This window comes from Gossypium hirsutum, chromosome D03, assembly GCF_007990345.1.
Source record: "Gossypium hirsutum isolate 1008001.06 chromosome D03, Gossypium_hirsutum_v2.1, whole genome shotgun sequence".
Taxonomy (NCBI): Eukaryota; Viridiplantae; Streptophyta; class Magnoliopsida; order Malvales; family Malvaceae; genus Gossypium; species Gossypium hirsutum.
This window is the reverse complement of record NC_053439.1, coordinates 25,756,268-25,828,356: the sequence shown is the minus strand read 5'-3', so window position 1 is coordinate 25,828,356 and position 72,089 is coordinate 25,756,268. Positions and strand designations below refer to the sequence as shown.

The following is a 72,089-nucleotide window of genomic DNA, read 5'->3' as shown; positions in this document are numbered from 1 at the left end:
TGACAAAGGCTTGAAACATAAGTAATTTAAGTAGTAGCAGCATGCTAAAAAGAATAGCAATATGAATCTTCTACGTCATGGCTCCAAAGAGATCTTCATATGGAAATAAAAAGTTGAACCTTTCAAGGTTTAATCCACAGAAGATGTGACTAATATAGAGTACTGGACTAGAACTTCTGTGGAAAACTATTGCAAGTTAATGACTAATATAGGAGAAAAAATGTGGAAACAACATGTTAACCACTGGCCAATGCAACATGAAAATAAATTATTCATGGAATAAGAATATGAAAATCGACTGCAGCCCGAAAAATTTTCCTGTTTTACACAGACTCTTAATAGAAAAAGAAAAAAGTTCAACAAAAATTTCACAATTAAGCATTATAAAATTTTCATAGGTGGAACAAAATCATTAGTAAATATTCTGCTCAACTAATGAAGCACCATGAAAAAAGACTAAACTCAGTACATATAGTATTGAGTAGTGGAAAGAAGTCACTAAGAATGGGAAACCAATTCTCTTGTCACATTGTAATGTGACCATAAGATGGAATAAAGATCAGGATTCGTGGAAATTTTAGAAAATCCTCTACTAATAAATTTTACAGGAGTCCACTGCTAGTATGAAAAATGATACATGTTCGTATTGGCCCGTGCTGTAAAATGTGTACTAAGTTTTCTATCAATGAGTGACATAAGATTCATAGTGTGAATCTCAAACCTAATTTTTGTGCACCAGTTACTTGAAAGCTAAAGGACGAGTAGAAATAGTTGGTACTTAGAGCCTCAAGGCGAGCTCAATAAAGTCAAGAATAAGAGCTACCAATTTTCTCAACACTCATGAGTGTTGGATACAGGTTTTAACTTACCAAGCTTGTTGCTTTGAGAATAAACGACTTCTGTTACTTGAGGGCTCACCATGACTTCTTCGATTGACATATATCCAAACATTGTCCCAAGCCTCCCAAATGCAGAAATAACCTACAATGCAATGCACAAAACCTCACTTTTGAACAAACCATCCAAACATCTCTCATATATTACTCGGACTTGAGCACGAGTGTTAGAGGAAACGGTTATAGGAAATATTTCAAGCAAAATGAAGAGCCAGAGATCGAGATTTAGCAAAATACCTCTTCTGCAATGAAAAATATGTCATATTTTTTCACAACAGCTTGTACCTGTATGGTATTTGACAATGCTACATTAGTAAAGCCATGTTCATTATTATCAAGATAAGCCTGTAATAAGGGCAATTAGTGTGCAACACAAATGGAGGTGGCAGGTTGAAGTTTTGATATAGAGGTGGAAGTCTGTAATGGAAAATCTATATATATATATCTGTTAAACAATCAAGTAAAACCATTTTTTACCAATAAAAATAAGTAACATTTTTATCCTGAAAGACTAGCTGATATCCAAGTTGAACCATGGTATCTGAAGAAAGTTAAAGAAAGAGAAATTATGTTATGCAAGTGAACTAAATAATGACACATGGTTTGAAGGTCAGGATTTTTGAATTTTACGCTTTGGCTCTAGCAATAAATTTCTTCTTCTCTGGTCTTCCAAGTGCATTATTATAATACCAAACAAGCTTCACTTATACATATAAATTCAAGCATCAAATTAGACTCGTTACTGATATGAATGCTTGTAAAGAAAAAAAGAACTTCAAACTAACAATATATGTTATATAAGTGAAAAACCTGAGTATCATTTGCTTCAGATCCACTATTTGCCATGCCTATTTCCAGTTTTCCCGCCCCTGGTGAGGAAAATGGAAATTTAGATTTCAACCCTAAAAAATGTTTGAATTTCCATTAGTCGTCCATAGTTTATGTTTCTTTTAGATTTTTTTCATTTGAAAATTGAAATGAACTAATTAAAGTGACATAATAAATATACATCTAACAATGTTAGACACAATAAGTAAAGTTTAAATAAAGAAGTTATGACAACAAATTATGATATGATATGAAGACATAAATGCTCTGAAATTAAAAAATGACTTGTAAATAATGAGACAACAATAGAAAATAGGAGACACCACCCTACAGTGTAGAACATACAATGATAATGAAAAGAAGTAGCAAATTATTTCTTACATGCATTGTATGAGTCTTCCCGCTACTTGTCACACCATAAGCAAAAATGGTGCCTGAAGCATTGCAGTTTCTTGTTCAGTCTTCTCAAACAGTGCCTTACGAAGCTCACCAACTTCTTGCTCTAATTGCTCTACCTAAAGAAGAGAAACAGATGTTCAGCATGCAATAATATTCCTGCCAAACATTAGTTTGGTCTGTAATAAAATATTGTATTCATCAAAAGGAAAACTTATATACTACCTGCTGTTGAAGATCTGTAACAAAAAAAAAGAAGAAGAAAAAAGAAAATTTTTAAAGCAAAGACAGAAAAAGAAACTAAAATAGAGATTCTTCACCTTCTTCAACCTTTTTTTATCTCTTTATTTCAGCGAACAGCGAATGGCGTCTTAGTAAAGGCAATGTAAAAGAAAGGGGGGAAAACAAAGTGCAAAAACCCTAACAGATTGAGAGAAAAGGAGTAGCTACGGGGAGTGAATTCAGTGCAGTGAAATGAAAAGGAAAAAGAAGTGTCATTGGTGTAGGTGTATTGACTGGTGTTGTTGGAAATGGGAAATTTGGGGGATTTTAGCTAAAGAAAAACAAACTTTTATTTGGGGATTTAGGGCGCACGATGGAGATGAGAAGAAGAGGGACTAACGAGTGGGTAACCAAAAATCATTTTTTGGAGTGAGCGGAATTTTGATTACCTTTTCCGGCGTTTTTTATAAAAACGCTCCTATTGCTTATTTTTTGCGGCGTTTTTATAAAATTATTTCATTTTGAACAAAATGATAAAATATATAATATTATTTGTATATATTTTGAGGAAAATTATAATATTATTATATATAATCAATGCAAAATTTTTAAGGCACCTTATTAAAAAATGGTAAAATAATTTTGTAGTCTTTAATGTTTGTAATTTTTATTAATTTGGTCTTTTCTTTAAAAGTATATAAATATTATAAAAATAAAAGTTTAAAATCTTTTAAAATTCATTTTAAAAATTTAAATCACGAAAAATATAAAACTTTTCAAAATTTAGAAAAATATATGTTATTTACTCTTTAAATGATAATTAGAAATGTTCACTACCCATACAACCCTCCTAGTCCAAAATATGGTTAGGCTTAGATTTATATTTTTTAATCTTAGGCTAGCCGAACTTAGCCTGTTTTACCATTTAAAATAATAGAAATATAAACAGGTTATATTGACATTATTTTTAATAATTAAATTTAAATATAAAATAATTTTTGTTGTTTTTAAACAATGAAATTGGTGATTCGGGTAAAACGAGCTTGAAGTTGGAAAATTTTTTAAAATTGGGCATTGGCACAGCTTGGGCTGGCTTAGCCCACTAATTAATTCAATATTTTAAAACCTTTGCAAAGTTTAACCTATTCAATCAATTCTTATTTGATCATGGCGGGGGCAAGGCAAAAAATGCAAAAAACTGAACCAGATAAAAAAAAATTGAACTGAGCACTAAAAATACTGTACCGAGATGGATAAGATTGGGATATCCTTGGATATAGCTTATATAGATTTTGAAGAACCAAATCTTCACACGATTTTGAAGAACCAAATTAATATTATCTCTTTTACAATTATATAAGAAATTAATTAATATATAAATTAGAAAACACTAGTTAATCTAAACCCTAAACCATAAACCTAAACCTTAAAACCCTAAAACCATAAACCCTTAACACATGACCTCTAAACCTTAAACCCCAACCTTTAAACCATAAACCATAAACCATAATCCCTAAACCCATAATCCATAAACCTTAAAATGGCAACACCTAAACCTGTCTAAACCATATACCCTAAACCAAAAACCCTAAACCCATAATCCATAAACCTTAAAATGGTAACACCTAAACCTATTTAAACCATATACCCTAAACAAAAAACCCTAAACTATAGTGATAATTAATTGAATATTTTAAAATTAATACTATCTCTTTTACGATTATATAAGAAATTATTTAATATATAAATTAAAAAATCAGTAATGTACCCAAAAAACTTTAAAATTATTTTAAATAATAGTATTTTAATTTTTCCATTTTTAACAAATATTTCAAATTATTTTAAATCCTTGAGCATTAGCGGTGCTCTTTAGAAAACGCTGCTAAAAATAGAACATTAGCAGCGCTTTCTCAAAAACACCGCTAAAGCCCTAAGCATTAGCAGCGCTTTCCCAAAAACGTAGATAGAGCCTTAAGCATTAGCGACGCTTTCTCAAAAAGGGCTTTAGCGGCGCTTTCTCAAAAACGCCGCTAAAGCCCTGAGCTTTAGCAGCGCTTTCTTAAAAACGCCGCTAAATCCCCGAAAGCTCGGCATTGGTCTTAGGTTTCTTGCGGCGCTTTCTTGAAAACGCCACTAATGCTTATTTTTAGCGGCGATTTCCATAAAGCGCCACTAAATCTCGATCTTTAGCGGCGTTTTCCAAAAAGCACCGCTAACGCTCGATCTTTAGCGGCGTTTTGTATCCAAATGCCGCTAAAAGCCTATTTTGGTATACTGTGTCCTACGCCTTCGTGTTGGTGTTTAAGTTGGAATATTGGAGTTGTTTTTGTTTTCTTGGGCCATTTAAATGGCTTTAAATAATATCAGAGAACTCATTTGGATTGGAAGTCTGCTTTATTGTTTGGTTGTCTTCTGGATTAAACTTTTTTGGGGTTATGTGAGATTATAATGTATATATCATTCTATAAATGTCTTCTTATATGTGGGTTTGCTGCTGGCATCGGCATTGTGGAAGTTACTACCTCATTCTATACGTTGATTTTATTTATTTATTTATTTTTGGTGTATGATATGCTGTTGGTAAGACAAAAACCGGTGATGTCATATATATATACTAATTTTCTAGCCATGCAATGCATGTTTGTCTGTATATTTTATAAAATTTTTATTATTTAAATAATAATATATTATTAAAATTATTGATGAAACAATATTTGAAAATTTTAAACAATTTTAAAAATATACTTAAGCTTTTGAAATATAATGAATATAATTTAATTTGAAATAAAAATTTAAATCATTTTAAATTTTAAAAATAAATTTTAAAACATTTTTAATATTTTTATTTTAATTTTAGAAATAAATTTTTAAATAAATTTTAATTTTAGAAAGGTTTAATATATCATTTGGTACTTGAGTGAGACTTTTTTTCTAATTTCATACTTATGTTATTTTTTGTTTCAATTTGATACTTATATTTGAAAAATATTTTTTTTTGATACCTAAAGGCAACGATGTTAACTTTTTTGTGTTTAATTTGAGTTTTAAGGTTAAGTTGATGAAAGTTAATTTTTAATATTGTTATATTTGAATTTTCAAGATTTTGTTAATAGAATAAACTTAGTGCTAATTTTGAATTTGTTTAATGTTGCGTTTAATTTGTCAAATATAATCAGATGAATGTGATTTAATTCGGGTCTTAAGGTAGGTTTGATGAAAATTAATTGCTAATTTTATTAGCTAATTATGAATTTTCATTAAATCAACTCTAAAATCCGAATTGAAAACTAAAAGGTTGACAATGTTAACTTCAAGTACTAAAATTTATAACTTTTGTAAAAAAATAAGTACCACGTTGAATATAAAAATAGCACAGATATCATATTAAAAAAAATCAAACTTATTTACCAATTTATATATTAAGCGTTTTAGAAATAATATATATCTAATATAGGCAAAAGGGATCACATCCACAAGTATTTACAATATTTGGTAGACATTAACGTTATCTAAATTGTAAATCCGTTACTCTCTAATATTTATTGTATTAATTTTATGGTAAGGAAGGAAACAGCCAAAGGAAACTTGATGAAATTACCTATTTAATTTTGATATACTATATCTATTTCTATATTTGAAAACTTTCGAAATTGACTTTTTAAAATACAAATTTTTTACTGTTGAGAAACATAATTAATATTTTGCATAATGATTTTTTGTCTTCTAACTTTATAGAAAAAAAATATATTTTCATTCATTTAATTTTTTACCTCTTTTCTCGTGTAAACTTGAATTGTTTGTCAGATCACCTCAAAATAGATAAAAAAGTTAACGTTTATTAACTTTGCTGACATGACAAACACATTGATTTGGTTTGGTTTGGTTAGCCTAACCAAGTGGTACCATGTATGCTAAGGTAAGGCATATAAGTTTATGGTTCGATCCCCTGTAGGTGCAACTTCCATAATTAATATTTCTAACAATACTGACTTCTTTTCTTTGAGCTTGCAAGTCATATCTACATCAATTGAAGTGCTCCTTAACTTCATGAACCTTCCTAGAGTGGGACAATACCTTTTGTTCAGGATTTGAGATAATTAACCTCCTCTCAACACATCCGCTTTTTTTCTGTTCATGCAAAAGTTAAATTTTTTTTTCACTTTTTCACTTTTAGTTATTATAGCAAAGATGAATGAATGTCTAAAATCTTTATTCAGTATTTGTAGTTTTTATCTCTTATTTATAGCACATATTTTGGTTGATTCATCTCAATATTATTTAGGCTTTGTTTCTGTTCATGCAAGTGTTGAATTTATTTATTTACTTTTTTCCGCTTTTTATTCATCTGAATTTTGTTAATGCACTAATTACTTTTATCTCTCATTTTGCATTGTTCTATTTTATTTTTGTTTAAAAATAAATTTATTATTTTTATTATGAAAATGAAGTATTTGATTCTTGAATTCTGATGCATATCTCAAAATTTATGAATATGAGGAGAAAAAAAAATTTGAAGGTGTAATATTAGATTGAATTATGGACGTGGAGCTTATAAGATAAATCTTTTTTCATAATAAATATTCAGGCCTTAAGATTGAATTATTTAGTAAATATTAGATTTTGTTTTTCCATATAAATATAAAATGGTAACCTATGTCACTAATTAAATGTTAACAAACAAGGAAAAATGATGGAGTTATAGTGGGTATTTTTTAAGAGAAAAATAAATTACATCTAAGTCATACTTTTTTGCAATGAAATAAAATTAGAAAATCACAAACTCAACAACTGGGATGATATATTAACTTATTGTAAAGAAAATGATTGACAAATTTCATTTTAACAGGTTTAAAATAAGTCCAAAATCTAAAACCTTAACTTTAATTTATAATTAAATGAAAATATAAACCAATGTTTCATTTATTTGATACTATAAGATTATTTTAGTACAATAAAAGCAAAAAACATAATTTAAAATTGGAACAATTTTGAGGTTTTAATCTTTTTATTATTTATTTACAATTTTACAATGCATTGTGATAATAATTTTTAATAGAATATATTTTCAATGTAACGCCCTAAATAATTTATTTCTATTTCTGTAAATTTTTGACGCAAATGTGTATTTGCTTAAGTGGTTAAGTGTTCTGGGTGTATGTGAGAGGTTTGGGGTTCAAGTCCAACATTTGAGAAATTTTGTTATTTTTCTACCCTTGTCGAGTGGGCTTATGTAAAATTGTCTGTTAATTTATATTAGAATGAGCCTGTTGGTTCGAGTGGTAAGGGAGTTAGTGTGATGCAGGTTTTGTGTTTGAATCCCTACGCGAGCGTGGGTAATATTTTTCCTCGGTTTTGTGTTAGTGTTTTGATGCTGTTAGAATTCTGAGGAAGTTGTTTGTTAGTGGGTTAGTAGGGAGTAAATTGAGGGATTTAGGGTGGGTTTGGATGGGTGATTGGGTGCAGTGCGGTGCGTTTAGCTTGCTTTTTGTCTCACGCTACAGTATCACTAAAATATCTAATCTCACCGCCACCGCTGTTTTTACACTAACCGCAGGTAAATGCACCGCCCATCCAAACTCACCCTTAGTGGATATTCTTATTATTATTATTATTATTTACTATTTTCTCTCTCTTTCGAACTCAAAAGAATCAATGTCCTTTTTTTTGTTGTCTGACAAAATTCTTTTGTTTCCTTGCATTTGACATTCTGTCAGAATCTTGTCACTCAATCCCTAGTTTTCGGTTCTTCGGTGTTTTTGCGCGGTTTGGTAAGTGTAAGGGGTGATTTTTGTGTGGGTTGGGGAAATCCTTTTACTGTTCAAATCAGTGTTATAATTTACTTTCTATTGTTGATTTTAAGCTTTGGAAATCTCAATTTTAGATTGATTTTGGGGGTTTGCTATGTCGATTTTAGGTGCTGTTTGGCTCGGCAGTGTTTTCGCATTGCAACCATACTAGGTGTGTTCCTAAAATGCAGAAAAATAAGTTTCAGCGAAAGTCACAAAACCTTACTGTCAATGCCACAGGAACGTGTACCTGGCCATGTGGCTGGCCATGTGCGAGACACGGTCGTGCGTAAGACACGACCGTGTGGTGGTGTGAGTGTGGCCGTGTGAGTCACACAGGCTAGGCCAAATTGGGCATGTGGGTCACACGGGCATGTGGGCCCATATAGGTATGTCACATGGGCATGTGGGTTTTTAGGCCAGGCTGTGTGGGCCACACAAGCAAGGCCAATCTAGGCATGTGAGCCACATGGGTATGTGGGCTCATATTTCTAAAATTTTCCCTAGGGTCGCACGGGTCGTTCCGATCGACTGTGGGTCTACCGTAGGGTTAGTAAAGGCTAACTAAACCCTAAAACTATGTGATCTGATAATTTGATATTTTACTCTGAGTATGACACTGTTATGTATGTCTGATTATTTTGTTATATTTACATATTTGATATCTGAACATGAGCATGACATTTCTGTAACTGTAATATGTAATTATGTTTGGGGTGGGATATATATTTGTGGAGGAAGTGTTCTGTATAGCGATCATCACCTATACTCTGGCAGCTTGGCTGCATATTTTTTGATATGTGTCGTAACGACATGATATGGTGTGTAGGGATGGGTGGGTGTTTTTAACCCCACATGGTGTGTTGGGATGGTTGGAGTTGATGTGTAGAGAATGGGGGTAGGATTTTGTATATCTGTTCTGCATATCTGTTTCTATTATTTGAATCTAGGAAGGACTTAGGTCCGAATCTGAATCTGAATCTGACTGTGTATGTGATTTCTATATGTATAGCATGTCTATTTCTTTTGGGTTACACATTGAGTTTTCGAAAAACTCACATCCATTTGTCTGTTCTATAGAGGTAATGCACAGACTTAGACAGGATGTTGCGATGGAGGCTCAACGGTGACCACTTGATTGAAAACTATTTTACTTAGTAATTTACAATTCTTATTTATATTTATATTTTCGGTTTTTATTTGAAGAGTGTGTAATTTTTAGGACTCTTCAGACTGTTGGTTTTGTTTTGTTTTTGGATGCTTTTTTTACTCTTTCATTGCGATGCTTGATTGAAATTTGGTTTTATGAAAACAAAGGTTTTCTAAAAATATGACCTGATTTTTTAAAATATAACGATTTTGAAACTTCCGCAGTAAGTTCTGTTTTTGACGAATGAATTAACTAATTAATGCTTTCGATAATAGATATAAAGGAATATGAGCCATAAAAGCTCAAATTCATTTTTTCAAAATGACTCAGTTTTCAAAACCCCTCTTCGTAGCATTTTTAAATTTGGCCATAATATCTAGGCTGGGTTTGGGGTGTTACATTTAGTGGTATCAGAGCCAGGTTGCAAAAGTCGAGCTGTGAAATTTTGGGTTTCAAAATTGTGTTTTAAAAAAATGAACTGATTTTCAAATAATTTGGATAATTTTAGAAAGTATGTGGTACACCGAGTCTCCGGCGCTGATCCTGTAAGTATTTCTGAATTTAGATAGAACATTATAGTTAGTACTTTCTGAAACTGTATTGAGTTAGTTAGAGACTGAAACCACTGAAAACATTTCTGAACTACTAACAATTTTTGCATAAAATATCTCTAATAAATACTGGAACTGATACATGAAATTTTATAATGTAGATAAATTTGAAATATACAATGAGCGATTGTGAAACTCGTGGACATGGTATTCGTGGCTGTGGTAGAGGCAGCATGCCAAATTTAGATAAGGATGAGACACCGATTTCGCCTATTTGATAGAGGGTCGCGCGCAGACCAAGATCGAGTTGTCAAGTCACGGAAAACTCCTATGAAAACGCTAGACGATTGGATTTGAAACGAAACAGAAAATTAAACTTAGAATCAACAGATCTGAAACGAAACACCCAAAACAATAAAGAATCAGCCAAGAATTGAAACACTTATTAATAGGGATTCTTGGAAGCCAAGAACACGAAATTGAACTTCAAGAAAAGTCTTCAATCAGCCGAATCTGACAAGTAAACACAAAACAGAAAAATTAGACACAACAGATCACGAAACCCAAAATTGAAGTAGAACTAGGTTTTGTGCGGCAAGAAAAAGAAGAATTATGAATCAAGAACGAATAGATTTTGTGCCGATTCTTGATGCCCAAGACTGGTGCCGAATAGATTCTTGAAGATTGAAAGGGCTGGAAATGCAACAAGAGAGATTAAAACAATTTAATCAATGAATCGGCACAAACAGAAAAATTAAAGAGGAATAAACAACAAGAAAATAAAGAAAAGTCCTAAGAAGCCTTGAAATCGAGAAAGATTTCACAACTCCCTTCAAACGGCTCTAATATCCCCTCCAATGTAGGACAATGGCAAGAAGAAGGCTGAAGATGGCTCCCACAATCAAAAAGATTGTTAAAACTCCTTCCAAAGAAAACTCAAGAGGAAATTCTTGGAGAAACTCAAAGAGAATTTTCACTCAACAAAAATCTGATTTCAATGTGTAATTCAATGTAATTGTGTATAAGGTGGCCGGTCATGCCTTATTATAGGCTTTCTATCTATTTTCCTAACCCTATTAGGAAAACTAAAAAAAACCTAATTATTAACTTCAAGGGAAATTCGGCCAAGGCTTTTAATGGGCTTCTTGGGCTGAATATTTTTACATAGGAATTTAATCATAAAGTTTAAAAATAAAACTAAGTATTAAAAAAAATAAAATTTTACAAATTGGGCCACTTTGACAATTTGGCCTGATTTTCAACTAAGTCTAATTTAAATTTCTTGATTGGGCTTGGAACATCTTATTGGGCTGTTTCTTCAAGTATTTGGGCTTGTAATCCGTTCTCTCCCGAAATTGGTTCGTTGATGCTGGTAACTGAGATCCAATGCGCCTTAGCTGCAAGATTCGGTTTTTTGGGCCAAGATGTCCAAGATTTGAAATCTTGATTTTCTTGATTCTTGAAATCGCTCAAAACAGCAAGATTGGACCAAGATTCGGTTTCTTGATTTTCTTGAAAACAAGAAAGTGAATCTTGATTTTCTTTTTCCTTTGTATATGCGTCTTAGGCCTTGCTAATGAAGTCTTGAATGATTCCATTTAGTTTCGTACGCATTTGCCTGGCCTTTGACCTCGTTATTGGGCCTTATGGTAATTTGAGCCCATCACGTTCTTGAGCTTGAGTTGGGCTCCTCAAAAAGATTCGTCCTCGAATCTGAAAAATGAAATGGAGATAAGTCAGCCCCATTGAAAGTAGAACTTACATTGTCCTCACCGGGTAGATCAATTTTGTATGCATTATCATTGATCCGCTCGAGTACTTGAAAAGGCCCATCACCTCTTAGATCCAACTTGGTTTTTCTTTTTGTAGGAAATCATTCTTTCCTCATATGGACCCAAACCCAATCTCCGGGTTCAAAGACAACCCGTTTGCGCCCCTTATTTGCTTTGTTGGTGTTGATGTCATTTGTTTTGGCTATTCGTTGCCTAGCCTTCTCGTGGAAGGATTTCACCAACTCAGCTTTCTGTTGGCCATCTAAATTAACAATATGTTCTAGTGGTAATGGCGCAAGATCAAGTACTGTTAGTGGGTTAAAACCATAAACAAGTTTAAATGGTGAATAGCCAGTTGTAGAATGAATAGATCTATTATATGCAAATTCAACAAATGACAAACATTCTTCCCAATTTTTAATGTTCTTTCCCACAACAGATCATAATAAGGATCCTAAAATTTGACTGACTACCTCAGTTTGGCCATCGATTTGGGGGTGACATGTAGTTGAATACAGTAATTTCATACCAAGCTTTCCCCATAATACCTTCTAAAAGTGGCTAAGGAATTTGACATCTCTGTCGGAAACAATTGTTTTAGGGATGCCATGAAGTCTTACCACATCTTTCAAAAATAAGTTTGCCACATGTGTAGCATCATCTGTTTTGTGACAAGGAATAAAATGTGCCATCTTGGAAAACCTGTCAACAACAACAAATATACTATCTCTTCTTTTCTTAGTTCGTGGCAAACCTAGAATAAAATCTATGGAGAAGTCTACCCATAGTGAAGTAGGAATCGACAAAGGAGTGTAAAGGTCATGAGGCATTACCTTAGATTTTGATTGTTTACATGTGATGCACTTAGAACATACCTTTTCGACATCCTTCTTCATATGTAGCCAATGGAAGTGCTCTATCCCACGTAAAGGTGATAAACCTTTAGGGCCTCACTAAAAATATCCTTATAATCCTACAAAAGACATTGAAACACACTAGGCAAATTTTCAATAATGTTAGATAGAGATAAATAGTTTTGCCTAAACCTCACAAGGATACAAGGCTGTTTATTGAGTAGGGCTTTCCGCACATCTTTTTTTGTTTCAATTAAAAGTTTCACTCTAGTTTTACCACTTGCGGATTCACTCACCTTTGGGCCATTTAAATTTTGACTTTTTTCATTACTAGCCTCTTTTCTCTCTGTCTTTTTTATTTGTCCTTTCTCCCCCACCCCCTCACAGAATTTCATCATTTTTAATTGATCTTTCTATACATCATTGGGATTTAAAGGAGAAAAAGTGAATTTTCGGCCTTTAAACACAAGAGAGTATCTATTGAGCTTGCCTTGGTGTGTAACATCACGATCAAATTGCCAAGGCCGTCCAAGGAGCAAGTGTGTCGCATGCATTGGGACCACATCACACCATACCTCATCCTCGTAATTCTCGAGCTTAAAAGTGATCAAGGCCTGTTTTGTAACTTTAACTTTTGAGCATTCTTTAAGCCACTGAAGGTGATACGGCTTAGGGTGCTTGGTACAAGGTAACTTTAAGAAATCCATCAAATAATTGCTAACTACATTCGAACAACTCCCACTATCAATAATAAGTGAACATAAGTTACCTTTTATAAAACACCTAGAATGGAAGATATTGGTCCTTTGGTTATCAAAATCGTCTCTCATTTGGATGTTAAGGGTGCGGCGGACTACAAGGCATTTATCATGGACATCATTATGGTCATTATTCTCATCATCAACTTGACCAATTCAATGCATCTTATTTTTTTCTTTTGGAATACCTGCAAAACAAACACTCAACACTCGAAAAGAAATTAACAAACCTCAACGTTAATCACTCAAAAAGGAAAATCAAATTCTCAAAGAGGTAAAATTCAATCTTGTGAGTTCTGTAGTAGAGTCTATATCAATCAATAAGAAAGTATATGAGCCGTAACTACCAAAGAATCCTAATTGCACTAGGAGTCCAAAAAGTGATGAGACTCCAATTGATTTGTGTCGCACCGAGGAAGACTTGTGCACACTTTTAAATCCTACTAAAAAAAGAAAAAAGAAGGTGTTAGATAGTGTAAAGGAAGAATAAAAGTAAAACAAATGAAAACCTACAGCTAAGAATCAATAGAAATTGCTGACACCCGAAAACTCAAAAAACTGCGGAGTAACTTGACAACTTCGTTCGAGGTGTTTCTGATCTCCAAAAATCAAGAAATTTAAACTGGAATGTCCTTAAATATTTTATATTTTATTTTGAAAGTTTCGGCACTAAACTCAACCCGCTGAATATTTTTTTTGATTTTTATTTGATTTCATATTTTTATATTTTTTGACTTTTTCTAATGATTTTTTTGTGGGAAATAATTTTTTTATATTTGATCACAGTTCCAAAAATATGCATATAAAATTTCAGACCAATCGGACAATGTTTACCCACTCAAATGGAATTTTTTCCAAAAATTTTTTCGGGGTAAAAAACTGCTATTTACTGTTTTTAAAAGGAGATCAGTTTAGAAATCAACCAAGAACACCCAAAATGCCCAAAATCTGATACCAAATGATAGGGGGTTGTGCGCGAACCAAGATCGAGTTGCCAAGTCACGGAAAACTCCTATGAAAACGCTAGACGCTTGGATCTGAAACGAAACAGAAAATTAAACTTAGAATCAACAGATCTGAAATGAAACACCCAAAATAATAAAGAATTAGCCAAGAATTGAAACACTTATTAATAGGGATTCTTGGAAGCCAAGAACACGAAATTGAACTTTAAGAAAAGTCTCCAATCAGCCGAATCTGACAAGTAAACACAAAACAGAAAAATTAGACTCAACAGATCATGAAACCCCAAATTGAAGTAGAACTAGGTTTTGTGCGGCAAGAAAAAGAAGAATTATGAATAAAAAATGATTCTTGATGCCCAAGGCTAGTGCTGAATAGATTTTTGAAGATTGAAAGGGCTGGAAATGCAACAAGAGATATTAAAACAATTTAATCAATGAACAAGCACAAGCAGAAAAATTAAAGAGGAATAAACAACAAGAAAATAAAGTAAAGTCCTAAGAAGTCTTGAAATCGAGAAAGATTTCACAACTCCCTTCAAACGGCTCTAATATCCCCTCCAATGTAGGACAATGGCAAGAAGAAGGCTGAAGATGGCTCCCACAATCAAAAAGATTGTTAAAACTACTTCCAAAGAAACCTCAAGAGGAAATTCTTGGAGAAACTCAAATAGAATTTTCACTCAACAAAAATCTGATTTCAATGTGTAATTCAATGTAATTGTGTATAAGGTGGCCGACCATGCCTTATTATAGGCCTTCTATCTATTTTCCTAACCCTATTAGGAAAACTAAAAAAAACCTAATTATTAACTTCAAGGGAAATTCGGCCAAGGCTTTTAATGGGCTTCTTGGGCTGAATATTTTTACATAGGAATTTAATCATAAAGTTTAAAAATTAAACTAAGTACTAAAAAAATAAAATTTTACAAATTGGGCCACTTTGACAATTTGGCCTGATTTTCAACTAAGTCTAATTTAAATTTCTTGATTGGGCTTGGAACATCTTATTGGGCTGTTTCTTCAAGCATTTGGGCTTGTAATTCGTTCTCTCTCGAAATTGGTTCGTTGATGCTGGTAACTGAGATCCAATGCGCCTTAGCTGCAAGATTTGGTTTCTTGGGCCAAGATTTCCAAGATTTGAGATCTTGATTTTCTTGATTCTTGAAACCGCTCAAAACAGCAAGATTGGACCAAGATTCAGTTTCTTGATTTTCTTGAAAACAAGAAAGTGAATCTTGATTTTCTTTTTCCTTTGTATACGCATCTTAGGCCTTGCTAATAAAGTCTTGAATGATCCCATTTAGTTTCGTACACATTTTTCTGGCCTTTGACCTCGTTATTGGGCCTTGTGGTAATTTGAGCCCATCACGTTCTTGAGCTTGAGTTGGGCCTTTGTGACTCGTATCACTATTACTGAGAGTGCGTCTTAAAGCTGTTCGGCTAAGGACGACACGCTGTTCCAAGCCATGTTGAAGGTATTGGAGAGGGTCGCTAGACCCTATTTTGAATCTGGGGGCCGTGGGTCAGTAATTGAACGACTTCGGTCTAATGGTGTTGAGCTGTTTAGAGGTGTTACTAGAGTCTCCCCTACTGTGGCCGAGTATTGGTTGGAGGCCACCGAGATGATCATGAACAACATAGATTGTACTCCTGAGCATAAACTTAGGGGGCAGTCTCTTTGCTTCGCGACGAGGCTTATCAGTGGTGGTTATCAGTTGAGGAGGGTACTCAGCTGGATCGTCTAAATAGGACTTCTTTAAAACTGCTTTCTAGGGGAAGTATCTAAGGGTGAGTTATGTGGATGTTCGTAGGCGTGAGTTCATAAATCTCACATAAGGTGATAGATCAATGGCCAAGTATAAGGCCGAGTTTTTAAGGTTGAGCCGCTACGCGCAAGGCATAGAGACGTCTGAATATGAGAAATGCATCCGCTTTGAGGATGGCTTGAGGGATAATTTGAGGGTATAGATTGCTCCCCAAAGGGATTGAGAGTTCACGGTTCTGGTTGATAAGGTGAAGATCACCAAAGAGGTTAAGCATGTTGAACGCCAGAATAGGTACCGTGAGAAAGGTAAGAATAAGAGGGATTCAGAGCCCTCTAGTTCTGTTCAGTGGCCTAAGAAACGGGTCAAACCTGATGGGTCGGTTAAAGTAAGGGTTCCTGTTGCTCCTACTGTGATTCAGCCATGTAGTGATTGTGGTAGGCGCCATCTGGGCGAGTGTTGGATGAGGTTAGGGGCTTCTTTGAGGTGTGAATCTTTGGAGCACCGTATTAGAGAGTGTCCACAGCAGGCTGATCAGATGCAAGCTTCAAGATTGGGTTTTGTACAGCCTCAGAGGGCAGTTCAGCAGCCACCTAGGGGCCGTGGACCGGTTAGGGGTGGTAATTATATGGCCGGAGGACAGAGAGCACTGGGCAGGAGGCTAGTTAGACTGAGGCGAGACAACCTGTGTTGGTTTATACTACTCGACACCGAGAGGATAGAGATGCTCCTGATGTTATTCACTGGTACATTCTTTATTTTTGATGTACCTTATACTGCTCTGATAGACATAAGTTCTACACACTCCTATTAGCTAGTTTTGTTTCTGAAAACTTGGAGATTTTGGTCGAGAATACTTCTAGTGAGATTATTGTACTGAGTCCGTTAGGGTAGTCTATTCGAGTTAGTAAACTTTATAAGGATGTTCCGTTAGAGGTGGAATGGGTTGTATTTTTGGTAAATATGATAAAGTTACCATTTGGGGAGTTCGATTTGATTCTAGGTATGGATTGGTTGATTGAGCACTGAGTCAGTTTGGATTGCATGACTAAGAGGGTCGTTCTGAGGACTGAGGATGATAAAGAGGTGGTTGTGATCGGTGATCGTCTAGATTATCTGTCCAATGTGATCTCCGCTCTTATGGCTGAGAAACTGGATCGAAAAAGGTGTGACGTTTATTTGGCTTATGTCAGTGTTTCTATTTCTGGAGACTCTTCTATCAGGGATATCAGAACAGTGAGGGATTTTTCAGATATCTTTCTTGAGGAGGTACCAGGTTTACCTGCGAATCGAAAAGTTGAGTTCAGCATTGAACTTCTATTGGGTATAGCTTCGGTGTCTATCACTCCATACCGTATGGCACCGAAGGAGCTTACAGAGCTTAAGGCTCAACTTCAAGAGCTTTTAGATCGTGGTTTCATCCGTCCTAGTGTGTCACCATGGGGGCACTAGTTTTGTTTGTTAAACAAAAGGATGGGACCATGAGGATGTGTATTGATTATCGGTAACTGAATAAACTAACAGTGAAGAATAAATATCAACTTCCGAGGATCGACGATCTATTTGATTAGTTTCGAAGGTATTTAGTGTTCTCGAAAATAGATTTTCGTTTTGGGTACCATCAGCTTAGAGTTAAGGAAGCTGATGTTCATAAGACTGCATTTAAGACTTGTTATGGACATTACGAGTTCCTTGTTATGCCTTTTGGTCTGACGAATGCTCCGGATGCATTCATCGATCTGATGAATCGAGTCTTTCAACGATATCTGGATCAGTTCGTCGTGGTCTTCATTGACGATATTTTGGTTTACTCTAAGACCGAGGATGAGCATGTTGAGCATCTTAGAGTAGTGCTTCAGATACTTCGATAGAAATAGCTCTATGCTAAGTTGAGCAAGTGTGAGTTTTAGTTGCGAGAGGTGACTTTTTTAGGATAATTAGTTTCTACTGAGGGGATCCGAGTTGATCCTAGAAAGATTGAGGAGCTGTTTGATTGGAAACAGCCTAAGAATGTATCTGAGATCTATAGTTTTTTGGGTCTTGCAGGATATTATCGGATGTTTTTCGAAGGGTTCTCTCTGATTGCAGCTCCTCTAACTAAGCTTCTGTGCAAGAGTGGTCCTTTTGTCTGGACTTATGCACAATAATCGAGCTTTGAGAAGCTCAAGTCTGTTCTGACTTAGGTTCCTGTTCTTATATAGCCTGAATTCGGTAAAGAGTTTTTGATCTATAGCGATACATCGTATGTTGGTTTGGGTTGTGTACTAATGCAAGATGGTAAGGTTGTGGCTGATTCATCCCATCAGCTTAAGACATACAAGGAGAATTATCTGACGCATGATCTTGAGCTTGATGCTGTGGTTTTTGCGTTAAAGATCTGGAGGCATTATCTGTACCGTGAGAGGTGTATCATTTACACTGATCACAAGAGCTTCAAGTACTTTCTTACTCAGAAAGAGTTAAATCTTAGACAGCATCGGTGGATTGAGCTGCTCAGAGATTAGGATGCACGATAGAGTATCATCCTAGTAAGGCCAATATGGTGGCCGATGCTCTCAGTCGTAGAGCGATGACTGATTTGGGAGCGATGTTTGCTTGTCTTAGTCTATTTGATGATGGAGGTCTATTAGTCGAGCTACAAGTTAAGCCGACTTGGATTGATTAGATTTGAGTTAAGCAGTTAAGAGATGAGTCTCTAAGTTTGCTGTTTCGTCAGATTGATAGTGGCAGTACTTTAGATTTTGGGTTGATTAATGATGGAGTTCTGTATTTTTGAGGTCGAATTTGTGTGCCGAATGATTCTGATTTGAGGCAGTCGATTCTGAGGGAGGTGCATAGTAACCCTTATGCTATGCATCCCGGTGGTAATAAGATGTATCGTGATCTCCATGAGCTGTACTTGTAGCTGGTTGGAATGTAGGTTATGAATTTCGTTGCTCATTGTCTGACGTACCAGCAGGTTAAGACTGAGCACCAGTTACCTTCAAGTTTGTTACAACCTATTAAGATTCCCTTATGGAAATACGAATGAGTAACGATGGGCTTCGTTAGTAGGTTGTCATTGACACCCACTAAGAAGGATTCTGTTTGGGTCATCGTGGATCGATTGACCTAGTCCGCTCATTTTATTCCGGTTCGGACTGACTACTCTTCGCAAAACTTAGTGAAGCTCTATATCTCCGAGATTGTAAGACTGCATGGGGTTCTTGTTTTGATAATTTTTGATAGAGATCCTCGTTTGACTTCACAGTTCTGAAAGAAATTGCACGAGGCTCTAGGTTTGAGATTGGACTTCAGTACTGCATTCCATCCTCAGACCGATGGTTAATCTGATAGGGTGGTTCAAATACTAGAGGATATGCTTTGGAGTTGTGTGATTGATTTCCGAGGTAGTTGAGAGGATTATTTGTTGTTAGCTGAGTTCGCCTATAATAACAGTTTCTAGTCTAGCATCCAGATGACACCTTACAAGGCTTTGTATGGTCGTAAGTGTCGTACACCGCTATGTTGGACTAAATTGGATGAGCGTCGAGTTTTAGGTCCTGAGTTGGTTTCTGAGACTGAATATAATGTTAGACTAATTCGGGATCGTTTGAAGGCGGCTTCTGATAGACAGAATTCTAATGCAAATCTGAAAAGGAAAGATATTGAGTACTCCGTGGGTGACTTCATTTTTCGTAAGGTTTTTTCGTGGACGAAAGTTTTGAGATTCGGTCGTAAAAGTAAGTTGAGCCTAGGTTCATTGGGCCGTATCAGATTCTGAAGCGTGTGAGACGGTCGCTTATTAGTTGGAGCTACCTCTAAAGCTGGACTGGACCGTATTCACGAAGTGTTTCACGTCTCGATGTTGAGGCGGTACTGGTCTTATCCATCTCACGTTGTCTCTGTTAAGGAGATCGAGGTTAGACCAGATTTGACTTTTGAGGAGGAGGAAGTCCATACCATTAGTGAAGGTTCTGTAGCGGAATCATGGCATTTAGGAAGTCACGTGGTAACTTTAGGATTCGATACGTTAGCAGTATCCTCATCTTTTCTGATCAGGTAAATTTCGAGGTTGAAATTTCTTTTAGGGGGTAGAGTTGTAACGCCCTGAATAATTTATTTCTGTTTCTGTAAATTTCTGACACAAATGTGTATCTACTTCAGTGGTTAAGCGTTCTAGGTGCGTATGGGAGGTTTGGGGGTTCAAGTCCCATATTTGGGAATTTTTTTTTCTAATCCTAACCTTACCCTTGCCGAGTGGGCTTATGTAAAATTGTTTGTTAATCCATATCAGAATGAGCTTGCTGGTTCGAGTGGTAAGAAAGTTAGTGTGATAGAGGTCCTGTGTTCAAATCTCTGCGCGAGCGTGGGTATTATTTTTGCTCGATTTTGTGTTAGTGTTTTAATGGTGTTGGGATTCTGAGGAAGTTGTTTGTTAAATATAATTTATAATTATTTTCCTAAAGAAGTCTTTAGAGATGAATAGGGAATATTCTTTGGCTAGAACAATAAATATTCCCTGCAAGAAAAGACTAGTGAACAGGAAATATTCTCTGGCGTAAACAATAAATATTCCCTGGCAAGAAAAGACGAGTGAACAGGAAATATTCTATAGCGTGAACAGTAAATATTCCCTGGCAAGAACAGTAGAAATCTCTAGCAGATGCAGTAAGATTCTCTTGTGCATGAATAGTGAATATTCTCTGTAGTTTGTATTTTTGTAACCAGAGGATATATTCTCTGAAAAGTTTCCAGATTGTCTCGAGGATCTGAGGATGAAATTTGTAACGTGATAGTCGTAATCTTAATTTGTAATTTCATTGCATGATTGAAACTTTTTAGAGAATATATCCTCTTGTTACAAAAATACAAACTACAGAGAATATTCACTATTCATGCGCCAGAGAATCTTACTGTTTCTACTAGAGATTTCTACTGTTCTTGCCAGGGAATATTTACTATTCACGCTAGAGAATATTTTCTGTTCACTTGTCTTTTCTTGTCAGGGAATATTTACTGTTCACGCCAGAGAATATTTCCTGTTCACTCGTCTTTTTCTAAAGAGAATATTTACTGTTCTTGCCAGAGAATATTTCCTGTTCATTTTCATTCATTTCTTTCTTTTGCATCATTTTTTCTTGGTCCTAGTAATGGTTACTGAGGTGGTACCGTCTGCAAGATCCACCATTTTGATTGAAGACGCTAAAGATTTCTCGTCTTCGGATTCAGAATCCATTGAGCAGAGCATTTCAACCATGAGTTTTTTGTATTCCTTCTTAATCTTGGCTTGAGCTAACATCGCACTAACTATCGAGTTTTCTTGTAGGAATTTTGTTGTGGTTTGATTCGGGGCTGCGGACTTACATAATCTCGGATTTTTGTTGAGAAAATTATCCAAATATTTTGAATTATATTTTTCATCATTAAATTTGTCCCACCATTTAGTTCTGTAGTTTCGAACTAATAATGAAATTCTAATACATTGATTTTGTTCATAGGAATAATTCCAAGAAACAATCCAAGAAATGCACAGTTTTGAGGAAAAATGGATTGTTCTGTAAATGTGTTTTTGGTCTGGTTCAGGTTGAAATTTGTCGAAGAATTTGGGCCATAAGTTTTGAATTTTTCTGGTAAGATCTCGAAGGATGATGGTCCATACCAATTCCACCATTCTTGGAACAAGTTTGAGAATTTGAATTGGGTACCGTATTTGAAATATATGAGCCAAGAATGTCTCATATGTTGGTTGTTCATTAATAAGGCGTTGTACCACGCCATTTGGTAATCCCAATATGTGAAATATGGGTCGTGGTCAATTTTTTTGGTAAATTTGGCTGGAAATTTCTTTGGAGAATTTGGGTTTTCACCCCAATCCCATGGTCAAAGAATTTTTAATATTTGGGCTATTGAATGAGTAATAAAATTAGGATCTTTTGGGTCTATGTAGTGTTTGAACAGTACTGATCCAGTTTGAACCAGCATGTTTTCATAATACTGCTGAGGTTTTTGAGAATCCAATAACTTGAAATGTCATCCATTGAAAAGTTCTTTTGCAAGTATATGTGGAGGTTTTTTTCTAAAAATTCTTCCTTTACAACAAGAATTTTTTCAAAATATTTGTTTGGAAAATATTGTGACGATTTTTGTGTAGCAGTCTATGAAGACACTGTTATTTCTTTTGAAAAAACATCTTGGAGAGATGTCTCTTTTAAAATATTTTTGAGATATTTTGATTTGTGTAAAACAATCTTTTTATTTTTTGAAATCTTTGCTACTTCACCTGCAATTTGCTTGAGAGGAGTTTCCTATTTCATTTGAGAAAAGGCCAATGCCACTTCTAGAGATTGAGAAAGGGACTCAATCCATTTTTTTATTTTAGAACCAATTTCATTTGGATCTTGTGCATCTTGAACGAATGTATTTTTGGAGGATTTTGATGAGGATGATGATCTCTCATTTTCTTCTTCACGGCAAATTTCATACCATGACTTAATTGGTTTTGAGGAAATTTGGGTATTGGATGTTTCTCCTATTTTTCCTTTTTCTTTGTCTCGGATTTTGGGTGACATTTTTGAAGAAACTCTCTGGTGAGAAAATCAGGCAAAGAATTAGTTTCTCTTTTGATGTATTCAATATCAAAATAAAAAATGCTCAAAATTGACTGCCATCTTGCAAAAATTTATTTTGAGGCAATATTTTGAACATCTTTTTGTAAAACTTCTTTTGCTTATTTGCAATCAATTCGTAAAAGAAATTTTTGATTTAATAAATCACTTTGGAATTTTGTAATGCATAAAACAATTGATAAAATCTTTGTAAAACAATACTACTGCAATTTTGCAGAGTTGGATTCCGTTGTCTGGAAGTAAACTAGACTATTTGCTCTTTTCCCCCTTTAACTTGTTTTAGGTACATTATTTTAGAAGCATTTGTTTCTACTATATTGGGGGTATTTGGATCAGCTAAATATAAACAATGAAGCTTAGTGATTTGTTTTTTAATTTGGGTGATAATATTGGTGTGGTCATTTGTCCAAGGTTGTGGATTCTTTTTGAGCCTATCATATATTTGCTAAGACCTGGATAAAACTCTATGACATAATTGAGGCTTCCTTAAAATCTTTGTAATTGGATTTTATCAAGGATTTGGTCTGGGAATTTGCTAGCAAATTCTATAGACCTTTCTATTCGGATAATGATTCCTTGGGTAATGTAATGACCTAAAAACCTTACTTCGGTTTGGAAAGAACTTATCCTGGATTTAGAAACTACTAAACAATTATTTTTTATGACTTTTATAAAGCTGGATAAATGTTTGAAGTGTTTTTCTAAATTTTTATAAAACACTAATACATCATCGATATATACTATTATGAAATGAGAATATTGGTAAAAAATATCATTCATTATTCTTTGAAATTCGGATGGAATATTTTTTAATCCAAAAGGCATGACATTCCATTCATATTATCCAAATGGTACAATAAATGTCTTTTTATATCTTTCTGCTTCTTTTATTTGGATCTGCCAAAATCCTAATTTCATGTCAAATTTTGAGAAAATATTTGCATTATAGAGTTTTTGTAACAAATCTTTCTTATTTGGTATTGGGTACCTAATCCATTATAAGGCTTGGTTGAAAGGTTTGTAATTAATTATGAATCTTCGCGTTCCTCTTTTGAGTTCTGTATTTTTTATTCCATAGAATGTTGGACAACTCCAACTCCAAGGAGAACTGCTTTTCCTAATTAAATTTTTACTAAGAAGATCTTGTATTTCTGTTTTACAAAATTATTCCATTTCTTTGTTCCTTTGTATTGGTTTTGCTTTTGTGGGTATTAGTCTTTCATCAATATTATTTTCATATGGTAATGTTACTTCGTGTTTTTTCCTATTCCAAAAAGCATTAGGAATGTCAAAACAAATTGTTGATTCTATTTCTTCTTTGATTTGATTTATCCTTTTTTGGACTTCTCTTTTTTCTAATTGTTTAGTCAATTTTTTAAAACATATTTCTTCTTTTAGAAAATAGATTTGTTTCTGTTTATGATTAATTAAATTATTGATTTGGCCATTATGGATGGATAAAGGATTTAATAAGTTGAGATTTCTTATTTTTGGTTTTTCTACAAAAGGAAATTCTAATTTAGTGTTTAAAACTTTTGAGGAGATAGAATTATTTGTTACTTTATATGGTTTGAGTAAGGATATGAATGGGGTTCCTAATATGACATCTTGGGTAATATCTTTTACCATTAAAATTTGTTTCTGATATTTTATACATTTTTTGCATATTTTTGCATTGAAAATTTTGTAAGTAATTTTTAATTTTTTTCCATTTGCAGCTGTAATGCTGGGGTCTGTGCAAGTGTACACAGTTGTTATCAAGTAATAAGTAAGTATCGAGTTATCGTCTCCACAGGGATTGTATTTGTGCTAAGTCACTTAATTTGTAAGATTATATTAACAATTTGGTAAATAAAAAACACAATATAGTTGAGAAGTGGTGATTAAAATATATTAAACTAAATGCAATGATCCCTAATGCAAATTATCCTAAGTATGCAAACTATATGAATGAAATGGATTTTAGTAAAATTAAACACAATTTGCAACAATTATAACAGAAATAAACTAGGATAATTACTTTAATTAAACTCAATTTATTATCAACATGCTTAATAACATTCGGAAAAACATTCTATGGCAACTCGATCTTTCATGAGTTTGGAAACCACATTAGGTCCTTCGGAATCCTTTACTTAGTAAATACGCATTTTACTAATCTTTATTTACTAGGGGTTTCTTAGCATTCGTGTGAGGTAACAGGGACGCGTTAGATTTGAAACAATTTAAGCACACAAATCTAAAAACTATGCAGATAACAGAGCTTGGTTAGAGTTGTTATGCAACCTACAATTCAATCGGGTTAGGATCTAAATTGAGCATGCACATTTCAATTATGCGTCCATTAGTCGTTGTCTAGGTAGGATCGCTCAGCTAATTCAGGTGCATTTCAATCACGTATGAACGAAATACATACTTGATTTTAATTGAAAACATGATCGATTGAGGCACAAACATTATAAGCATGAATCAAATAAATATTATTTAATCAAAATAATCATCCTAGCTTAAATAAATTTAAGCTATCATTGTTGTAAACAAGAACAAAGAACACATAGCAAACATCTTTAAATTAAATTAGAGAAAAGAAAGATTAAACCCAATTCAGAGTGGCTGTCACCCAAGACTCTGACTGACGAGGCTCCTTCGCTTCTTTGCGTTGCTCCTTTGCTGATGGCTTTCTAAGGTGGCCGACCAAGGGTTCTTTAAGAGGCTTAATTGCTAAAATCCTTATGTAAAGATGATCAAGGGGAAAGATAGCTAAAAGAGTTGAGAGAATGATGGGATGAGGGATGATTGAAAAAGTGAGAAATGAGCTCTTATTTATAGGTGAGGTAAGGGAGCTAGTTTGCTAAAAATAGGAGTGTCCATCCTTTGAAACTTCCTCCAAGAGTGGCCGGCCATGAATGGAAGAAAGGTGGCTGATTTTTCCTTGATTTTTGGTCAATTTGAGTGCTACAACAACTCAGGACTAAGACTCGGTCATTAGCAAATCTTTTGGAAAATCTCTGATTTCTTTAACTCTTTAAGGACTTTGTATAATTAAACCAAAAAATGGTTTATGACATCCATGTGCAGTCGAAAATTGGGTTGACTTGGTCCCCAATTTGGACGGTTGTGCAATTAGAAGAAAACTCTCAGACCTGTCCAAAAATAGTAGATAGTTTAGAGGACCTAATAATATAATTTAACCACTTTAATTAATCAATTTACTTAATTAATTAAAACCCAATTTATTAATGAAATATTAAAAATGAATTATTAAATATAACTTTATATTTTATTAGTTAATTTAATCATGCGTGGCCCACTTTATAACTTAAAAATATAATATGCTCAAATTAATATAAAATAAGCCATTTTATGCATGAAAACTATATAATAAAGTATAAAATCATATTTTAATAATTTTTATATCCTAATTTCATATTTTCGCATATTTCATTAATTTATTAAACAATTACTTGGTTTTAACAACAAATTTAAGTAAAAAGGAGATGAACTATATAGGAAAAATCCTATATATTTTTTAGTTTACAACAGCTTTAAGAGATTCTGATGTTTTGTCATAATATTTTGTTGGAATTATCCCTTCTCTAATACAGTTTTGGTCTGCTCCTGTATAAAAAAGGGCTATTGGTTCTAATTGAAATTCATTATTTATAACAATATTTATTTTTATTAAATATCTTTGGATAGATACTTCAGTTAGAACCATCATATATTCTTGTGTATTTTCTTCAGGTTCGAGTTTAGTTTCTGACGAACTATTTTATGGGATTTCATGTTTTAAGGTTTGCATTTGTTTTTCATTTCTTGTTGTTCCATTTTAAGCTGAGAAGATTCTAATTTAATTTGTTTTATTTCTAATTATAATTCAGAATTTGTAATTTGTCTGGGTTTTATTTTTTCATATTTATTAAATATTATATCTTGTATATTGTACATTTGTGATTGACTAGAAATAATTTCTTTTTCTTTTTTTGGTTTATGTTTGATAAGGATTTTAATTTCAAAATGTATTCTCTTTTAAGTTCTGGGTCTTGAATTTTATCAATAACTTCAATCATAAATTCTTGGTCTTTGGTTAACATATTAATTAAAGGTTTATTTTCATCATCAGAAGATTGAGATGTTGTATGCAATTCGTCTATTTGTAATTCATCTGTTTTGGTGGATGTATCATTTTCAGAAGAAGTTATTTCTAAGAGAATCTCATTTAATTTTTATTCTATTTCTTCATTTAGATTTAAATTATTAATTTTTCTTTTAATTTTGTAATATTTTGATATGTGTCCTGGTTTTCCACATCTATAACATTTTATTGTTTTATCTATTTTGTTTTCTGTTTTTTGTTGTTTCTTTTCTTTTTTGTATTTTCTATATTTGGGTTTTGTATAATATTCTGAAATATTTTTTCTCCTATTTTTTGGTTTTACAGGGCAACATGTTTTTGAAGAAGAAGGTTCATTTCTAATGTCAAATTGGTGGCAGAATGATCCTAATTCCTTTCTACATTGATATCTTTCTTTCTTAAGTTTTTTTTTGTAATTTTAAATCTTAACAAAATTTTAATCTTTCTTTTTGGGTGAAACTAATTAGTTCACCGAATATAAGTTTTCCATACGGAATAATACTTCTGTAATTTTCTCTTATTTGATTTCTAATTTTTTCTCCTAGTAAAGTAGGAAGTCCTGCTAGAAACTTTTCTTTCCAAAATGGTTGTTGGTTATCAGATCTTTACATAACTCTAGTCATAAAGACATATTTATACTATTTAAAATCAATTAATTTTTTTCATTTTAAATTCGATAATAATTCTGAATTTCTATCTTTAAGATGAGAAGGATCTCCTATAAAGTATTTAGAGATTGAGAAAATTAATGTTGCTACTGCATCTTGGATTTCTTTTCCTTGTTCATCCAAAATAATTCTTCCTTGATGATCTTTTTTTACTGCTTTCAAGATTTCCTCTTGTTTGGTCTTAGTGAGTGCATGATCCCACTATCCTTTTAATTGACTAGTAAATCCAGCAACTAAAAGATTGGCTTGATCACTGATTAATCCATTTTGGTTTTGGGTTTTATAAACATTTGAAACCATTGTCATTTTTTTGTAATAAACTGAGAATATTATGTTTAGAAATTCGGTATATATTCCATTCATCAATTGTATTAGTATTGTATTTATTCTGAAAAATAGGTTTTTCTTCTATATTAAGATTAGGTGCAGTGATTTTTGGATAATATAATCTTTTTGGTTCTTTCCAAGCCATTTTCTTAATTTGTTGTTCATCTGACTGGTCAGAGTCAGATTGGGAAGATTGGTGTAATGTATTTACTGAATGTTGGGCTTACATTGGGGTATCAGGTGCAACTAATTCGGACTTGTAACTTTCCAAAGCATCAAGTCTATTGGATTTCTATTAAGAAATCATTTTGAGATTTTTGGAAAGGTTTTGGAATTTCATAAGGTGTAAATATTGATTTTTTAGAACTTTTTTTGTTACCTCTTTTACTGGTTCTTTCCTAATCAGTTGACTTTCTACTAAATTCTCAATATAATCTAATTGTTTTCCTATTGTATGAAGATTGATATTTGTATAGTTGTTTTGTTCTAATCTCATTTTAATATCTTTTGATGAGATTATTCTCCTACATCAGGATCTCTCATTCTTAAAGGATTTGCTTTTATTATAGTATTTTTGTGAAGATATTGAACCTCCATTAAAGGGGGATGTTGAGATTCAACTTCTCCTTTATTAGTCTGCCATCTAGTATTACATTTTATTGTATTAACAGATTCTGAATAATATTCTTCAAACCATTCTAAGAATTTTATATGAATTTTATGGGTATTCATAGATCGTAATATTATTGAAGAATGCTTTCTTTTTTATTATTATAATTTTTAAAGTAATCTTCTCTTTTTTTCTTATTTTGGTTGGAATAAAAGTGTTTTCTACACCATTCCTTATTTATCCCAAAAGATTTTTCTAGAATAAATATTTCTGATAATTCTCCTTATCTTGCATTATTAGTCATTGATAAATATGTTGGTGACATATTAGGTGAATTTTGAGGACTCTCTTTCTATCTGGCATAGATAGGTTGAGCTATATTTAAGGAATTATCTATTCCTTGTAGATTGGTTGTAAATGTTGTTGGGATAGAAGAGACAAAAACTCTAGCTGTCCTAAAATTTGCCGTTTGTGTTTTTGGATTTGACTCTTCTTCTAAATTTAACCTCTTAAAAGCTGTGCTGGTATTTCCTATTTCAAAGGATGTCTTGGAGGCATTCTTCGTGACCTGTTGAATATTATTCAACTATGCCATCTTGGTGTTGGGAAATTTCACTTAATGAAGTGTTTCTTATTAGAGTTGGTGCCACAAGGTCTGTAGCACCCTCAAGTTTCCACCTATTAGGAAGGTTGATTTCATGCCATTGTATTGTTCCTGGGATTGTGGTATGAGATCTTGAGGTATCTGTTTCTATTAAGAGGGTTTCTCCTTTTGGGCTCTGAAGTAAAGCCTTGGTATTAACTACATAATACATAGCTTGGAAGTGAAGTCTATAGACTAAAGTTAGTACCTCCGAACCAGGAAGCATTTTGTAGTTATGGGTATGAATTTGGAAGGTCAAAGATTGTAAAATATTTTTTTCAGTTAAATAAACCATTAAATTTGGACAACAATTAAAATGTATTGGGCCAGTACATAAGCTTGTTTCTATAGTTCCTAATAATGAGTCATTAAACATGATGTGGCTTTGATTTCTTAAGACAATTAAAATTGAGGTATTTTTAGTGGCTTCAACACTAAGATGTTTGACACCAACTTGGACTAATCCAAAATGAACATATTTTTATTTTTGTTCTTTGAGTTTATTAATGACGACTTCATCTAATAATTGGATTGTTTCATATTCTTTTTGAATAGGTAAACTCCTTTCTTTTATTTTTATAACATAACTGCAAAAAACATTTAAATTTTCAAAAGTTGTTTTCTTGTAAACTTGGTTTGTTGGAACTCTTGGAAGAGTCCAATTATAAAATCTTTGGGAAATATTTTCGTAATGTTCTTCTTGTTCATTAACAGTGTTGTTTGAGGTTTGGTCTTACTCTTGGGATTGATTGGAAACAAAGCTTGCAAAAGAATTGGTTCTTCTAAGGAAGGGAAACAGTCTTTGTTTTCTGATTTCCTACAAGAGGGTTCTATTATCAGGATTTCTAGATTACTATAGTTGCCTGCAGGGATACTTTGTCCTTGACACGCTTAACCCATGGCTAACTGGACTGTATATCAATACTCAGCAAAATAATAATACATTAATAAAGACAGTTAAACCAGAACTCGAAAATATTGAAAACAAATTGAATATTTTCAAAACTTAGAACTACCTGCTCCTCATTGGCTTTGGTACCGGATTGTCCCGACAAATTTAAGAATTAGAAAAAAGAGAAGTCCAAAAAAGGATAAATCAAATTAAAGAAGAAATAGAATCAACAATTTGTTCTGACATTCCTAATGCTTTTTGGAATAGAAAAAAAAACACGAAGTAACATTACCATATGAAAATAATTTTGATAAAAGACAAATACTCACAAAAGCAAAACCAATACAAATGAACAAAGAAATGGAAGAATTTTGTAAAAAAGAAATATAAGATATTCTTAATAAAAATTTAATTAGGAAAAGAAGTCTTCCTTGGAGTTGTTCAGCATTCTATGTAATAAAAAATACAAAACTCGAAACAGGAACGCCAAGATTAGTAACTAATTACAAACCTCTCAATCAAGCCTTAAAATGGATTAGGTACCCAATACCAAATAAGAAAGATTTGTTACAAAAACTTTGCAATGCAAATATTTTCTCAAAATTTGACATGAAATCAAGATTTTGGCAGATCCAAATAAAAGAAGAAAGATACAAAATGACATTTACTGTACCATTTGGACAATATGAATGGAATGACATGCCTTTTGGATTAAAAAAATGCTCCATCCGAATTTCAAAGAATAATGAATGATATTTTTTACAAATATTCTCAATTCACAATAGTATACATCAATAAGGTATTAGTGTTTTAAAAAATTTTAGAAAAACACTTCAAACATTTATCCATCTTTATAAAAGTCATAAAAAATAATGGTTTAATAAGAACAGTTTTGCGAATTTTTAAAAATTAATAAGGGTTAAATAGATATTTTCAATTGAGTAAATTTGGAAAATATTTGAGTTTAATTTGATTAAATTATCATTAATACATTCTCAAAAGTTTTAAAATTTCATAATAAGTTTTATGTAAATCACTTATTTTTCTTTTTATCTCTTGAAACTCTTGGCATTAGTTCTTTATTTCATTTTATTCATATAATTTTTAAATTTTCATAATAAATATTAAAAAGTTTTATTAAAAGTAACATAATTTTCATTCATTACTTTCTACTTCTCACTATTATTCTTTATATTCATGTTTTTCTTTGTTGGTATATGCAGGCTTTTTTTTTTTTAATTCTCAATTTTTTTTCTAGGTTCATTTTTTTCCATTGTTCATTTGTAGCTTTTTTTTAACTCTATTTGTTTGTATATATATATATATATTTTCCAGTTTTTTTGTTTCTATTGAATGTATTTTTGTAATTTTTAGTTTTGGGTTTTACCTTGAATTTACAATTTTACTTCAGACTTTTGGATAATATTGCATGTTGAAATTTATTGATATAATTGGGGGAGGGCAACGAATACATTTTATGTGCTTTGTTGTGGTTTGCGTTTGCATGTGATTTTATTTTTTTTTCAATTTTGGATGCAAATTTTTGGAGTTCTCTCCTATGAAATTGTCTTTGTTATGATCTTTATTTTCAATTACTAAATCCGTGGAATAATCAGTATAAAAAGTGATTATGGTGATTCATAGTTTCATTGAAAACAAATTGAAATAAAAAGCAAATGCATGGAGTTCACAAAACTCTAGACAAAATGGTGCGATTTTTCATATCTTAGATTTTTAAGATTAAAATATTTGAAAGATCTTCGTCTTTTTTCTCTTTCATTTTATATGTAACATTTGTAATTTTTTTTAATTTTATTATGGTTTATAACTTCCATTTTTTTTTAAAAAAAATCAAACAATTCAATTTTATACATTGGTTCGTATATCTAACGTTTTGATTTTGGATAGTGTTAGAAAATACGGTTTGGAAATTCAATTCTGTAAATTGAATTAATGAAGTTATAAATAAAAAGAATTTTTGTATTTAGTGTGAAAATATGTTAATGGTCGATCCAATAATTAAATAAATAAAATCATTGATTAGAGTGCATGTATTAAATTGCAAAAGTGCAATAGCTGTTTGCGTTCTTAATAAGTATATTAGTGGGATGATATGATGACATTCCTTCGTCTTGATTAGCTTGTTTAATTATAACTAATTTTATATCATTAAACCATTATAGGTGATTAATTAAGCTTAATTAAGCCACCAATCCTAGTATAAATAAGCAAATGTTAGTGGATGACAAAGATTCTCCTTTCTTTCGTCCACCAAGTGAAGAAGAAACGAAAATAAACTTTAATCATTAACCAATAATTAACCAAGGTACTCGAGCTCTTTCTTTGAAATTTTTATTGATTTGTGATATAATAAACTTGATTAAGTTAGTACATGATTTTTTTATTTTTCAAGCTTATACAAATTGTCATAGAATGAAATTGATGAATATCTAGTTGTTCAACTTAGATTTTACTAAGATTATATTAGAAAATAGTAAAATTAGCTTAAAATTAAAGGTTTAGTTAATTTTGACATTAGGGACTAAAATGAATAAATTAAAAGCTGTAAAGAAATTATAATATAGATTAAAAGTACGAGGTCCATAATGAAAGAGTATGAAATTAGATCTTGATTCAATGTTAAATATAGAAAAATATGAGCATTCAGATATAGGAACTAAAACTAATAAAATGCAAATTATGTTTAATTATGTGTTTTTCATGTGATTGGATGAAAACTAATACCATTTCTATAATTAAATTATCATACGTAGCTAAAGACAATGTCTGGCCATCTCGTGATAAAGGGAAGGCGAAGGCTGTAGAAGAGTAGCTATCTTGGTTTTCTACGTTCATCATTGAGTTCCATTTATATGCACTTGGTTGTTACAATTAGCTTGTTTAAGGTAATGACCTCACTTGTCTCATGAATAGGTAAGTATGAAATAATTGGCAACTTGTGCAAAGCGAGATAGTATGCACATGTTAGTATGCAATGGTATGAGATTGATTTGAGTACATGTGAATTGGTAATGTGTTAGACTATAATTTGTGAACCATGTATATAAATGTTTGAATCATTGAGTACCCTATTAACGGTCTTGGGTAGAGTCAAGTATGGTTGGCATGTCGTAGGATTAGAGTACAAGATTTTACTTTAGTTTATATCGATGAGGCGCAAAGCACATGTTATACTTCGGATTTACATATGAGGTGCGAGGCACATCTATATACTTCAGTTTATAATGATGAGGCATGGAGTGCATATTATACTTTGGATGTACCGATGAGACACTGGGTGGTGAATATGTGTGATGGTTGGATGATCTGTGTATATACATCTTGAGTCCACGTCCAATTAATAAGGATAATGAAGCATATACTTTGCTTATTGTTGATTGATATGAAATTCTAATGGTGAATTGTCTATCATGTATGGTAATGCTAAATAAATAAAGATATTATGTAAAAGATCATGTGATCTAATTATTACCACTACACCAAAACAGGCTTTTAGCGGCGCTTTCACTAGCACCGCAAAAAATGCCGCTATTGACATCGTCGTTAACTTTTGCGGCGTTTATGAGAAAAAACTCCACTAAAGATCATGTTCTTTAGCGGAGCTTTACCCACAAACGCCACTAAAGAACATCATCTTTAGCGACGCTTTACCCACAAACGCCGCTAAAGAACATGATCTTTAGCGGCACTTTACCCACAAACGCCGCTAAAGGTCATAAAAAATAAATATATATATTATAAAAACGCCACAAATCCAATTTAGAAATGTATAGTTTAATCTGAAGACGTATTAAAATGGAAATTCATGAACAAGACGTATAAGGAATTGTGATCGAGGTACGTTGATACCAATAGCATGATCAAAGAACTTAATCACGTAAAGAAAACACATGGTTAGACAGATCTTTTTACATTTTAATACATAATAACCATAATTGGTACAATTTTATACCCTAATTGCTACACCAGCTGCAGTTTCCAGTTGAAGAACCTTGATTCCATTGACCTCCTGCAGCCAATTTTATAGTTTAGAAATTAGAAATCCACTAGAGACGACATGGTAAGAAAGTGATACAAACCTTCGGGTTTGGAATGATCTCCATCTTGAGTGCATCAGCTTCCACAAGCCTCTTGATAGCATTCAGGTTGACCCACCTGTAACATTGATTATTAGTACTAAGCCAAACAGACAGTTCTAACATGTTAAGGCAATATGACTTACAAATTGTTTGTATTGAAAATTTTGAACTTTTCTATAGACTTGAACTCATTGACCTGTTACAAAGAGAGAATCATGTCAGCCTCAACCGTAAAGTTTAATTATGCCCCCAATCCAAACATTCATCTAAACGTTGATATCATTGGAGTTTAATTCACAATATAACTTTTTTTTAAAAAAAATCTAAACATTCATTTCACTGGAGTTTTTAATTCTTTGATTTGCCTCAAAATCAAACAAACCAATCAAAATGAACGTGCAATACCTAAAAGCATAAGTTCATAAAGCCATAAACCCTACCATATGCTAAAATTTTCTAGTCCCAACATTCATAAAAGTGAAATTAAACAAGCATAGATGTAACGAAGCTTTGGTTGATTATCCCGTTGACTTTCTTTAACGTTTTAAAATTCACTAAAACTAAAGGCACCATGCAAACTAAAGCATTATCTAGTACAGAGAAACAAATGTCAAACAAGTGGTCTCCAATCAATGTATATATATTTTTAAAAACATACAAAAATTAAGTAGTAATTATAAAGACAATAAATAAAAATCAATACCCACAATTAAAACATAAAATGCCATACATCAAAGAGACTAAGGACAATATATATATACCTATACAATATATAATAACTCTCCAAACACATGAAAAACTTTAAAAAAAAAGAAAAAAAAAGGAATATATATACCTATATCGGGCAGTATGCATATCCACACAGATACATGAGTACAAGTAAACAATGCACACTAAAAGTATCAGAAAATAACATCAGTGATTAAGGACATTAATAGTAACATTAATAGTAACATCATGGCTAGCTAGACTCTGCGCTTATTTGAATGTGCAAGCTGTGCGACACCCTTTCATGCCCAATTGCTACAATACCAAAGATATACTTCCAGATAATGTATTTTTGTGGAACTATTTGGTTTTATTTTCAAGATAGCACCAAAGTATCTAATTAAAGTAGATGAATCAATGCAAAGAAATAATTAATATGAACCACAAAAAATCCCGTTACGAACTATCCTGCATTCTCGACAAAAGTCTATAATCAACTCCTTAGAGGAACTGAAATCCCGTTCCCGTACAGGAGTGGATGCCAATGGTGCACTGAAACAAATAAGATAATTAAGCATTTTTAAATATATCCATTTTGTAACACCCCGAACCCGAAACTGACACCGGAGTCGAACACGAGGTGTTAACTGACTTTAACCCCTTATAAAATTTATTTTCCAGACACTGCCCAATCTGTGTACTAGTCGTTTTAAAAATCATATCTTGAGTTTCGTAACTCGAAAATCAGTTTCGTAATTTTTCCCAGAAACTAGACTCATGTGCCCATCTATGTATTTTTTTCTAGAATTTTTGGTCAGGCCAATTAGTACAGTTTATTAGTCAAAGTCTCCCATGTTGCAGGGGTCGACTACACTGACCTTTGCCCATTACGACTTGGATATCTCCCTGCACGGGGCTTCAATACTGATGCCGTTTGTTTCTATGAAAACTAGACTCAGAGAGGAATCTGTAAATATATGGTAAGACCCCTAATTATCTCTGGTTAATTTATAATGAATTTCCAAAGTCGGAGAAGGGAATCCAGAAACCGTTCTGGCCCTGTCCCACAAAAATCTGTTTATCTCTTAATATACTGCCCATATGATCTTTTCGTTACTTCCTCATGAAAACAGACTCATCGAGCTTCGATTACATAATTTATTCATCAATTAATTCCACTCCTACTATTTTTAGTGATTTTTCAATCTCATGACACTGCTGCTGCCAGCATCTGTTACGAAAGTAACTAGGTCCATTTCATGCCTACCCTTGATCCAACTCAATCGAACATTCGTGCCATTTTCGCATGGCTTAAAGTTTACATGCCAAAGTTCAAACACAACGTAATAGCTTATACATGCCAAAATGTTCTTCTAAGCCAACTAAGAAGAAAGTACCAAAACTTGCTATCCGGTGTGATGACTTCGATGACGGCCTGACCCCGCAAAAAATAGATGAGTCCAAGCAACCTATAATGGGTGACAAGGAAACACCGAGTGAGTTTATAACTCAGTAAGTCATAAGCAATGCACTACCATCCATCAATAACATTATCACAAGAGGAAACAAAATGGAACGAGACAATTTACTCCATCCATACCGAACCATACCATAGTTCCTCCAACCTATCGATTCAGTTTCATATCAATTCATGCATTCACATTCCATATACTCATCAATAGGACATTGAAGCATTTTCATAAATCAATTTATTTTCGTTACAATCAAACGACTAAACGACCTTTCACCCATCCTACGATAAATTTTATGTACGTGACTTCAAGTATATTTATCACATAGGTTCAAACTTACCGAGCTCAACACCAAGTATAAGCATAGCACCTATTAGCCATGTACTCAAGACACTTACCCGATCCGCTGTCCGCGATCGACTCAATAGTGTCGCACACATAGTGTCCATAATGATTCACGAATGTATATTGAGTCCGCACACTCAGTGCGCACACTTAGTGCTACTTAATCAAATCGCACACTTAGTGCTACATAGTCAAACTCGCACACTTAGTGCCGCATGGTCAATTCGCACACTTAGTGCATCATATTCATTTCGCACACTTAGTGCAACATAGTCAAATCGCACACTTAGTGCTGTACAATTTAATCCCGCGCACTTAGCGCCAATCTCATGGTCATAAATGGTTATACCCGCACGTTTAGTGCCGAGATCAACAACTCAGTACATCTTACCTCTTTTCTTTTCATTCAACAATTTCATCATCACATACGTACATGCATATATATATGTATATTTATTCATTCCATTCAGCATCAATACATAAACATTATGACCATTTGAAATAATACCAACTACATGCTTAATGACTTACCTTGTGTTGGGTAAGACGGTTCCAACTCGGCTACTCAGTGATCTTTTCTTTGCCTTTGCTTGATTCTCCTCCTTTAGCTCCTTGAGCTTAATCAATAATTCACTAGTTTAACCATCTTGTTAAACATTCATAATTCAATTACACATGCTTATGTATGTTTGTATATTCGGCAACCATCCTCACTAATTACTCATGTTGATGGCCGAATGGATGTATGTGTGTACAATGTCAACTATAACATCATATAATTCCACATATGACTACATTTCTTAAGTTCCACATCTTAATGCCCATTATACATAATCAAATTTAACATCATATATATATTTACTCATGTGGCCGAATATACATACTCCCATATAATATCAAGTACTCACTTTAAGTATATTGCCGAATATACTTAATCATACACACACCTAACCAAAATAATTTCTAAAATCTTTATATCATTTATAATACATCTAATTATCCTTTTTCACATTATCAACTCAAATCACATACATTATTTACTATAACATCTTTACATTCGGCATTGGTGTCAACCATAGTAGCCGATTCTTCCTACTTTGTACCCATGCATCTATTAATCCTTAGTTGGTTCAAACACTTCACACACTAGGATTCATCAAATTTTTAACAAGAAATAAAATCTCTAATCCTCAAACTACCATGGCCGAACCTTCATGGAGTTGCTAAGACTCCTCATTTCTACTTCTCACACACTCTCACATCCAAACCCTTTTATTAAACACCCAAAGTCAACCATCTCCTTACCTCATCACCAAAGACATCAAAATACCAACCAAGAACGTAACATTCATGGCCGAATGTCATCTCCATCATTTAACAAAGTTTGAACCATGGCTAGGTAGATTTTGAACTTACAACTTAAAATATACATGAATCTCAAAGAATAACATTAAACATACCTCAATCTAGTTACATGCATGGCCAAACTTCCTCCTAATCCTCTTCCTTAGGATTTTCGGTCAAAAGAGGTTGAAAAAGGATGAACAAAACCTTTCTTTTCCTTCCTTTAGCTCACGGCAATGGGGTGTATGCATGAGAACATTATTATTTTTTTTCTTTTTTTTCATCACCCTTCCTTTCATTATTTAATTATCATGCTTATTATTTTATTTTCCTTACCATACATCACTAACACAACATGTTGGTGACATGTTTCCACCCATAGCATGGCCGGCCACTACATATTAGGGAGGGGGAATTTGACATGCAAGTCCCCTTTTTCTTCCACATGCACTAATAGGTCCTCATGCATTGACCTATCACATTTTAAAATTTTCTCATATAAGTCCTATTGACTAAATTCACATGCAATCGACTAAATCGAAGCTTGAAATTTTCACACATTCATGATTACATATTCTAGACAATAAACATCACATTCAAACCTTTCAGTGACTCGGTTTAGCGGTCCCGAAACCACTTCCCGACTAGGGTCAATTTTGGGCTGTCACAACTCTCCCTCACTTAAGAAATTTTCGTCCTCGAAAATCTTACCGGTAAATAGGTTTGGATATCATTCTTTCATCGAGCTCTCGGGTTCCCAGGTTGCTTCCTCGATCCCGTGTTTGAGCCACAACACCTTAACCAACGGAACCCTTTTATTTCGCAACTCTTTCACTTCATGAGCTAGGATACGAATCGGTTCTTCTTCATAGCTCAGGTCAGATTGAATTTCAACTTCTGAGGGATTAATCACATGTGACGGATCGGATCTATAACGTCGAAGCATTGAAACATGGAAGACATCGTGCATCCTTTCAAGTTCAGGGGGCAAAATCAATCTATATGCAACCGGCCCCACTCGTTCGGAAATTTCGTACGACCCAATGAATCTCGGGCTCAACTTGCCTTTACGGCCAAATCTGAGTACCTTCTTCCAAGGTGACACTTTAAGAAACACTTTATCTCCCACCTGATATTCAATGTCCTTTCGTTTTAAATCCGCATACGATTTTTGACGATCTGTGGCTACCTTCAGACTTTCGCGGATTACCTTTACTTTTTGTTCGGCATCTTTAATCAAATCAACTCCGAAAATTTTACTTTCACCAAGCTCGGTCCAAAACAATGGCGTACGGCATTTACGACCGTACAAAGCCTCATAAGGTGCCATCTTAATACTTGATTGAAAACTATTGTTGTAAGCGAATTCAATCAAAGGTAAATACCGTTCCCATGAACTACTGAACTCGAGGATGCAACATCTCAACATATCCTCAAGTATCTGAATTATCCGCTCGGATTGACCATCGGTTTGGGGGTGAAAAGCGGTGCTAAAATGCAGCTTGGTACCCAAAGCTTCTTGCAATTTCTTCCAAAATCGTGAGGTGAATCTCGGATCTCTATCCGACACGATAGAAATAGGTACTCCATGTAATCTCACAATCTGAGAGACATACAATTCGGCTAGTTTATCCAATGAAAGATCCGTACGCACGGGGATAAAGTGAGCCGACTTAGTCAGCCTATCAACAACAACCCAAATCGCATCCTTCTTACTTGCGGACAATGGCAGTCCGGACACAAAGTCCATTGTGACTCGGTCCCATTTCCACTCGGGTATCATGATCGGCTGAAGTAACCCTGAAGGCACTTGATGTTCCGCTTTCACTTGTTGACATATTAAACATCTCGAAACAAAGTCGGAGATGTCTCGTTTCATACCATGCCACCAAAACCGACGTTTCAAGTCGTTGTACATTTTCGTGCTCCCCGGGTGAATTGACATTCGGCTACAATGGGCTTCGTTCAGAATCATCGGAATGAGTTTCGAATTCCTTGGAACACACAAACGACTTCTAAACCTCAAACAACCATCATCATCAATCTGAAACTCCGATTCCTTGTTCGGAACACACTCAGCTCGTTTTGCAACCAATTCATCATCGACTTTCTGAGCTTCACGAATTTGATGAGTCAATAATGGTTTGGCTTTTAATTCAGCTACTAACACATTGTCAGGTAGAACAGACAAGTGTACATTCATCGCTCGCAAAGCAAACAGTGATTTCCGGCTTAAGGCGTCCGCAACCACATTAGCCTTTCCCGGGTGGTAATCAATGACAAGCTCGTAATCTTTCAACAACTCAAGCCAACGTCTTTGTCGCAGATTCAAGTCTCGTTGAGTCATCAAATATTTGAGACTTTTGTGATCCGAAAACACATGGCACTTCTCACCAAACAAATAATGTCGCCATATTTTCAATGCAAACACAATGGCGGCTAGTTCGAGATCATGGGTCGGATAATTTCTCTTGTGTGGCTTCAATTGTCTCGACGCATAGGCCACAACTCGACCTTCTTGCATCAATACGCAACCCAACCCAAGTAGGGATGCGTCACTATAAATGACAAACTCTTTACCCGATTCGGGTTGCACCAAAATTGGAGCTTCAGTCAAATGAGTTTTCAGTTGATCGAAGCTTTTCTGACATTTCTCCGTCCATTCGAACTTAACATCCTTTTGAAGTAGCTTCGTCATTGGTGTGGCTATCATCGAGAAACCTTTGACAAATCGTCGGTAATAACCGGCGAGCCCTAGAAAGCCCCGGACTTCGGTAACATTTCTCGGAGTCTTCCAGTTAAGTATGGCTGAAATTTTGCTCGGGTCAACTCGAATACCCGATGCGGACACCACATGACCCAAGAAGCTAACCTCTCTTAACCAAAACTCACACTTACTGAACTTAGCATATAACTGCTTATCCCGCAAAATTTGCAACACTAGCCTCAGATGCTCAGCATGTTCGGTCTCATCTCTTGAATAGACCAAGATGTCATCAATAAACACAACTACGAACCGATCCAAATACGGCCTGAAGATCCGATTCATCAAATCCATAAACACCGCAGGGGCATTAGTGAGCCCAAACGGCATCACTAAGAACTCGTAGTGACCGTACCTCGTTCTGAAAGCAGTTTTGGGTACGTCCAAATCTCGAATCCGCAACTGATAATAACCCGATCTCAAATCTATCTTTGAAAACACCGATGCTCCCTTTAATTGATCGAACAGATCATCAATACGCGGCAACGGATACTTATTCTTTATCGTCACTTTATTCAGTTGACGATAGTCAATGCACAACCTCATGGTTCCGTCCTTCTTTTTCATGAACAATACTGGTGCACCCCAAGGTGAGAAACTCGGTCGAGCGAAACCTCTATCCGTCAATTCTTGCAACTGAGCTTTCAACTCTTTTAACTCGGTTAGTGCCATACGATACGGAGCGATCGAAATTGGCGTAGTTCCAGGTACAAGCTCAATACCAAACTCTACCTCCCGAACAGGTGGCAAACCCGGTAACTCTTCAGGAAAAACATCCGGGTATTCACAAACCACCGGCACCGATTCGGGTTTCTTTTCTAACTCCTTGTCATCAAGTACATACGCGAGGTATGCTTCGCACCCTTTCCTTACATATTTCTGGGCCAACATTGCTGATATTACAGCTGGCAACCCCCTTAAGTCCGCAGACTCAACTCGGATTATTTCGTTATTTGCGCACCTCAAATCGATAGTCTTGCTTTTGCAATTCACAACCGCATCATGCGCGGTTAACCAATCCAAACCAAGAATAACATCAAACTCGTCGAACGGCAAAAGCATCAAATCGGCCGAAAAACAGGATTCTCGGATTATTAGAGGGCATCTCTTACACACTTTATCAACAAGTACGCATTGACCCAAAGGGTTTGATACTCGAATTATGAGCTCAGTAGACTCAACAGGTAGAGTCTTACTGGTTGCTAAGGTTTCGCATACATATGAATGAGTAGAACCAGGGTCAATCAATGCAATCACATTAGTATCAAAGAGAGTGAAGGTACCAGTGATGACGTCGGGGGAGGATGCCTCCTCTCGTGCGCGAATGGCATATGCTCTAGCAGGAGTACGGTTCTCGGCTCGATCGGCCGTATTAGAGGCCCCCCTCTGACTACCACCCCTGCCTCCTAAAATTCTCGGTGGTCTACCTCTAGATGTCACTCCACTAGGTCTTGCACCTTGAATCTTATTCTTCTCATCCAGCTCCGTGCAATCTCTAATGAAGTGGTCCTTCGAACCGCATCCGTAACAGGCCCTGCTAGTAGACTTGCCCCAACATTCACCTAGGTGTCGTCTTCCACATTGGGGACATTCAGGTTTCTCGTGACGATTATTGCCCACACTAGCTACCGAAGTAGCTCGGGAGCCCATCGATGGTCTTGCCCTGATGGAAATTCCCGCAGTCGCCCTCGACTTATTAATGTCCTCCCTGAACTTCTTTACAGCTGAGAACGGAGCTTTACCCGTCGATCTTTTACGATAATCTCTAGCTTCAAATTCAGCCTTCCTCTTCTCCTTTCCAAGTTCTTCCGCCTTGCAGGCTCGTTCGACTAGTGTTACGAATTCTTTTATTTCCAAAATACCCATTAGTAGCTTTAAATCTTCATTCAATCCTTCCTCGAATCTTTTGCACATAGCAACCTCATCAGCTACACACTCCCGGGCATACCTACTGAGTCTTACGAATTCATGTTCGTATTCAGATACAGTCATACGGCCTTGCTTGAGTTCCAAGAACTCCTTACGCTTCTGATCAATGAACCGTTGGCTAATAAATTTCTTTCGGAATTCCGTTTGAAAGAAGTCCCAAGTTACTCGCTCGTTCGGGACTATGGAAATCAAGGTCCTCCACCAATAGTAGGCTGAGTCTCGCAACAAAGATACAGCACATTTTAGACATTCGTCGGGTGTGCATGACAATTCATCGAACACCCGAATGGTGTTATCAAGCCAGAACTCGGCCCTTTCGGTATCATCAGTTACTATGGCCTTGAACTCCTCGGCCCCACGCTTCCTAATCAAGTCTACAGGTGGCTTACTCAGCCTCACAGGATCAGCGACTGATGGCATTACAGGCTCTTGGGGTGGATTATTCAAATTTGGAAATTGTTGGATAGCCGGGTTGGTTCGGGCATATTGCGCGACCCACTCATTCATCATGGTAAAGAAGGCTTGTTTAGCCCCCTCACCTTGATTATTCGCAGATGACTGAGGTTCAACAGGCGGCGTCCCTTGTGCAGGAGCAGCCGCTACGCTCTCAACGTCATCCGCTAGGGTTCTTTCTTCACCGGGGTCCATTTACTAATCAAAACAAAAACATTTCAACCGTCAGAAGTCATCACACATTTAAACATTAACATTCGGCATGTATAGCTAGACTCATACGCGCTATGGTAGTCCTAGAACCGACTAAACCATAGCTCTGATACCAATGAAATGTAACACCCCGAACCCGAAACCGACACCGGAGTCGAACACGAGGTGTTAACTGACTTTAACCCCTTATAAAATTTATTTTCCAGACACTGCCCAATCTGTGTACTAGTCGTTTTAAAAATCATATCTTGAGTTTCGTAACTCGAAAATCAGTTTCGTAATTTTTCCCAGAAACTAGACTCATGTGCCCATCTATGTATTTTTTTCTAGAATTTTTTGTCAGGCCAATTAGTACAGTTTATTAGTCAAAGTCTCCCATGTTGCAGGGGTCGACTACACTGACCTTTGCCCATTACGACTTGGATATCTCCCTGCACGGGGCTTCAATACTGATGCCGTTTGTTTCTATGAAAACTAGACTCAGAGAGGAATCTGTACATATATGGTACGACCCCTAATTATCTCTGGTTAATTTATAATGAATTTCCAAAGTCGGAGCAGGGAATCCAGAAACCGTTCTGGCCCTGTCCCACAAAAATCTGTTTATCTCTTAATATACTGCCCATATGATCTTTTCGTTACTTCCTCATGAAAACAGACTCATCGAGCTTCGATTACATAATTTATTCATCAATTAATTCCACTCCTACTATTTTTAGTGATTTTTCAATCTCATGACACTGCTGCTGCCAGCATCTGTTACGAAAGTAACTAGGTCCATTTCATGCCTACCCTTGATCCAACTCAATCGAACATTCGTGCCATTTTCGCATGGCTTAAAGTTTACATGCCAAAGTTCAAACACAACGTAATAGCTTATACATGCCAAAATGTTCTTCTAAGCCAACTAAGAAGAAAGTACCAAAACTTGCTATCCGGTGTGATGACTTCGATGACGGCCTGACCCCGCAAAAAATAGATGAGTCCAAGCAACCTATAATGGGTGACAAGGAAACACCGAGTGAGTTTATAACTCAGTAAGTCATAAGCAATGCACTACCATCCATCAATAACATTATCACAAGAGGAAACAAAATGGAACGAGACAATTTACTCCATCCATACCGAACCATACCATAGTTCCTCCAACCTATCGATTCAGTTTCATATCAATTCATGCATTCACATTCCATATACTCATCAATAGGACATTGAAGCATTTTCATAAATCAATTTATTTTCGTTACAATCAAACGACTAAACGGCCTTTCACCCATCCTACGATAAATTTTATGTACGTGACTTCAAGTATATTTATCACATAGGTTCAAACTTACCGAGCTCAACACCAAGTATAAGCATAGCACCTATTAGCCATGTACTCAAGACACTTACCCGATCCGCTGTCCGCGATCGACTCAATAGTGTCGCACACATAGTGTCCATAATGATTCACGAATGTATATTGAGTCCGCACACTCAGTGCGCACACTTAGTGCTACTTAATCAAATCGCACACTTAGTGCTACATAGTCAAACTCGCACACTTAGTGCCGCATGGTCAATTCGCACACTTAGTGCATCATATTCATTTCGCACACTTAGTGCAACATAGTCAAATCGCACACTTAGTGCTGTACAATTTAATCCCGCGCACTTAGCGCCAATCTCATGGTCATAAATGGTTATACCCGCACGTTTAGTGCCGAGATCAACAACTCAGTACATCTTACCTCTTTTCTTTTCATTCAACAATTTCATCATCACATACGTACATGCATATATATATGTATATTTATTCATTCCATTCAGCATCAATACATAAACATTATGACCATTTGAAATAATACCAACTACATGCTTAATGACTTACCTTGTGTTGGGTAAGACGGTTCCAACTCGGCTACTCAGTGATCTTTTCTTTGCCTTTGCTTGATTCTCCTCCTTTAGCTCCTTGAGCTTAATCAATAATTCACTAGTTTAACCATCTTGTTAAACATTCATAATTCAATTACACATGCTTATGTATGTTTGTATATTCGGCAACCATCCTCACTAATTACTCATGTTGATGGCCGAATGGATGTATGTGTGTACAATGTCAACTATAACATCATATAATTCCACATATGACTACATTTCTTAAGTTCCACATCTTAATGCCCATTATACATAATCAAATTTAACATCATATATATATTTACTCATGTGGCCGAATATACATACTCCCATATAATATCAAGTACTCACTTTAAGTATATTGCCGAATATACTTAATCATACACACACCTAACCAAAATAATTTCTAAAATCTTTATATCATTTATAATACATCTAATTATCCTTTTTCACATTATCAACTCAAATCACATACATTATTTACTATAACATCTTTACATTCGGCATTGGTGTCAACCATAGTAGCCGATTCTTCCTACTTTGTACCCATGCATCTATTAATCCTTAGTTGGTTCAAACACTTCACACACTAGGATTCATCAAATTTTTAACAAGAAATAAAATCTCTAATCCTCAAACTACCATGGCCGAACCTTCATGGAGTTGCTAAGACTCCTCATTTCTACTTCTCACACACTCTCACATCCAAACCCTTTTATTAAACACCCAAAGTCAACCATCTCCTTACCTCATCACCAAAGACATCAAAATACCAACCAAGAACGTAACATTCATGGCCGAATGTCATCTCCATCATTTAACAAAGTTTGAACCATGGCTAGGTAGATTTTGAACTTACAACTTAAAATATACATGAATCTCAAAGAATAACATTAAACATACCTCAATCTAGTTACATGCATGGCCAAACTTCCTCCTAATCCTCTTCCTTAGGATTTTCGGTCAAAAGAGGTTGAAAAAGGATGAACAAAACCTTTCTTTTCCTTCCTTTAGCTCACGGCAATGGGGTGTATGCATGAGAACATTATTATTTTTTTTTCTTTTTTTTTCATCACCCTTCCTTTCATTATTTAATTATCATGCTTATTATTTTATTTTCCTTACCATACATCACTAACACAACATGTTGGTGACATGTTTCCACCCATAGCATGGCCGGCCACTACATATTAGGGAGGGGGAATTTGACATGCAAGTCCCCTTTTTCTTCCACATGCACTAATAGGTCCTCATGCATTGACCTATCACATTTTAAAATTTTCTCATATAAGTCCTATTGACTAAATTCACATGCAATCGACTAAATCGAAGCTTGAAATTTTCACACATTCATGATTACATATTCTAGACAATAAACATCACATTCAAACCTTTCGGTGACTCGGTTTAGCGGTCCCGAAACCACTTCCCGACTAGGGTCAATTTTGGGCTGTCACACATTTGGTATGGATGAGCTCTTAGCCATTTGGGGTTATAGAGTTCGGTCTCCAGACATGGTTGATTTAGCTGCAAAAATCAATAGAATGTACCATCTTAGTAGCAAAAACCAATAGAAGGTACCATCTTAGCTGCAAAAACCAATTAAAATCCAAAACCTAAATTCATGATTTTTTTGAATTTTTTTTTGAGATGTTATACTACTCTTACGAACCCCAAAACCTAAATTCATGATTTCTGTCATTCAAATCTTGAGAAAATAGTCTCATAAAAATCCAATTAAAATCGAATTCATTACCTGGAAATGTAATCATCATAAACTTGTAACAACTTTTGTTTATCAATTAATAAAATAAAACCTAAATTACACATCAAAATTTCATATTAAAAAAAACAAGAACATGATTTAATCGACACCAACAAAAAAGAAATGAGAGCATAACATTTACTCCAAACTGTCGTCACCAACAACATAACATTTACTCCAAACCAATGAAAGCATTCCCAATATAAAAGAAGTGAAAGATTTACAGTACCTTCGCGACGATGAAGAAAAATGAAACGATCGAAAACCCTATACAAAGAGAAGACGATTTCAAGACATTTCAGGGTCATCAACAAATAACAAACAAAAAAAATTAACAAAGACAAGAAAACCCAATGTTTAAATGCGCAGAATTGGGAAATCGAACCTTAAATACTGATTCCCCCGACAACAGACTCTGAATGTCTGGCCACCTTCTCCGTCTTCACTGTGTGGGTTATGTAAGTTTGCTAGAAATCGAAACAATGAAGCTTTTCCTTATAAGCTTGCAAGAAACCGAAACACCGAAACACTGAAGCTTTTCAATTGAAGAATTGCATGTAAGAAATCGCAGATAGAAAAAAGAATTAGGGATTTCGATAGATAGGGGATTTGAGGCTGGGAGCGGGGATATAGTCCAAAACTGATTATATGTTTCAAACGACGCCATTTTCTATTTCAATTTTTGCAGCGCTTACAGGGAAACGCCACTAATTTTACAACTTTTACGACGTTTGGAGATAAAACGCCACTAATATTTAATTCGTTAATGAAACACCATTTTTATTATATTTTTTGCGGCGTTTATTGACAAAACGCCACTAATTATTTACTTTTAATATATATTAATAAGTTTATAAGTTTTCAATTTTTTAATAGATTTATGAATTTGATACATTAATATGACATTATTTTTAAGCAATACATTCATATGACATTATTAATATTATTTCAATAATATTATTTAAAAATATGATATTTTTAATTGTTAAAATTTAATAAATTTAATAAATCTTAGAGAGTGTATAATTTAAATATTATCAACATTCAAATTTATAAATTATTAATATTATTCAAATAATGTATTTCAATTTTAAATTTATGCTCTATTTTTAAGTTAATAAACGAATGTAAATAACACAATTAATTTGTTTCATCATAGCATATATGCCATGACGAGTCAATAAACCAAGCATTCGTGTCACTTAAAACCCTAATAACATAATAAGAAGTAAAAACAAAAAGTATTTGTAGTTTTTTTTTGAATTTGGCATCACAAAAGTAATTAAACCTGAAAATCCGTAACACTAAACCCAAAACCCAAAACCCTAAATCCAAATCCAAAACCATGCATTGTAAACCTTAAATCATTAACACTAAGCCGTAAAACATAAACATCAAGCCCTAAAACACTAAACTTCTATATCTTATAAGCCGTAAACACTAACCTGATCTTAACATTACAACGTAAACCCTAAACCTTATACCCTAAACCCCAAGCCTTAAACCTACACCATAAACCCTAAACTCAAAACTCTAATCCTAAAATAATAAACATTATATTATGAACCCTAAAACCCTAAACCGTATACGATAAACTTTAAATAATAATCCCTAAGTTAACCCTAAAATTTAATTTTTTTCAGTTTTAATACCACTAAACCTCATGAAACGTGACGTCAGTTTATCAAACTTTCCACCATTAGCGGCGCTTTTTCAAAAATGCTGCTAAAGCCCCGTTAAAAGCCCCTGAGCATTAGCGGCGCTTTCTAAAAAACGCCGCTAAAGCCCAGAGCAATAGTGGCACTTTCTTCAAAAACGCCGCCCAGAGAATTAGCGGCGCTTTCTAAAAAATGCTGCTAAAGCCCAGAGCATTAGCGGCGGTTTCTAAAAAACGCTGCTAAATCCTCTAGCATTAGCGGCGCTTTTTGAAAAACGCCACTAAAGTCCCCAAAGCCTCAGTAAATGGCGCCATTGGGCTTGGGTTTTTTGCGGCGTTACCTTATAAACGCCGTTAATGCTATATTTTTTGCGACATTTCTCAAAAAGTGTTGCTAATGCTTTATTTAGCAGCATTTTCCTAAATCCGCCGCTAATGCTCGATTTTTAGCGGCGTTTTTTATCCAAACATTGCTAAAAATGCCGCTAAAGTCCTATTTTGGTGTAGTGTACGAGCCCTAAGGGTTGATTCGATTCTAAAACAAATCAATGGATTTAAGGTAGAAATGAGAAAACGAAATAGATTTTGAGATATACCATGACTTATATGTAATTGAGATATGATGATAAAAGGAATTAGATGTTGACGTATGAAATGTTAAATGGCATATAGTATGAGGTTATGCACATGAGACAAGAAATGCAAACTTAATTTAGTTGATAGTTGAATCACATATTGATTGTATTTGATATCTTTTTTTATTTGATTATTGTTTAAAATAATGTTAGCAACACTGAGCCTTATTACTCAATGTACGATTTTGTTTATTTCCATGCACAAATATTATAGATCTCGAATATATTTTGATGTAGTTCTATATGATCAGACGAGTTCATTTATATTTTGGGGTAGAAAGAATAACCAATTGTTTAAACCTTAGTTGTGTTGTGTATAAACTCTACCTCAAATTTTTATGGCTACACAATTTATGAATTGATGAAGAGAGAACAATGTTTTAGTATCACTAGTTGAGGTTCAAAGCCTGTGACCAATGGAATAAAAGCGTCCCATTGAGGTCTACCTATTAAATGGGGTCCATTTGACCCACTTGAACTGGCTCGATTCAAAAAATAAGTGAAGAAACCCATCTACTTGAAGCCTTGATGACCTGGTGAAAACACTTATGGAAAATTAGGGCTACCTTAGTAGATATGAAAATAATCTTAGAAGATTGTAGGATATTATAATCTGATAAAATTTGATTGTGTAATATTTGGGGATTATGTAAATCCTTTAATCGTAGATAGGCTTTGATATTGTCCGTCAATGTGAAGCTAGTTTTACGTTGGATGTAGGGAAGCTCAAATATAAATAGAGGGATTCCCCTCATTTTTAAGCATCCATTGTATCATATTCTTTGAGTTAAAGAATATATTGAGAGTATTTACTTAAACACTTGGCATGCTTTTACTTTTCTGTGGTAGTTTTTGTTCATTCATTACTCTTTTGTTTTGAGTTGCTTTCGCTTGATATTCGGTGCCTTGAAGAATTTTTAGTGAGAATTCTCAATTTGCAAGGGTTAGGCTGACTTAGATTTGAACCCAAAAAATCGTTTAAAGTCACATAGTTTACGAGACTAAAATTCTAGCCCCGTCACACTAGACTAACCCAAATTAAACTCTTTATACAGCACACCTAATAGTCAGAAGTCAAAATCAACCATGTCATCAACTAATTTATAAAAGCATTGCATAAGTTTGATTTAAAATTAACAATTCCTTTAATTTTCTATGTAAGTGTCACTTGGATGATGTCATGATGATATTCTTTGTCATACACAAATTAAAGTATTCAACTTGAATTGTTTAGGAAAACAATTCCTTAAAAATATTCAACTTGATAAAATTTATTGGTTGTCACAAATTTATATTAGAGTATAAAAATTATATTTTAAAAATATATATATAAATCAAATGAAGCTTTTATACAAATAATAAATTAAGTTTTTAAAAACCAGAATACTTTTAAGTTCTAATCATTTAATCCAATTGAATCATGTCATTAATTTAATTAGTCACATAGTATAGATAATATATAAAATCTACTCGTGCAAGAAACAAATAGCTAATATGGCTGCCAACGCTCCTTTCTCTTTCTCGTCGGGTTCTACTAATGGCCGAAGGGTCACGAAAAAGGTATAGTTGAGGGAGAAAGATGCCTGATTATCCGAGGCGGTAACATGGATTCTATTCCCTCTACTGGTTTTGTAATGTGATTTCGGTTATATCATGTTACGAAGCCATTCAGAGATATCGAGATTGACCTACACATGGATGGCCCAAGTGCAAAATGAAACATCTCACGGGTTTGAATGATTTTTTAGGCCAACATTTTTTGATTGCATTTTAATTTAATTCCATAGATTTTATCATGCATATTATTATATGTTTTTGTTTTCAAGTTGCTAAGTTGATAATTATCTTAGCATGTGTGCATATGTTAATTATCTCATGATGTTCAATTTTGTGTCAAATGATATGTTTTAGTTGTGTGTATGTGTTTGTGTCATTTTGTTCATATATGTCTATGTGTGTAAGTCAAAGTATAGTTTCTAAGTTCATGGCTAAATTTTGAATGAAGACATTATGCTTAAGTATTGCCTATTTATACTTGATGTAGGTGACCATTCATTGTCGAAATTCATGCACAAGGATTCTTCTAGAACTTAGTATTCAATACTAGTACATATGACTATTCATGGGAAGGGATACATACATGTCTTAAGTTTACTTGATGAGGAAGGATTCAAAGCCATCAAAAAAGATGCATGGACAGTGTGAAATGGAAAATTCTAGAAGCATGTTGCATCTATGCATCACAAGCTCATTAAGACGTCACATTAAAGAGATGCATGAGCCATGCATATACATTCCGCCAAGGGGGATTTAAGGAGTTCAAAGGCTGTACAGTCATGGACATGAAGCTTTCTTCCAAGCTAAGTATGGCATGAATGCACCAAGTGAAGCATCATGATTATTCGGCCAAATAGGCACCAACCTAAAAGGACATGAACCGAATTTATTAAGTGTCTGTGAACATATTAATGCTTTAATGTGAACAACTTAAGTGTTAGGTGTGAACACTATTTGTGCTGAATTTGAATGGTCATTTGAGGGCCTATATAAATCGTGTAATAGGATCTTTGTAAGGCTGAACTATTTTTGAATATAAAACTTATTTTGTGAGAATTTTTTCTCTAGTTCTTAACTGAACTTCTCAAACTTATCAAAATTTTTACAAGTTTATGGCGTTTAACCTTGTCTTATCATTTCGTTATATACCCCCGAAGTGTAGACTTCAATATACTAAGGTTTGGGTATTTGATAAATTTAAGCGGGTCGAGTTCGAATATAACTCTAGCTCCTTAAAACATTCAAGTGTTTTGGGTCGCAGTTTCCACCATCCCTTTAACCAAGATGAACCTTCAATTAAGCCATTTTCTAAACTCTCCAAGTCTCAGAAATCACATCATTTTGTCTCATTCAAGGGTAGGTTAATGGAAAGTGGTCAAGGATAAAGAAGGGACTGGTATGGTACGTGAAGAGGATGATACTCCTCTTGTTAAGAGGGGCATAGCGACTGGAGTATTGACAGAATGCCCTCTATCAAGTTTTCTGATAGAGTTCATAAGTTAATGGAGATGAGTATGGCATGGACGGTGGTGGCCAAGCTGCTAGGGAGGAGAATTGGGTTTAATGCCCTCTATAATCGAATCTACACTTTGTGGAAACCATAATAAGCTATTCAACTCATGGATATTGATAATGACTATTTCTTGAGGAAGTTTAATGATGAGATGGATTTCATAAAGGTTTTGTCAGAAGGTCCATGGGTGGTTTACGACTGTTATCTTATTGTTCAACAATGGACTCTGAAACTCAGTGCGCTTCAACCATATCCGTTAAATGTAATGGCTTGGATACGACTTTCTAGTTAATCTGGAACCATGTATAAGAAGTGGATCTTAAAAGCCATATGCAGAACTATTGGAAGGGTGATAAGGATCAACTATAATACAGATAGCAGTTCAAGAGGATTTTCTTGAATGGCGGTTAATGTAGATCTTAGTAAAGTACTTGTGTCTAATATTTGGATAGATGGTCACCTCCAAAGGGTTGAGTATGAGTGACTTCCGAAAATTTGTTTGGGCTATGGTAGGTATGGTCATTTGAGAAGGTTGTCTGTTGAATATTATGAAGGAAGTAAGGGTGAAGAACTGTCGAATGTGCTGCCGTAAAACCCTTAGGTGTACTCGTCTATTGAGAAGGAGTAATTCAGTGATTGGATGGTTGCCCAGCATCAGTCAAGGAAGCAAACAAGGAAATAGAATATTCTAAGGGACAAAAATTAAGGGTTGAATAAGGAAAAATCTCGGTTGATATTTTGATAGATTTTGAGGAGAATTTGTCGGCTACTAAGACAGAGGGGAATGATCCCATGATTGGTGGAGCCGAAGTCTTCTATTTGGGACAAGCTGCAGGTGCTTACAAGCCCATGACAAGGAACAAGGGTAGCAGATAACCCAAGCCCATATTGCTACAACTTTACCAAAAATTAATCACAATAAATCCAACCCAAGTGTGATTATTTCTATAAATGAACCTAGCTTGACCAGTATCAGTGGAGGAAATAGAGAATCAGGACCGAAACATTAAGATTCTTGAGAACCAGAATGCAACCAAGGATGGTGAAGAAGAGCCTAAGTAGTACTCTAAAGGTTCTTCATCGCGATTGCCAGATAAAGATCCAAAGAAGATTTCACCTAGTGCCAGAATCAGAGTTGGATGGGGCAGCACGATGAAGTGCCGATTAATGATTCTATAGGGAAAATGGTGGAACTAATTGATCAGGATTTTAATGAAGTTAATGAAGCCATGGAAGGTATTGAAGAAGATGAGAACCATGAGGGCATTACTGTTTCTAGTGGTGTCAAGGCATAATGTCAGGTTTATCCTTTCTTATTCTTTTATTGTGAATCCTAAATTTCTTTTTTGGAATGTGCAAGGGTGTGGTCATTCCCGGTTTGTTAATTTTCTTAAGGAATACCTTAGCGAACATAAGTTGGTCATTGTAGTTTTGGTTGAAAAAAATGTTTGTGATCTAAGGCTAACTCCATTATAGAGAAAATTGGTATGTCGTATTCTCATTGTGTTGAAGCGCAAGGTTTCTCAGGTTGTCTTTAGGTCTTATGGTCTGATGTTAGCGTATAATCACTTTAATTCATCCATGTGAAAGTTTCTCCACCTAATAGCAGAGGTTATTATTCTATAACTGTTGTTGATGGGAGTGTCAATTCTTGATAATGAAAATGGCTATGGGAATGTCTTAATTTGATTGTTGAGAATATGCAGGAACCATGGCTTTTAGTTGGTTACTTTAATGTAATTTTTAGTAGTGATGAGAAGACAAGATGGGCTCAAAGGTCTAGTCAAGGTTGTCCTCATTTCAAGATTTTATGTTCTCTAATAGGCTATAGGATTTGGGTTTTAAAGGTCTAAACGTCACTTGACATTGAGATCACACCTTCAAGAGGCTGGATCGAGAAATATGTAATTCTTTTGGTGTCATTTCTATTGTGATATCACGATTTTCCATTTGTTGAGAATGAAATCAGATCATTGTCTCATCTTAGCTGAAACGAACATTCAAGCTAATTAGAGAGATGAACATCTGTTTAGATTTCATGTTGGCTATCTTTCTCATTCTATGTTTAACAGCTTGGTTATGAATGAATGGTCGATGTCCAGTTTTCTTTTGGATACGGTTTCTCATCTCACTGAAAAGGTTATGTTACGGAACAAGGATACCTTTTGTGACATTTTTGCAAGGAAGAAACGTGTTCATGGGGAGAATAAAATGAGTTCAAGGGGCAATTGAGAGGCAGTGCTCTACTAGACTTCTAACATTAGAGAAGAGCTTGTTGTTAGAGTTAGAAGATATTTTAGACCACGAAGTGCTATTGTGGTGCTAAAAAAAAGATGTGAGTGGCTTATTCATGGTAATCACAATACTGGGTACTTCTATAGGCGTACGATGTCTAGAAGGGTTCAGAATTAGATTAGTTCTTTGAAAGTTTATAGGGATTGGTGCTATGATGGGGGTGTGATAAAGGAGCAAGTAACTTCATTTTTTAAGCATTCTGTTGAGGGTGCTGTTCAAGGGGGTTTTCCTATCCGAGGCTATTTTCCTTGTTTAGATGATAGTGTTTGCACTTTACTTACAGGTGAGGTTTCAATTGAGGAGTTAAAGGAAATTACTTTTAATATGGCCATATGGAGTTTTATTTGGTTAAAATTTCCTTGGTAATGCCACCCTCAATGGCTGCATGTTTGGACCTTTGCATTTGATAAGATACATCAAATGGAATGTGCATAGTGGGGTCAATACATTGTAAACTTGTTGGTGCCAATTGGGAGCCAAAATATGGGAAATAGAAGGTGATTTGGAAATTTTAAGGCCCATAGAGAGTTAGACAATTCCTTTGGTGTACATTAAGGAGCATTTATTGATGAATAATGAGTGATTGAAGAGGTGCATTCCAGATTCAAATCTTTGCCCAATATGTAAGTGTTTTCCTGAAACACCTCTTCACACCTTGAGAAATTGCCTTGGCGCTAAATAAGTTTGGAATCTACTTGTTCCAATTGGAGTGAGGAACAAGTTCTATGTTATAGATTAGACCTTGGCTTTTAGGAGGAATTGGGATCTGCTAGAACATCTTGAGAAGGGAGATGGATTGGGGGGGACATGTTTTGCTTCCGTTTGTTTCAATATATGGAAGCAAAGGAATTGCTATATTTTTCAAAGCAAAGGTATAAATTCGAGAGAAGTATTAAGGAGTTTGTGCATGGATAAAGGTTATTTTAATTCGACCAACAACATTGTTGGCTCCAACAGGTTAACCGACTCTATAATTGAATGGTCTAAGCATCCTTACAGTGCTGTCAAAATTAATACTGGTGGGGCTAGAACTCAATCGAATATAATGGTTTCTCAAAATATAAGCATCAATAGTGGGGTCAATATTGTACTGCAATATGAACTTTGGGGTATCTTTGATGGATTATCAGTTGCTTGAGTCATGGCTACAAAGAGGTGATACTTGAAATGGATTGCAAGGAAGCTATGGATTTGATCAAATCTGGTATATACTTTCTTCCTTCACTTGCACTGGTTAAGGATATGTAACACCCCTTACTTGTATTCGACACTGGAATAGGGTACGAGGCATTACCAGAACACATACACTTATAAACATGTTAAACCGAGTTATAAAATTTCATTAAAATATAAACTCTTCAAATTTTTAACATGCTTTTATAAATCTTCACGTTATAACTTCAAAATACTATATTTGTAACAAATAGGGCTTCTGAGACCCAATACATACTCATGCAATTCAATACTTCATTTCCATTTCATTTAATTCATGATTCTCATGTTCACGATTCAATTCAATTTCTCAATCCAATATACATTTCAATACCACAATAATTCATTTAATTCAAATCAAATCATTTGCAATTTCTATTTAATTCACGTACAGTTCAATTTCATTAAGTTCAATACTAATACATATTTATCGTTTAACTTAACGTCCCCTTTTTGCGTCATTTTACAGTTCAAGTATGAACTTAGTATTTCATTTCCCTTCCACTCCCGTTTCCTATGCATATCACACAAGATATAAACATTACACTCAACCATAGTCACAAGCTAGTGCATTTAATCCATATACCATTCATGGTCTTACTTCATACCAAATCATATACCAAATATACCATACATACATACATACTATGAAACTTTATTTTCCAATATGAGCTTAAACCATGATCAATAATATACAAATGTAAGCATCATTTCAATTTCCACGTTTATTGATTATAATCGATCATATAACCAATTATACATAAATAATTCATATATATCTATATATAATTTTCCTCCTCCTCCTCTCCATTCCACATCCTTAGTGTACTTAACACTCTTAGGAATAACATTTTCTATAGTTTCTTTATTCACCCGTATGTATATTCAAAGCTGTCTATTCGAGTCAGTATCACTAAATTATTTTTATCTAGAGCTAAAGAACTCCAAATTAATAACTGTTAATTTTCCCTAAAACTAGAAACACATATCCTCTTACCATAAAATTTTTAGAATTTTTGATTTATCCAAATAGTACAGTTTATTCTTTAAAGTTTACCCTATTACGTAGTTTGACAGTTCTGACCAGTCTTTACTAAAAATTAATTATCTCATTGTACAGAATTCAAATGATGTTCTTGTTTGTTTCTATTGAAAATAGACTCATTAATAATTCTAATCATATAAATTATAACTCATAATTATTTTTTTACAATTTTTAATGATTTTCCAAAAATAGAATAGGGGATTTTGAAATCAATCCGTTCCTATCTCACTAAAATTCAAATATCTCAAAGTATATAACTCTTTTGCTGGATTTGTTTCTTTTATGTAAAAATATACTCACTAGGCTTTCATTTCATATCTTATTCACTCTCTAATTCTATTTACACCATTTTTTGTGATTTTTCAAAGTCACATGATTGTTGCTGTCCAAAACTGTTTTGTTGCTAATTCTACTTTTTCATAATTTCACTTTTTCACTTTTAGTCACTATTCAATTCAAAATTCACTTTGTCATTTTTAAGTCAATATTCAATTCAATTCCACACATATATTCATTATTCAATTACACTTAATCGTTACATGATCTCATGTATTTTCACTTAGTCAATTTCTCGATGAACACTTCGGAATAATAACAGATACACGGTGGATTCAGCACACAGCAACCACCCTTTGTAATCAATGATATCCGGTGGGATTAGCACATAGCAACCACCTTATAATTAATGATACCGGTTCACATAGTAGCCTACACATAGTACTACACATGTGACCATCACTATCTGATGCATTTAGTTGCCTGCACATAGTACTACACACGTGATCAAAGCTATTCGGTACGCATAGTAGCCTGCACATAGTACTACACATGCGACCTATCTTTCTGGTACACGTAGTAGCCTGCACATAGTACTACACACGTGACCATCACTTTCACTTTTACATAGTGGCCTACACACAGTCCGTGCCACACATGTGATCATTTCTGTCACTTCATTTGTATCCCTGTTTATTCCGAAGGTTCAACTGAGAATTTCTCACTTTTTCTCACTTTTCTTTTTCACTAATCAAAGTCAATTCTTTGTCTTTCTTGACTTATAATGACACATTTAACTTATTTAACACTCACATTAATCAAAACAGTCATTGACTCCAACTTTGGAAAATTACGATTTTGCCCATAAACTTTTGTATATTTACACTTTTGCCCCAAAGCTCGGAAATTAAAATTCATCTCTTATTCTTATGTTTTATGACATGCTGAACATTTTTCCCTTCTATGGCAACACCAAATTCCCACTCTAACACTTATGAACATTAGGTATTTTTACCGATTATGTCGTTCTACTCGTTTTCACTTAAAATCGCTTAGTAAAGGTTGTTTAACTAATTTATAGCTTCATATTCTACCATAAAACATAAGAAAACACATTTCACATATGGTTATTTTTCCAAATATAAATCCTAAGTTAAATTATTGCTAGAATAAGCTAAATCAAGTTACTGGGACTCCAAAAACGTAAAGAACATTAAAAACGGGGTTAGAACGGACTTACAATCGAGCTTGAAAGCTTGAAAACCCTAACCATAACTTAGAACGGACTTACATCGAGCTTGGAAGCTTGAAAACCCTAACCATGGCTTCCCCTTTGCTAATTTCAGCCATGAGGTTGAAGATGATGATTTTTGGCCTATTTTGTCTTTTTAATACTTTTTAATTACCAAATTACCAAAATGCCCCTAACTTAAAAAATTTCTATTTCATTTATCTTATGTCTATTTTTGTCCATAATTTAACCAATGGTCTAATTACCATTTAAGGACCTCCAATTTAAAATTTCATAACAATTGGACACTTCAACATGTAGAACTCAACTTTTGCACTTTTTACAATTTAGTTCTTCTGGCTAAATTGAGTGCCCAAACGTTGAAATTTTCGAACCAAATTTTTACAAAATTATTTTGTGAAATCATAGACCACAAAAATATAATAAAAATAAATTTTTCCTCATCGAATTTGTGATCCCGAAACCACTGTTCCAACTAGCCCCAAATTCGAACTGTTATAGGATATATATAATAGGTGCAAGAGGCATTGGAGCATTTCCATTAATTATATCCCAACAGAGATCAATAGAGTGGCGGAATTTCTATCTAAACAGGCTTTACTGTACAAGTTTGGTTTCTATCTTTTTCAGGAATCTATTCCAGCAATTCTCTAGATTATGGAACTTGATGCTCGAGGGTAGTAAGGCAATTTTTCTTTTAACGTCTTCCTTTTTGTTTAAAACAAAAAGAAACAAACAGCGAATAGAATTGACCAAATAAATAGTCTAAATAAATTTTACCTTTATTGAATGTTAAATTATAGATAATTAGCATAAATATTTTTTAACTAATGTTTTTATTTACTTAAATACTCTCAATAAATTATAGAATTAATATGTAGTTTGTTTCTTAAACTTCACCAAAAACATCTAGTTCACATCTAAATTTTTTTTGGATCTACTTGGTTTCTAAACTTGTACTTCTTCATACAATTTGGTACTTTTGCATTAATAACGTTAGTTTGTGCTGATGTGATATTGATTACCAATCAAATGATGAAGGATGAAAGTCTATCATTTTAACATATGATAGATATAAATAAAAAAATCTTTAAAATATATAAATTAATTTTAAAATATTATTTCACATCAAGAATGAACAAAAATGATTGTCTATGTTCATTTGAGTCTGGACAACTATTTGTTCATATTCATTTTAGATGTACTTTTTTAGTAATTTTATATATTATTATTTTGAAATTGAAAATATATAAAATTTAAAAATATAAATATAGATTAATAAAAAAATTTCACATCAAGAATGAACTTAGACATTTGTCATAATTCATTTGTTCAGATTCATTCTAGATTTACGTTTTTAATAATTTTATATTTATAATTTTTTTGTATATATATTATTTTTATATGTTTTTTAAAATATTATATATATTTTTATATATTTTATTTGTATATATTTTGATAAAATATATTTTTATACTTTATATATTTTTCAAAAGTAATAACGTAAATATGATATTATATAAAAAATTACAATATATAAAAATACTAAAAAATATATTTGGAATGAACCTAAACAGATGGTTTTTCCATTTTATTTGAATCTAGAGAACTGTTTATCTAAGTAAAAATATTAAAAAACATATAAAAATAATAAAGATATATCTTGAATGAATCTAGACAACTTGTTGTTCGTATTTAAATGAACTTGGACAACAATTTGTCTAGATTCATTCTTGATGTGAAAAAAGGTTAATACTTTTATGTACTTCATATATTTTTAAATATTTTTTATTTTGATTTATGTCTGTCACATTTCCCCTTGTGATTGATTGTTAGTTCCATGTGGGTATGAACTAGCGTGTTAGTTCAAAGGTACCGAAGTGTTGACGGAATACAACTTCGCATACCAACTAGGTTATAATATCTCCAATTTTATTCACATCAGTCATTATAAACTTTTCATCTATTGTTACTATCTTTTTGTGTTGCACCCTTTAGTAAAAGAAAATTATTGATACAAGGTTGGGATGATATTGGTTAATGACAGTTCCCCCAATAGGTAAAGAGCCATAGGTAGGTGAAGATAATTGAAATTTGTGTTCTACAAGGGAATTGGAGTTTAGGAGGAAGAAGGAAGATAACTGAGAGTACAGACTAAAAGAGGGAGTTGCCCTATTTTAATCTCCATGGGCTTTAAAATAAGGCATCTCTAGTCATTCCATAGTTGTCATATGTTGTCTCCTTATTCACTCCATACTCTTTAGAAACCAAATCACCTACTAAGGTATGAGATTTCATGTTAGTGTAATGTATATAAGTGATCTATGGATGGCAGTTATTTTGTCCATGCCAAAGTGTCATCTCAATGGTATGAGCTCACGGGGTCCAAATTGTTGGAAAATGCATGACGGGGGGGGGCGCAAAATTTTAAAAATTTTCATGCATCTAAAATCAAATTGGATAGTTAAGAATAATAGAACATCGATAATTTATGATTGCAGTCATAAACCAACTAAAAATTCAACAAAGACAAATGTACCTACTAATTAATAGTATAATTATAGTGAGTACAAATATAATTCCCACGGAGATTAAAAGCACTAGTAATTACTGTCTTTATATTATTTAAACAACAAATTGGAATGATTGATTAAAACTAAAATTACCTAAATTGATTAACTAAAGAATACGACAAAGAACAAATCTGGAAAACAAACGATTAACAACCAAGAAGCAAAATAATACCCAAGAAGGAATCTACCTAGATTTTATATGTCGTTATCAATCTGATTTAGACAATTTCTTCACTTAATATCTTGATCCGTAGAAATCCCTAAATTATGCTAATATCTCTTTCGAGACTAAGAGAAACTGACTTTAGGTTGGGTAATTGAGATTTCTTTCTAATTAAAACCCCTACTGTCGCATTAACTCGATTTATGGATCCCCTATTAAATTTGACTCTAATTCGGTAGATTTATGTCGTCCTATTTCTAGGATTGCATGCAACTCCACTCAATTATACTAGACCTACTCTTAAACAGGGTCTATTCCTCCTCTAATTTAAGCACAACAACAATGGATTAATAGTTTGGAAATATTAAACCAAGAATTAAGCACATATAATTGAAAATAAGATCCAAGTATTTATTGCGTAAAACATAAATCTAAAGACAATTTATCATATGGTTTATCTCCTCTGGGTATTTAGAAAATTAGTTCATAATCGAAAATAAAAACATCTCAAAGACAATATAACCACAAGAAATAAAGAAAATCATAATAAATTTCAAAGAAATCAAAAGGAGATCCTCAATCTTGATGGAAATTTGCTTCTAAGTCGACTTCAATGGTGTATTCCGAGTTGCTTTATTAAATATTCTGTAATAGCTTACTCCCCTTTTCTTATATTTGGTATATATAGATCTTAGAGTGCTCGAAAAACTTATAAATTGTGTTTTTCCACGTTTTTGGAGTGTAGTTCTCGAAATCTGCACTGTCTGGCACATGGTCATATGGCTCACACGGTCGTATGTCCAACCCATGTGGCTCTTGAAACTTATTCCGATTTTTTGATTTGCACTAATTTTCGCTCATTTTGTTCCCAAATGTTCTCCTAAGTATAGAAACGTGAATTTAAAGGATTAGGATCATAAAATACACCATTTTAAATTGAATAATCATCCAAAACACATTAATAATAAGACTAAAACATGTTTTGATATTTATCAAATATCCCTAGACTTAAGTGTTTGTTTGTCCTCAAGCAAAATCCTCAACCCACATTCAAGTTAACTTTCTCAATTTGTCATTTTCATCAATAATGTTTGAAGATGATTCGAAAAAAATCATGCATTGGAAACTCAACCAAAAGGGCATTAAAGATTCAAGCAATCGAAGCTGAAATTTTTAAAGCACAAAAACGTAGGTGTCCCCTTATCTAAATAATTACCTTAAATTCAAAATCAACAAGAATTGACATCCTCATTAACGATCACTCAAAACACTCAAAATGTTTAAGGTTCATGAAATATGGACTCAACAGTCAGACGAGAAATGTCATTACCATATGCTTGCTTGAAAATCAAATCTCCACCACTAGAAAATGAGATGACACCAATCAAGAGACCTTTAAAAGGTTGTAATTGGGCTTAGGTTAAGGGTACGAGAAAAGCCAGAAAAGTCAGTTATAATCGAGATTGAATTAATAAGTTAACAAAATAGAAAAATAATCAGTTGTTGAATTAAGAGAAATTACAAACTAACTATTCAAGCTCAATCAAATATTTTTTTCTTTTTCATTTTGTTTTCTCTATTTTTTTTGAGGAACAAAAATAAAATTCAGTAATTAAAATAAATTAAACATAGTTAGGCAACTAATTAAATCAAATCTCGATAAAAAAGGGAGTCAATAATAAGGATAATTTTACAACATACATATGAGTTATGGGTTAACATTAACGGGTTAGAAAAAACTGTGTTAGGATCAAAGGGGTTTACTAGAGATTAACTCAGTAGGTAAGCTTTTTATAGGTTAAATGAGTTAAATCTTAGGTGCCTTTATCTTCTGAGTATACCAAATTAATAATGTGGTCTCTACGTGCTTAATTAAAACAAGTTCTAGAATAAAAAATCAAGTCAACATACTCTCAACTAGAAATAAAATGAACACGAAATAAAATATATTCTTTATAGGCTCAAAAGCTCACAAAAAATTATGGTTCTAACATCAAACTTGCAATTTCAAAATTTCAAGATAATAATTCAATTCAAGGAGACAACATAAAATTATCATGCTTGACTCTCTCGTGTCTTAAGATATAAATCAACCAATACATGAATATCCACAAATTATTCAAAAAGAAATTTAATAAAAACTCAAAATTAAAAAAATTAACTTTAATAGTAACTGTGAGAAAATTACTTAAAAACAAACAACAATTCATGGATTTTACCGTATAAGCATATAAACAACCTCCCTACACTTAAAATGTACATTGTCCTCAATGTACAAACAAATATAAGCATAGAATAAGCACAATATCAAAAGAGAGGGAAAGAACTGAAACTGCCTTGAATTTGGATAAAATCCTCAGAATAGTGAAAACTGGCATTGTGCGAAAATCTAAATGTAGTGCATGTTTTTGAGCAAACTAATAAGAAAATAAACACAAATAAATAAGAAGAGAAAGAGACTATAAACTCGAATAAAATCAACCATCAAAATAATAAAAAGAATAACATAGTTCAAAATAAAAATAAAATAAAGAAGTCTCACAAATAAAATAAAAAAAATAAAAATAAAAGTACAACCAAAATTAAAATAAATAAAGTAGACAAATAAATCAAGTCATGGATCGGCGTCATGCGAGGCGTCGGAATCGTGAGGCGCATGATTGGGTGGAGAGATATGGAAATGTTGGCAGATCTGCTACAAATATGCCTCAATGGTATCGAGCCATGGTGATTGCTACTGTTGATGCAACCTTAGCTCGAGAAATTACTACTGAATCCATTGAGCTGGCACGAGGGCCAATAACTCGATTACGAGCTAAGAGATTTCGAAATGCAATAGCAAGCTATGTGGAACGAGCTTGGGAAGAGCAAGTGGTCGAATTCGATAGTCATGCTTCGAACCGTTCAAAAAGCGTTACTTGCAATTTATTACAAGCTGAATTTGTTTCTTTTAATTAACTTGTTTTAGTTTAATAAATGAGTAGCTGATCAATTAATTTCACTTATCTTAAGTTTTAATAAATGAGTTAGTTATTAAACTTTATTAAATAAAGATGCTTCTTAATTGATCTAGTTCCTAGGATTATTTATTGATGCATAACTTAAGTTCTTTAAATTATGCTTCTTTAATTAAACTAGTTGCTGGAATAATTATTGCATATAAGTTTTAGTTCATTTATTTAAGTAAGTTTAATGTTTGTTATGATTAATAAGTGTTTTCATTTGTTTAATAAACTCATTTTAATGTGTTTATTGCAGGTGACTTTTTAGCTTATAGTGGTTACAAATCAAGGCTGTTACACATTTAATTAAGTGGCTGTTCAAGTTCTTTTGAGTTACAATTAAAGGGGCTGTTATAAAGGGAGCTTAAAAATCATTAAAGGAGTGGTTTTAAAGAGCATTTTATGCCCTTTAAAATTTGGCAGCAACTCTTCCACTTCCAGCCATTTTTGGAGTTTTCAAGAGAACTTAATCAAGCCTTTAAATGTCATTAAGGAGCTGGTTAAGAGATGGTGTCTATTCAACTAGCCAAGGACAACTCAAGAGTCATTTTCTAAGCCATTAAAGACATTCAAATCAGCTGAATTAAAGTGATTTTATGGAAGGAGTTATTTGGTTCAAAGAATAAGAAAAGACATCAGTTTTTATGGTACATTAAGTGGATGTTTTTGACCATTCGGTTACCTTGTTTTAACATTATAAATAGATGTAATCAGCCATAGAGGAAAAAAACTTTTGCTGAATATAGATGAAATATTTGAATTGTGAGCTATCCAATTCTCTTTGTTCTTTCGGAATTGATTTGACTTATCAAGCATAGCTTGTGGCGTCCATCTTTTCTTTGTTGCTGAACTTATCACCTTTGGTATGGCATTCAATATACCTTTGGTTCCTATCATAGTTGATAGTGGGTCAAGGTTCCTTTCCTGTTTCCTTTATCCGAAAAACACCTAAAGACCATTTTGAGATTCGGGTCAACAATTCGTTATTGTTGGTTCATTTTCAGTCTTAGCCAATTAATTTGTTATTGTTTCCTCTTTATTTTGTTTATTACCTTTGTTTGAAGCCATTATCTCTATTTTGTTTCATTTTAAAACCGAAACGAATCCATCCTTACTCAATTCACGATTGGGCAACACATACGACTCAAAACATCAAGAGACGAGTTCGTATCAAATTGGTATCAGAGCTAGCGAATTTGGAGTAAGAATTGACATTATTAGCATTACGGTATAGTAGTTTCTTGAAAAAAAAATTGAAAAAAAAATTGTGAAAAAAAAGAGCTAGTTTTGAAATTTAGTTTTGTTTGCTGCCCAAATTTTAGTCATTATTACCTTCTACTATTTCGCCACACCCAACCTTTTCATTTCTTTGTTTCAAGCCTACCTTCCTTTGTCCTACAATAATTTTACCAAGCCCAAACATCAAGTTTGTAAGCCGACCCACAACAATTGCTTTTTAAGTTTAAATAATTCCTAAGAACTTAGAGAGGAGGAGTGAGTGGAAAGAGGCAAGAGAGTGGTGAGTTTATTCGAGAGTATAAAAGCCAAGTGAGTGAGATTTCTTTGTGAGTGGATAGTGAGATTCTTTGTTGTGAGTTCATTTTAAAAAAAATGTCGCGAAGTCCGGAAAGAAATCAAAATGTGGAAGGAGGGTTACGTCCCGTAAGAAATGTTGGAAGAGGAGTGCCAGATCTTACCCTTCAAGCAATTATGCGAGAGATGGAGCAATTATTTGATAGAAAACTTGAACCGATTGAAGATCGATTATATCGAGTCGAGACACGAGAACCACGTGAGATGACTCCGGAAGGTGCAACACGAGAGCGAGAACGTCCAATCCAAGATCCTTATGAAGCAAGTGAACAAGAAAGTGATCATTCATCTGCCCGAAGTGTACGACGTCGAGGCCGTCAACGACAACGAGGTCCTAGAGATCGTGATCGACCCGATGACAATCTTAAGAATATCAAGATGACAATTCCACCATTTCAAGGTAAGAATGACCCTGAAGCTTATTTGGAGTGGGAAAAGAAGATTGAGCTTGTTTTTGATTGCCACAACTATTCAGAGAGTAAAAAGGTGAAACTCGCGGAATTGAGTTTTCTGATTATGCCATAGTGTGGTGGGACCAGCTTGTAACAAGTCGACGATGAAATGGTGAAAGACCCATCTCTACTTGGGGAGAAATGAAATCAGTCATGCGGAAAAGATTTATTCTATCATACTACCATCGAGATCTTTATCAACGACTTCAAAACCTTACTCAAGGAAATAGAAGTGTTGAAGATTATTATAAGGAGATGGAGATAGCGATGATTCAAGCTGATATCGAGGAGGATCGAGAGGCAACCATGGCTAGGTTCCTTACGGGTTTAAATCTTGACATTGCCAACATAGTTGAACTACAACACTATGTTGAAGTGATGGACATGGTTCACATGGCGATTAAGGTTGAAAAGCAACTTAAGCGAAAAGGAGTTAGTAGACCCTATGCCAATTCTTCAACCAACAAATGGAATGAAGGAGTCAACAAAACCCCAGTTAGAACAAAGGAGCCGACTGTAGCAGTTAAATCAAATCAGCCCGTTGGAGAGACAAGTCAAAATAAAAATGAGCAAGCGCCAAATCGCACGAGAGACATAAGATGTTTCAAGTGTCAAGGCCGTGGGCAAATAGCTAGTCAATGTCCCAATCGACGTATTATGGTGATAAGAGCTGATGGAGAAGTTGAGTCAGAGGAAGAGGATGAAAATAAACCTGAAATGCCATCCGATGATGAATATTTAGAGTTACCCGTTGAAGGAGAAATTCTTGTGGTGAAGCGTAGCCTCAGCATTCAAAGTGTTGAAACTGATCAAAAAAGGGAGAATATTTTTCACACTCGATGCCACATTCAAGGCAAGGTATGTAGTATGATCATTGATGGTGGTAGTTGTACTAATGTAGCTAGTATTATGTTGGTGGAAAAGCTAGGTTTGGCTACAACTAAACATCCAACTCCATACAAGTTGCTATGGTTAAATGATGGAGGTGAGCTGAAAGTAACAAAACAAGCTGTGGTGGCATTTTCTATTGGAAAGTACCAAGATGAAGTGGTGTGCGATGTAGTTCCTATGCATGCAGGACATCTACTTTTGGGACGTCCATGGCAATTTGATAGGCGCGTGATCTATGATGGTTATACAAATCGCTATACATTCAAGCATCGAGGCAAGAATGTAACTTTAGCGCCATTGACTCCAAAGCAAGTGTACCAAGATCAATTGAAGTTGAAAGAAAAGATTGAAAAAGAGAGAGACAAGAAAAATGAAAAAAAAGAAAGAAAAAATAGGAGTGGAGGTAAAAGTACGAGAGGAACAAGAAAGTCAAAAAGAAATTGAGAGTGGTAAAATGAGCGTATTTGCGAGAGAAAAGGAGATAAGAAAATCATTATTGTTGCATCAACCCGTACTTGTACTTATGTACAAGGAATGCTTATTTGATGCTAAGGAACTTGATAATTCTTTACCTTTGTCTATTGTTTCATTGATTCAGGAATTCAAAGACGTTTTCCCGGAAGATGTGCCAAGTGGATTGCCTCCTTTTCGAGGTATTGAACATCAAATAGATTTTATTCCCGGAGCTACAATTCCAAATCGGCCAGCTTATCGAAGTAACCCGGAGGAAACTAAAGAGTTGCAACGACAAGTAGCAGAATTAATGGAAAAAGGATATATACGGGAGAGTTTAAGTCCATGTGCGGTTCCTGTTCTATTGGTGCCTAAAAAAGATGGTTTATGGAGGATGTGCGTAGATTGCCGAGCTATCAACAAAATTATCGTCAAATACCGTCATCCCATTCCTAGACTTGATGATATGTTAGATGAGCTTAGTGGAGCAAAATTGTTCTCTAAGATTGATCTGAAAAGCGGCTATCATCAAATTCGTATGCGGGAGGGGGACGAGTGGAAGATTGCGTTTAAGACTAAATACGGTTTGTATGAGTGGTTAGTGATGTCTTTTGGCCTCACCAATGCACCGAGTACTTTCATGAGCTTGATGAACCACGTTTTGAGGTCTTTCATTGGTCGTTTTTGCGTAGTTTATTTTGACGATATTTTAATTTATAGCAAATCATTAACTGAACATCTTGAACATTTGCATGCTATTTTAAAGGTTTTACGAAAGGAAGTATTGTATGCAAACGTTAAGAAATGTAACTTTTGTACTGACAAAGTTGTTTTTCTAGGTTTTGTTGTAAGTACGGATGGACTAGAGGTGGACCAAGAGAAGATTAAAGCAATACAAGAATGGCCACGACCGAATAACATCAGCCAAGTTAGAAGCTTTCATGGCCTTGCAAGCTTCTATATGAGGTTTGTACCAAATTTTAGCACTCTTGCTGCCCCATTAACCGGTATTATCAAAAAAAATTCACCTTTTATTTGGTCTGATGAACAAGAATCTGCTTTTGTTAAAATCAAAGATTGTTTGACTAATGCTCCACTTTTATGTTTGCCGGATTTTAACAAAATTTTCGAGGTGGAATGTGATCCTTCTGGAATAGGAATAGGTGCGGTTTTAACGCAAGATAGGCGACCGGTGGCTTATTTTAGCGAGAAACTTAATAGAGCTACGCTCAATTATCCCACCTATGACAAAGAAATGTACGCATTGATACGTGCATTAGAAGCATGGCAGCATTACCTTTGGCCTAAAGAGTTCGTTATACACACGGACCATGAGGCTTTGAAGCATTTGAGAGGGCAAACTAAGCTTAACAAACGACATGCAAAATGGGTAGAATTCTTAGAATCCTTTCCATATGTGATTAAGTATAAGCAAGGTAAGGAAAATATCGTTGCGGATGCTTTATCGCGAAGGTATGCTCTTCTAAATTATTTGGATGTCAAGTTACTTGGTTTTGCTTATTTAAAGGAATTATATGCTGATGATTCTGATTTTGGAGAAGTTTACAAGTTATGTGTGCAAGGTGCGTATGACAGGTACTACCAACATGATGGATTCCTATTTCGAGAAAATGAGTTGTGCATACCCCAAGGATCAACTAGAAATTTGTTGGTTCATGAAGCACATAGTGGGGGTTTAATGGGACATTTTGGTATTACCAAAACTTTGGCCGTTCTTCAAGAACACTTTTATTGGCCAAAGATGAAACGAGGTGTGGCTAAAGTGTGCAATCATTGTATTGTTTGCAAGAGGGCGAAATCAAGGGTCCAACCACATGGACTCTATACTCCATTACCGATCCCAGAAATGCCATGGATGGATATTTCTATGGACTTTGTTTTGGGTCTTCCTAGAACAAAGAATGGCAAAGATTCTGTGTTTGTTATAGTTGATCGGTTTTCAAAAATGGCTCATTTCATAGCATGTAACAAAACTGATGATGCTTTAAATGTTGCCAATCTATTTTTTAGGGAGATTGTACGATTGCATGGCATTCCAAGAACCATTGTTTCGGATCGAGACACTAAATTTCTCAGCCACTTTTGGAGGACTTTATAGGGAAAAATTGGAACTAAGCTATTATTTTCCACAACAAGTCATCCCCAAACTGATGGCCAAATGGAGGTTGTTAATAGAGTTCTGTCAACACTACTACGGGGCATTATACGTAAGAATTTAAAGACTTGGGAGGAGTGTCTACCTCACATTGAATTTGCATACAATCGATCGGTACATTCAGCTACCAAGTTTTCACCATTTGAGGTAGTGTATGGATTTAATCCCTTAACTCCATTGGATTTATTGCCTTTACCTTTTGATAAATTGGTGCATGTAGATGGACCTTTTCAAGTCTTGGAGAGGATTAATGATAACGCTTATAAGTTAGATTTACCTGGTGAGTATGGGATTAGTGCTACTTTTAATGTTGCTGATTTATCCCTTTTTGATGTAGGTGACGATTTGGAGCAAATCGCCTCGAAGAGGGGGGGAATGATGCAACCTTAGCTCGGGAAATTACTACTGAATCCATTGAGCTGCCACGAGGGCCAATAACTCGATTATGAGCTAAGAGATTTCGAAATGCAATAGCAAGCTATGTGGAACGAGCTTGGGAAGAGCAAGTGGTCGAATTCGATAGTCATGCTTCGAACCGTTAAAAAAGCGTTACTTGCAATTTATTACAAGCTGAATTTGTTTCTTTTAATTAACTTGTTTTAGTTTAATAAATGAGTAGTTGATCAATTAATTTCACTTATCTTAAGTTTTAATAAATGAGTTAGTTATTAAACTTTATTAAATAAAGATGCTTCTTAATTGATCTAGTTCCTAGGATTATTTATTGATGCATAACTTAAGTTCTTTAAATTATGCTTCTTTAATTAAACTAGTTGCTGGAGTAATTATTGCATATAAGTTTTAGTTCATTTATTTAAGTAAGTTTAATGTTTGTTATGATTAATAAGTGTTTTCATTTGTTTAATAAACTCATTTTAATGTGTTTATTGCATGTGACTTTTTAGCTTATAGTGGTTACAAATCAAGGCTGTTACACATTTAATTAAGTGGCTGTTCAAGTTCTTTTGAGTTACAATTAAAGGGGCTGTTATAAAGGGAGCTTAAAAATCATTAAAGGAGTGGTTTTAAAGAGCATTTTATGCCCTTTAAAATTTGGCAGCAACTCTTCCACTTCCAGCCGTTTTTGGAGTTTTCAAGAGAACTTAATCAAGCCTTTAAATGTCATTAAGGAGCTGGTTAAGAGATGGTGTCTATTCAACTAGCCAAGGACAACTCAAGAGTCATTTTCTAAGCCATTAAAGACATTCAAATCAGCTGAATTAAAGTGATTTTATGGAAGGAGTTATTTGGTTCAAAGAATAAGAAAAGACATCAGTTTTTATGGTACATTAAGTGGATGTTTTTGACCATTCGGTTACCTTGTTTTAACATTATAAATAGATGTAATCAGCCATAGAGGAAAAAAAATTTTGTTGAATATAGATGAAATATTTGAATTGTGAGATATCCAATTCTCTTTGTTCTTTCGGAATTGATTTGACTTATCAAGCATAGCTTGTGGCGTCCATCTTTTCTTTGTTGCTGAACTTATCACCTTTGGTGTGGCATTCAATATACCTTTGGTTCCTATCATAGTTGATAGTGGGTCAAGGTTCCTTTCCTGTTTCCTTTATCCGAAAAACACCTAAAGACCATTTTGAGATTCGGGTCAACAATTCGTTATTGTTGGTTCATTTTCGGTCTTAGCCAATTAATTTGTTATTGTTTCCTCTTTATTTTGTTTATTACCTTTGTTTGAAGCCATTATCTCTATTTTGTTTCATTTTAAAACCGAAACGAATCCATCCTTACTCAATTCACGATTGGGCAACACATACGACTCAAAACATCACGAGACGAGTTCGTATCAACTGTTGAGTATGATAAATATCATAGAGTGTAATCGAATGTGTAGGTGCAGCAGTAAATGGGCTTAGAGGAGGAGTGGGAATGGTACGCGGTGGTGGTAGGGGATCATCGTTGAGATGCTCATTATTCTCGTGCTGCTGAGTCAATTGTAGCAACACATACTGATCATTGAAAGGCCCAGGCTAACGAGCAGCTATCTTCACGTGTCTCATAATGTTTAAACCCTATTGTGTCATATCCCCAACCAAAGTAAGAGTACCAATATGCTTGAGGGTATCGAGGAGGCCAAAGTGATGAGCCAACTGTGTGATATATGGATCCATACACAGAGGTCCTCTCCGTGACTGCTCACTCTGATTAAGACAATATCGGGCTACAAACTGGGCTAAATCAATCGGATGCTACGCATGCATGATCCATAAGAAACATGCATCTAAAGTGCTCACGACGCTTTTACTCTATTTCCGACCAACCAAATTATGAGCTAGAATAGTGTGAATGTATCACACGGCTGGAGGATGGCACCTAGCCTTAGATTGGCTTGGGTTATTTGGAATGACAACCTCAGCGATCTCCAACCAACAGAGAGAGGCTACATAATGGATGTGTCGTGGGAGGGAGGAGAACTCAGTTGCTGCTAAGAAATCATCACAGTATAGGCTAAGAGCAACACCAAAACATGCAATACTAAAGTGCCGAGCGATACCCCCAAGATGGAA

At 34.2% G+C, this 72,089-nt stretch overlaps 1 long non-coding RNA gene across 1 annotated transcript; it reads right to left on the bottom strand.

Moving 5' to 3' along the window:
- Positions 1-33,675: 33,675 nt before the first annotated feature.
- LOC107947445 (uncharacterized) lies at positions 33,676-34,154 on the bottom strand. Its single transcript, XR_001697119.2, has 4 exons — positions 34,068-34,154; positions 33,925-34,000; positions 33,798-33,854; positions 33,676-33,713 (listed from the first exon to the last, which is right to left on the bottom strand). It is a non-coding gene; the product is annotated as an uncharacterized lncRNA (long non-coding RNA).
- Positions 34,155-72,089: the final 37,935 nt, after the last annotated feature.